This window comes from Taudactylus pleione, unplaced genomic scaffold (assembly GCF_031769625.1).
Source record: "Taudactylus pleione unplaced genomic scaffold, aTauple2 ptg000523l, whole genome shotgun sequence".
Lineage (NCBI taxonomy): Eukaryota > Metazoa > Chordata > Amphibia > Anura > Myobatrachidae > Taudactylus > Taudactylus pleione.
In genome coordinates this window covers 837163-909251 of record NW_028284925.1, presented here as the reverse complement: position 1 = coordinate 909251, position 72089 = coordinate 837163, and the positions used below count along the sequence as shown (strand labels likewise).

Here is a 72089-nt window from a genome sequence, read left to right as displayed (position 1 = left end):
ATATAAGGGGTCATGTGGCAGCATATAAGGGGCATTATGGAAGTATATAAGGGGTCATATGGCAGCATATAAGGGGCATTATGGCAGCATATAAGGGGCATTATGGCAGCATATAAGGGGCATTATGGCAGCATATAAGGGGTCATGTGGCAGCATATAAGGGGCATTATGGCAGCATATAAGGGGCATTATGGCAGCATATAAGGGGTCATGTGACAGCATATAAGGGGCATTATGGCAGCATATAAGGGCGGCATTATGGCAGCATATAAGGGGCATTATGGCAGCAAATAAGGGGCATTATGGCAGCATATAAGGGGTCATGTGGCAGCATATAAGGGGCATTATGGCAGCATATAAGGGGCATTATGGCAGCATATAAGGGGCATTATGGCAGCATATAAGAGGTCATGTGGCAGCATATAAGGGGCATTATGGCAGCATATAAGGGGTCATGTGGCAGCATATAAGGGGCATTATGGCAGCATATAAGGGGTCATGTGGCAGCATATAAGGGGCATTATGGCAGCATATAAGGGGCATTATGGCAGCATATAAGGGGTCATGTGGCAGCATATAAGGGGCATTATGTCAGCATATAAGGGGCATTATGTCAGCATATAATGGGCATTATGGCAGCATATAAGGGGTCATGTGATAGCATATAAGTGGCATTATGGCAGCATATAAGGGGCATTATGGCAGCAAATAAGGGGCATTATGGCAGCATATAAGGGGCATTATGGCAGCATATAAGGGGTCATGTGGCAGCATATAAGGGGCATTATGGCAGCATTTAAGGGGCATTATGGCAGCATATAAGGGGTCATGTGGCAGCATATAAGGGGCATTATGGCAGCATATAAGGGGCATTATGGCAGCATATAAGGGGCATTATGGCAGCATATAAGGGCAGCATTATGGCAGCATATAAGGGGCATTATGGCAGCATATAAGGGGCATTATGGCAGCATATAAGGGGTCATGTGGCAGCATATAAGGGGCATTATGGCAGCAGTATAAGGGGCATTATGGCAGCATATAAGGGGTATTATGGCAGCATATAAGGGGCATTATGGCAGCATATAAGGGGCATTATGGCAGCATATAAGGGGCATTATGGCAGCATATAAGGGCCATTATGGCAGCATATAAGGGCGGCATTATGGCAGCATATAAGGGGCATTATGGCAGCATATAAGGGGTATTATAGCAGCATATAAGGGGTCATGTGGCAGCATATAAGGGGCATTATGGCAGCATATAAGGGGTCATGTGGCAGCATATAAGGGGCATTATGGCAGCATATAAGGGGCATTATGGCAGCATATAAGGGGTCATGTGGCAGCATATAAGGGGCATTATGGCAGCATATAAGGGGTCATGTGGCAGCATATAAGGGGGCACTATGGCAGCATATAAGGGGTCATGTGGCAGCATATACGGGCAGCATTATGACAGCCTATTAAGGGCATTATGACAGCCTATAAGGGGCATTATGGCAGCATATAAGGGGCATTATGGCAGCATATAAGGGGGCACTATGGCAGCATATAAGGGGGCACTATGGCAGGCTTCTGGGCCCTGGGGGTTGTTTTGCAAATTACAAATTGTGTACATAGCATCTTTGGTTGAACAACTCTCAAATGTTATGTGTGTTTTCCAGGCCAAGTTGGTCAGTGGAAGTTGGCGATCTCAGGGGAGTCGGGGAGCCCCCAAAGAAGTGTCCCCCCCTCCCCCACCCAAGCAGCACAGGCTTCCACTGAAGGCCGGGGCTCTTCCCCGCACCCCTGGAGCGGTGGTTAATGGGGTAATGGGGGGCCAAATAATGTCAAACTATTGTATGTTACAGTGGAACTACAAGTGCCAGCCTGCCTGCCATTTTGCACTTGTGCAAATACAAGTGCCAGCAGACATGCAGTACCTGTAATTTCAGTGTAAAATTATTATTTTTATGCAAAAAAACACACACACCGTGACAGTCTAACTTTGTTACACACACCTACTCATTCACACATACTTACCTATACCAGAATAATCTGTCCCCTTTACCACTAGAATATCCATGATTGTCATTGTAAAAAAAAAACACATACTCACCTATACCCTCGCGCTGGTCTCTGCAGAACCCATACCGCTCAGACGCCACACGCAACAGCTCTGAATATGTGTGAAGACACACATATTCAAAGCTGGCGACTGGGATCTGACGGGACATGCAGGGATATCCATGTCCCCTCAGCCAATCATCGTCTCGGCTTTGTGAATAACGTCCCGCTGATTGCCTCCGGCTACTGACAGTTCCCACGTGACAGCTGTCAGTAGCCGTACCCAAACACCGGTTGTTTCTCACAAAGCGGCGCTGCTGATTGGCTGAGGGGACATGGATATCCCTGCATGTCCCGTCAGATCCCAGTCGCCAGCTATGAATATGTGTGTCAACACACATATTCAGAGCTGTTGCGTGTGGCATCTGAGCGGTATGGGTTGTGCGGAGACCAGCGCAGGATATTGGTGAGTATGTAAATTTTCTGACAGGCCCAGTCATCATGGTTTTATACTGTAGAAGGGGAGCTAAACATCTAGTATAGGTAAGTATGTGTCAATGGGTAGGTGTGTGTACTAAATTTGTAATGGACACGGTGTGTATGTTTTGTCTATATTTTTTGATCATTTTTGGAGTTTGAAGTGACAGGTGTGGCATGTCTGCTGGCACTTCTACTTCTACTGTAAAGTTCAATTTTTTAACATTATTTGGCCCCCCTATTTGGCCTAAAGGTCAACATTTTGAAGACCAACATATGTAAAGGAATGCATTTTTCCTGTAATTAGCCCTCCATAAGCATCTTCACAGCAACTTGACAATTTTTGTACCCCTCTATTTTACCAACAGAAATGGCTGCTAACCGAGAGTTCTGGACAGGATTCATTGAAATATACAGAGATCATTAGTGCCTGTGGAACCCAAAAATGAAGTCCTTCTTAGATCGGCAAAGGAAGGCAGTAACATATGAGAAATTGGTCACATATGCACAAACCCGGGATTCCAAGGCAAACCTAGCTTCTGTGAAGCAAAAAATCAACAATTTCCGAACGGCTTTTACAAGGGAACACAACAAGTACCTGAGCTCCATGCATTCCAGAGCTGGGACAGACGAGGTCAATAAACCAACCCTATGGTATTATGATCTATTCACCTTTGTCTTGGATAAAGAGCCGGAGATGCCGTCGGTGGGTACGCTGGACGAGGACGTTCCTTGCCAGGATTTGGAGAGTCAAGAAAGCGTATGTTTTTTTTTTTGGTTAATATGTGTTCTTCAAATGGACTATTTGTTTAAAATTTTCCCTAAAAATGTTTCCACCATATGTATTACAATAATGTCTGTTAACATTTTCAAACCACATCTTCGTTTTTGGAGGCAGCAAGTATTGGGTGTACCTTTGTTTTTATGATGCTTTCAATATGGATGAGGACAATAGGTTAGGTTTCATTTTGATATTTATTTGAAACTTTACATTTAGGGTGAAAATGATCGTGTGCCCCCCATAAAGGTGTTTAGACATGTGGGGCAAATGTATTTACGGGCAATTTTTAGGGTATTTGGGGTTGTAATTTTTAAATGTTGCCCTCCAGGTGTATATTTGTGTGCAGAATCTTAAAATTCAAAATGTGTTTTTGGAAATGCCAAACTCACAACTTATTCTAACAATGTCATTATTGTGCTTGTTTCTCCTAGTTCCCTGCTCCGGAAGTTGTTGTTGGCTCTCCAACCAGCGTACACATTGACCGTGGGGAGAGCAGCGTGGTGCAGGCAACAGCTGAAGAGCCTGCCGAAGAAGCCTCTGAGCCACCGGCAAAGAGGAGGAGGCCGGGTGGCAAGGCTGCTGCAAAAACCTCACGGTCGGGATGGTCGGAGGAAGAGGATGAGTTTATGAGGCTTGCAAAGGAAGTGTTGAATAGAAACACTGACGGATTTACAGTGTTCGGGCTTAATATGGCGAACGACATGCGGAAAATGAAGCCCCAGGCACAGCTGTATTTTCAAAGGGCCGTATATGAGGCGGCGCGTCGTGGGTTAGTCAATACTCTCGAAGAAAACACGATGCTAAGCCCATATAGTGGCCACCAGCTACCACCACCATCATATCCAACCTTTGCTCCCCTTCGTTCGTTTCCCCCAAACCCTCCATATGAATATCACTCCCACTATGCATCGGGGTCCACTGCTCCCCCTTCCCAACAACCTGGGCCATCCACGAGTACTGTGCAATCACTTCATCCTGATGATGAGTATTGATTTTTTGATAACCTAATTTTTTTTTAAATTTGCGTGGTTTTTTTGGTGTAAGTTTCATAATTTTATCCCTCCTCTATCTCCAGCTCTTTATTTAAGATAATGACTGAATAGATCATATTATCATAGAGTTGGTTTATTACCCTCATTTATCCCTGCTCTGGAATTTTGGAGCTCAAATATTTTGTTGTGATTCCCTTGTATAGTGGTCGGAAATTGTTTTTTTTGCCTTCACAAAGCTAGGTCTGTTCTTTGCATTGTGGTTTGTGCCATATGTGACCAATTTCTCATGTGTCTGCTTCCACCGATCTGAGAAGGACGGATGTTAAGGGCACCCATGATCTCTGTATATTTCTTTGAATCCTGTCCAGAATTTGATTTATTATAATGGCCAGGAATGGCATTATAAAATTCCTAAAAAGTAAAAAACTTGTCTGTTTTTTTTAAAAATAACAATGTTATTGGTACAAAAACCTCACTTCAAAAGTTTAACAATATTTAGTGGACATTTTATTCTGTTATAAAAATGTACAAAAACAATTTAAAGAAAATCCTGCCCAAACTAATGCAAAATTTGCACAATGTAGATAGCTGAACACGGCACCCAAGGTACGAGGGGAACACTTGAAAAAGTACCAAGGTAACACAGTAAACGGTGCTAACACATGGTACCAAGGTAACACATTGAACGGTGCTAACACATGGTTCCAAGGTAACACATGAAAAGGTGCGAACACATGGTACCAAGGTAACACAGTAAACAGTGCTAACACATGGTACCAAGGTAACACAGTAAACGGTGCTAACACATGGTACCAAGGTAACACATGAAAAGGTGCTAACACATGGTACCAAGGTAACACAGTAAACGGTGCTAACACATGGTACCAAGGTAACACAGTAAACGGTGCTAACACATGGTACCAAGGTAACACAGTAAACGTGCTAACACTTGGTACCAAGGTAACACATGAAAAGGTGCTAACACATGGTACCAAGGTAACACATGAAACGGTGCTAACACATGGTACCAAGGTAACACATGAAACGGTGCTAACACATGGTACCAAGGTAACACATGAAAAGGTGCGAACACATGGTACCAAGGTAACACAGCAAACGGTGCTAACACATGGTACCAAGGTAACACAGTAAACGTGCTAACACTTGGTACCAAGGTAACACATGAAAAGGTGCTAACACATGGTACCAAGGTAACACATGAAACGGTGCTAACACATGGTACCAAGGTAACACATGAAACGGTGCTAACACATGGTACCAAGGTAACACATGAAAAGGTGCGAACACATGGTACCAAGGTAACACAGTAAACGGTGCTAACACATGGTACCAAGGTAACACATGAAACGGTGCTAACACATGGTACCAAGGTAACACATGAAACGGTGCTAACACATGGTACCAAGGTAACACATGAAACGGTGCTAACACATGGTACCAAGGTAACACATGAAAAGGTGCTAACACATGGTACCAAGGTAACACATGAAACGGTGCTAACACATGGTACCAAGGTAAAATAGTAAACGGTGCTAACACATGGTACCAAGGTACACAGTAAACCTATTTAAATTTTTATTTTTGTTTGGGGTGTGTGTGTGATTTTTAAAATGTTTGCTAGTAGTTCTCTCCAAAATGTAGAATCTAACTATATATATATATAACACAATATACCTTCAAATAATGACATGACACGATCTTATATTGTGAAGGGTTCAATATATTTATTTTCATGTGAAATAAACGTGTAAAAATTAGGGATGTGCAGGCTCGGTTCTGTTCGTTTTTTTTTACCGAATCTTATTGGGATTCAGCTGTCACGAGTTTTGGATAGCCAATAAGATTCGGTAAAAAAAAACGAACGGAACCGAGTAGAACCGAGCCTGCACATCCCTAGTAAAAATAAAGGCTTTCATTTGGGAAAGTAATGAATTGTGCTAAGAAATCTGGAATTCTTGCCACGGAACAGCACCTTCCCCATTAAAGAAAGACACATATTGTTCTCTTATCTGTCTACCAGCAGGAGAACTTGATTGTGGAACTGTGGGGCGAGACACAGATATGAGATGTTCGGAAATTTGGTCAGTACCTTCCACTGCAGTAGAAATATTTGCATTTAGGGTCTTGCGCCTTAATAGATTGTGCAATGCACAGGCTGCTAAAACAATGGAATTAATCTTGTCTATCTGGAGGTTTATAGCACTATGAAAAATGCGAAACCGGTTTGTGAGTAGGCCAAAAGCATTTTCCACACATCTGCGTGCCCTGGATAGCCGATAGTTAAAGATTCTCCTATCATGAGTCAGAGTTCTTTGGGGAAAGGGCTTCAACAAATGCTGGCCTAAGGCAAAGGCCTCATCGGCCACAAACACAAAGCCAAGTACATGTGCGCACTGATCCTACGGGGGCAGATGGAGGGTGTTATTAGTAAGCCGTTCTCCAAACTGTGTTTTTTTGAAGGATCCGCCATCGGAAGACCTTCCATTTTTGCCAACATCAACAAAGAGAAACTCCAAATGCGCATTGACTACCGCCATTAAAACAATACTAAAAAAACCCTTATAATTATAATATAAGGATCCAGATCTGCTTGGGGGGGTTATCCTTATATGTTTCCCATCTATGGCTCCACCGCAATTTGGGAAATTCCATTTGTGGGAAAAATCTAAAGCAACAGCCTGCCAATCCGCTTCAGAACTTGGAAACTGTAATGGTAAAGAAAGACAAATTTAAACATAAAAAACAATACACACTTGTTAAATGTGAAAAACACACTATTATATAAACAATTTAAAATACATGATGTCAATGTAAATTTTAACTACACAATACAGGACTGTTGCCATTATGGTGTGAAAACATAATTAAATGTCTACAACAAATATAACATATGAAGTAAGGCCCCCAGTTGCAAATAAGAGGGGAGGGGTGGGGCATTTATGCATAGAAGTATCGAGTAAGTATTTATGTGTTTTTAAAATTACAAAAACACAATCGACCAAGCAAAACATTCAATACAGTATTAGGGTGCAATAGCCACTGGGGACAGCAGGAATGCACGCACACAAAAGTAGCTTCCAATTATTATGCCATTTAATACTTTAAAATGTACACAAAAACATCTTTCAACAACAACAGCAAGATGCAATTTAATTATCAAAACAAAATATTAAAAGACATGTCATTGTTGGCCCCCAAAGTTGCCTAACAATGCTTCCCAATGTAAAGGCAGGGATCTTCACAGGCTGGTTTCTTTGTCCGACAAGGTCACCAGAAAGAGGCTTGCAAACGCCAGTTGCCCACCCACACCCCTGGTGTAAGACGCTGACCTCTGAAGTTAGCTGAGTCTAAAGAAGCCTCCAATTGCTTCAGTGGCTACTGTTCACCCTCATGCAGTTTGCGTGTGATATCACATACAACGTCAGGAGGCTGTCCCACACGCATGCTGTATGTACTTCCATTCAGGAACAGGAAGGCAGCGGAAGTAGCTCCCAAGTAAAGGTAACTTATTTGCAGGAACTGGGCCCACAACCAGTCTTGGGGGCGCTGCATACGTGGTGAGTCTGGGAGACTACTTAAGGCTGTAGCCAATACATAGGACCACTAATTGAGGTTGGGGGCACTGCATAAGGGCAAAGCCAAAGAACAGGGGGCAATACATAAAGGGCAAAACTGCAAGGGCCAAAGCATAAAGGGGAAAACTACAGGGGCCACTACATAATGTGCACTTTTGCAAGAGAGCCAGTGGGGGAGCAGCGTATGACCTGTTGGGATGGAATGGTAAGGGAGATAGGCCTTTTCCTGGTTGCAAAATAATTTAAAATGGACACATCCGGCTAGTTTTTCTTAACAGGCGTTTGTGTCTAAAATGAGGTGCATAATTAAGAATGTTACAAAAACCCAATTTAAAAATGTGTGTTCCTGAAGAAGGTGAAAAGCACATCATTGTTAATCAATTAAACACATTACTCCAAACAATACAAAAACTAAATCAATTTAATAATGGCCTTTTTACAAAAGCCAAAAAAAAAAAAAGCCTCTTCTATGTTTGGCCCTCAAGGTTTTGTGGAACTACATATACAAGGATGCCCTGGCATTTAGCATGTTGTAAGTTAAAAATGCTATAAGGTCATGTGGGCTGTTTAGTTCCACAGCACCTGGAGGCACAAAAGTTTGTAGAGCCCTGAATTATAACGTAATATGAAGGTTAACAATTTAAAAATTGTTATTCTAAATATACAAGTACTTTGCAATTTCAAAAATTAAAATATTACCTTAAAATAATCAGGCTTTAAGGCCCTGTATATAGCCATACAGGTCTCCGGAATAATCAGTCCTAAAACCTGGGGCGAAATGAGCGTACCAAACTTCAGATTGGCCAAGGATCTTCCAGTCGCTAGGTAGCGTAGGGTAGCGACAAGCCTCTCCTCAGCAGATATAGACTGCCGCATGGCTGTATCATGCCTCTGGATGACAGGGGTAACAAGCTGCAGCAAGTCCTGGAAAGTCTGGTCGTCCATACGCAAGAAATTCCTGAAATCATCAGGGTTATTCTCACGTATCTCCATCAAGAGGGGCATATGCGACATGGTCTCCCGGCGCAACAGCCACTCCTTGGTCCAACAGGAACGAGGCCTTCTCCTCCTCTCAGACCTCCTCCTGCCAGACAACATGACAACTCCAGCATAAGCCACCAGAACACTCTGATTTATGGGATCCATCACAGAAGCACAAAGAACGCACTTTGTTAACAGGCAAGCCAGAATAAAGCCAAGCACAATAGCTATGCAACAACGTTTAGGAGGTATAAACCACACCAAACTAGCCGCAGAGCATAAATGCAGACTTTGGAAATGGCCGACAGCCTTTTTATTCTGTGTGAAAACGCCCTCCCACCAAACAACATCCACTTAAAAAATTCCCAATCCTTTTTAACAAAATGGACCAATAAAATGAGTTTGTAGGCATGCCTCATTTACATACAAATGATTTCGTTTTTCGTTCATCGTTTGCAAAATCGTTTGTGAAAATCGTTCATTCTTTCCTTCAAAAACGATTTTCAAAAACGATTTTCATTCAGCTTTCATAAACGAAAATCTGAACGAAAATCGTTCATACTGGAAATCGTTGTGTGTGTATGTACCTTTAGTACTACCTGTGGATCTTTTAACATGTGTCAGCCAGTTATAAATATACTTGTGCACCAGCTAGAACAGGGGTTCCCAACCATGGTCCTCAAGGCACACTAACAGTCCAGGTTTTAAGGATAACCATACTTAAGCACAGGTGACTTAATTAGTACCTCAGTTATTTTGATTTAACCATCTGTGCTTCACCATGGATATCACTAAAACCAGGACTGTTAGTGTGCCTTGAGGACCAAGGTTGGGAATCACTGAACTAGAAGATCTGGAAAATATGCACTGTTAGAGGTGCACTGCTATAAACTAGGGGTGTGCACCGGCCACTTTTCGTGTTTTGTGTTTTGGTTTTGGATCTGGATCTTTCTTCGTGTTTTGGATCTGGATTGGTTTTGCCAAAACCACCCTTGCGTGTTTTGGGTTCTGGGTTTTGTGTTTTGGATCTGTATTTTTTTGAAAAAAAGCATAAAAACAGCTAAAATCACAGAATTTGTAGGTTTTTCTGCTCCTATGCTATTATTAACCTCAATAACCTTAATTTCCACTCATTTCCAGTCTATTCTGAATACCTCACACCTCACAATAGTGTTTTTATGTCCAAAAGGTTGCACCGAGGTAGCTGGATGACTATGCTAAGCGACACAAGTGGGCGGCACAAACACGTGACCCATCTAGGCGTGAAACTGCAGTGGCAGACAGGATGGCATTGAAAAACTAGGCCCCAAACTGTACATAATGCAAAGAAAAAAAAGAGGTGCAAGATGGAATTGTCCTTGGGCCCTCCCACCCACCCTTATGTTGTATAAACAGGACATGCACACTTTAACAAACCAATCATTTCAGCGCCAGGGTCTGCCACACAACTGTGGCTGAAATGATTGGTTCGTTTGGGCCCCCACAAAACAAGCTGGCAATTTATCTGTCCCTGCACAAACTGGCTCTACGGAGGCAAGATGTCATCCTCATCCTCCTCATCCACCGATTCCTCACCCTCTTCAGTGTGTACATCCTCATCCTCACAGAGTATTAATTCGTCCCTGCTGGAACCACAGGTCCCTCTGTACGTTCTGGAGGCTGGTATCCCTGGAAGAGTTGATAATTCATTTTATGAACATCATCTTCTCCACATTTTGTGGAAGCAACCTCCTACGCCTTTCGCTGACAAGGTTCCCGGCTGCACTAAACACTCTTTCGGAGTACACACTGGAGGGGGGGCAACTCAGGTAAAATAGAGCCAGTTTGTACAGGGACCTCCAAATTGCTTCTTTTTCCTGCCAGTACAGGTACGGACTGTCTGACATGCCTACTTGGATGCTGTCACCGATGTAATCCTTTAACAGACAGACGCACGCTTGTCGCTGCTGCTTTGAGGATTCAAGTGCGGCTACAGCCCACACAATTCACAAAGACAGAAAAAAAAAAGAATATTTTTATTGTTTGTGGAGCACACTTTGAGGGTTACACCACCCTTTAACAGACAGACACACGCTTGTCGCTGCTGCTTTGAGGATGCAAGTGCGGCTACAGCCCACACAATTCACAAAGACAGAAAAAAGAAGAAGAATATTTTAATTGTTTGTGTAGAACACTTTGAGGTGTCACCACCCTTTAACAGACAGACGCACGCTTGTCGCTGCTGCTTTAAGGATGCAGGTGCGGCTACAGCCCACACATTTCACAAAGACCGAAAAAAAAAGAACAATATTTTAATTGTTTGTGTAGAACACTTTGAGGGTGTCACCACCCTTTAACAGACAGACGCACGCTTGTCGCTGCTGCTTTAAGGATGCAGGTGCGGCTACAGCCCACACATTTCACAAAGACCGAAAAAAAAAGAACAATATTTTAATTGTTTGTGTAGAACACTTTGAGGGTGTCACCACCCTTTAACAGACAGACGCACGCTTGTCGCTGCTGCTTTGAGGATGCAGGTGCGGCTACAGCCCACACATTTCACAAAGACCAAAAAAAAAAGAACAATATTTTAATTGTTTGTGTAGCACACTTTGAGGGTGTCACCACCCTTTAACAGACAGACGCACGCTTGTCGCTGCTGCTTTAAGGATGCAGGTGCGGCTACAGCTCACACAATTCACAAAGACAGAAAAAAAAAGAACAATATTTTAATTGTTTGTGTAGCACACTTTGAGGGTGTCACCACCCTTTAACAGACAGACGCACGCTTGTCGCTGCTGCTTTAAGGATGCAGGTGCGGCTACAGCCCACACATTTCACAAAGACCAAAAAAAAAAGAACAATATTTTAATTGTTTGTGTAGCACACTTTGAGGGTGTCACCACCCTTTAACAGACAGACGCACGCTTGTCGCTGCTGCTTTAAGGATGCAGGTGCGGCTACAGCCCACACAATTCACAAAGACAGAAAAAAAAAGAACAATATTTTAATTGTTTGTGTAGCACACTTTGAGGGTGTCACCACCCTTTAACAGACAGACGCACGCTTGTCGCTGCTGCTTTGAGGATGCAGGTGGAATCTAGACGGGATTTGGAACCGAGGACACACTACCTCCATCAATTGTCTAAATCCCACTGCACTAATGTCGGATACCGGACGCACGTCTAACACCAACATAGCAGTCAAGGCCTCAGTTATACGTTTTGCTTCAGGATGACTGCTGTCGTACTTCATCCTCATCGCTAGGGACTGTTGGAGGGTCAATTGTTTAGTAAAAGTAGTGATGTTCCTACTTCCTCTCTGGGATGATGAACAACTCCCAGCAGCAGCAACAGCACTAGGAGGAAGTGGTTCTTGATCTTTCCCTATTTTATTTTTATCGGAGAAAGTTTGGTCCTCCATTTATGTTATATTGATATATATATGTGCGGCTAAAGCGCACACAAACACAGAAAATATTATTTTATTTTTGCTGGAGAGTAGTGCACTTTGTGGGTTACACCACCCTTTAAGAAATGAGCCAGCCGGCTCTTTACTTATGGGACACAGGCACACGCTTGGCGCTGCTCCTTTGTTGATGCACGTGCAGCCACAGTGCACACAATTCACAAACACAGAAAATAATTTTTTTTTTGGTTTGGACTGGAGTGTACTTTCGGGGGTTACAGCACCCTTAACGGTCAAGCCAGCCGGCCCTTTACTTATGACACAGGCGCACGCTTGGCACTACTTTGTTGATGCACGTGCGGCTACTGCGCACACAATTCACAAACACAGAAAATAATTTTTTTTTTGGTTTGGACTGGAGTGTACTTTCGGGGGTTACAGCACCCTTAACGGTCAAGCCAGCCGGCCCTTTACTTATGACACAGGCGCACGCTTGGCACTACTTTGTTGATGCACGTGCGGCTACTGCGCACACAATTCACAAACACAGAAAATAATTTTTTTTTTGGTTTGGACTGGAGTGTACTTTCGGGGGTTACAGCACCCTTAATGGTCAAGCCAGCCGGCCCTTTACTTATGACACAGGCGCACGCTTGGCACTACTTTGTTGATGCACGTGCGGCTACTGCGCACACAATTCACAAACACAGAAAATAATTTTTTTTTTGGTTTGGACTGGAGTGTACTTTCGGGGGTTACAGCACCCTTAACGGTCAAGCCAGTCGGCCCTTTACTTATGACACAGGCGCACGCTTGGCACTACTTTGTTGATGCACGTGCGGCTACAGCGCACACAATTCACAAACACAGAAAATAATTTTTTTTTTGGTTTGGACTGGAGTGTACTTTCGGGGGTTACAGCACCCTTAACGGTCAAGCCAGCCGGCCCTTTACTTATGACACAGGCGCACGCTTGGCACTACTTTGTTGATGCACGTGCGGCTACTGCGCACACAATTCACAAACACAGAAAATAATTTTTTTTTTGGTTTGGACTGGAGTGTACTTTCGGGGGTTACAGCACCCTTAACGGTCAAGCCAGCCGGCCATTTACTTATGACACAGGCGCACGCTTGGCACTACTTTGTTGATGCACGTGCGGCTACCGCGCACACAATTCACAAACACAGAAAATAATTTTTTTTTGGTTTGGACTGGAGTGTACTTTCGGGGGTTACAGCACCCTTTAACGGTCAAGCCAGCCGGCCCTTTACTTATGACACAGGCGCACGCTTGGCACTACTTTGTTGATGCACGTGCGGCTACTGCGCACACAATTCACAAACACAGAAAATATATTATTTTTTTAGCACTTGGGGGGAGCACCCCTGATGGACAGAGCACCCCCTGGACAACACTGCAGCACTCCTTTAGGACTGGGACACTGCACAGGACTTTGGAGTGGACACAGCCCCTATGGAGAACTGACTGCACAACACAGTCCAGCCAGCCCCTATGGACTTTGAAGTAGTGGACACAGCCCCTATTAACAACAGCAGCACAGCACAACACAGCCAGCCCCTATGGACTTTGAAGTAGTGGACAACAGCAGCACTACACTACACTACACTACACAGCCCTAACTCCCACCCTCCCTCTTCACTGTCCACAGCCGAGTGAGAAAATGGCGCCGACGTGGGTACCTTATATAGGATCCAAAACCCGCGAGACTCGGAAGGCGGGATGATGACGTTTTGCCTCGATTTCAGATCCGAGTCAGGCGGGAAAAGTCGAGCCTGATTCGGATCGGACTCGGATCGGGGGGGCTCGGGGGGGTTCGGATTTCAGAAATCCGAACCCGCTCACCCCTACTATAAACCATCTGTAGGCTTAATTATTAATACCATCAAATAATACATTATCCAGTGCATGATGAGACCAAAATGTCCAGGGCAGGGCTAGGTTCTTCTGCTGCTCCCCCAGACTTTCTCCAGTGCTCTGGAATATAGCCAACATCTGAAATTATAACATTCAGCTCAGGCAGGATGGTCCTACTGGAATTATGACACACAATACACTATGTATGACACATATAATGGGTTACTGTGATCACTGGTCCTGTATATGCTGGAATTATGACACACAATACTATGTATGACACATATAATGGGTTACTGTGATCACTGGTCCTGTATATGCTGGAATTATGACACACAATACACTATGTATGACACATATAATGGGTTACTGTGATCACTGGTCCTGTATATGCTGGAATTATGACACACAATACACTATATATGACACATATAATGGGTTACTGTGATCGCTGGTCCTGTATATGCTGGAATTATGACACACAATACACTATGTATGACACATATAATGGGTTACTGTGATCACTGGTCCTGTATATGCTGGAATTATGACACACAATACACTATGTATGACACATATAATGGGTTACTGTGATCGCTGTTCCTGTATATGCTGGAATTATGACACACAATACACTATGTATGACACATATAATGGGTTACTGTGATCGCTGGTCCTGTATATGCTGGGATTATGACACACAGTACACTATGTATGACACATATAATGGGTTACTATGACCACTGCTCCTGTATATGCTGGGATTATGACACACAATACATTATGTATGACACATATAATGGGTTACTGTGATCGCTGGTCCTGTATATGCTGGGATTATGACACACAATACACTATGTATGACACATATAATGGGTTACTGTGATCGCTGGTCCTGTATATGCTGGAATTATGACACACAATACACTATGTATGACACATATAATGGGTTACTGTGATCGCTGGTCCTGTATATGCTGGAATTATGACACACAATACACTATGTATGACACATATAATGGGTTACTATGATCGCTGGTCCTGTATATGCTGGAATTATGACACACAATACACTATGTATGACACATATAATGGGTTACTGTGATCGCTGGTCCTGTATATGCTGGAATTATGACACACAATACACTATGTATGACACATATAATGGGTTACTGTGATCGCTGGTCCTGTATATGCTGGACTTATGACACACAATACACTATGTATGACACATATAATGGGTTACTGTGATCGCTGGTCCTGTATATGCTGGAATTATGACACACAATACACTATGTATGACACATATAATGGGTTACTGTGATCACTGGTCCTGTATATGCTGGAATTATAACACACAGCATCTGACTGATGACAGATGTATGATGCATCTGTCTGAGGAAGCGACAGTGAAACGCGCATCTCAGACCCGCGAATCCGGCGGTGTACAGGCGGGATTCATCATGGCAGCATACTGACAGGCTCTTTTAGCGGCAGATCTCCTACACCATACACCGGCTCCCTGTAGGTGAGCGCCCAGGTACTTTTCATACTACTGTTTCTTTAGCGCGCTTAGCGGCTATATTTAACAGAGACAAGTTTGTGACCCTGCAATACCTTTAGGGCAACAGAGCTCCACTTGTCCTGTACTAGCCATAGTGCAGCTACCCTCATACTCTTTCTTCTTATCACTGCATATGCGATCTGGGTTTCCCACCACTCACCACTACCTTTTGGTACATGACTGGCAGCAGCACAGATTGCAAACCTATGCTGTGTTATTTCATTACGATAACTATTGTCTCTATGAGTACTCTCATTGTGGTCTGTCTATTAGAGGTTCCTGCAATGTTTACACCAGGACCTTCTTTTTAACGTAGTCCAACAGCAGATACTCATTGTACTTATTCCCTACCCTGGGAGTACCTTTATAGTACGCTCACATGCCATTCAATGGTTATACAATGGCATGCAGCAGCTGCTATTTTGTAAACTCCACATAAAGGAGTAGCTTTACTTTTACCTATAACCTTACTGTCTACAAGTACCTGGGTGGCATCACAGGTGACTTACGTGTGATCTGCCTCTCATTACAACCTGTGATTTATTTATATTTATTTCGATATTTGTAGGGTCAGTTATTATTCCATCTGACCCCCTTATCATTGTATTGCTTTAAATTACTGTTCAGTGGAACTGTGTTGTGATATCTTACTTAATTTATACTGAATATTGTATTGTCATTATCATACTCTTTTCTAGAAGATTTCCTTGGATGTTTCTGCTGCAATTGTGATTAGCCATTGTGCTATGATGATACTATGAGGTCATTGAACTAGAAAATGTCTTCCTTTGGTCTCAATACTGTATGAGATAGAGAATTAGAGACCAATTTGTAATATTTCACTTCGCTTCACGCATTTGTGATAAGTATTGTATTATATGTCGTCTTATGTTCTATGTATGTTCGTGTTCTGCTGGTGACAATTTACAGCTATTATTCCAACAGTAAGGCCATTAAGTAATGGGCTTAGACTTGTTGTTGGTATTTTAATATATATCCAATAAAAGTTATTTTTTATATATTATTTTGACTATAACCTTTACAATTGAGTGCCCCCAAACAAGAGAGTTTTCTCCTTCTTCCCCACACAATACACTATGTATGACACATATAATGGGTTACTGTGATCACTGGTCCTGTATATGCTGGAATTATGACACACAATACACTATATATGACACATATAATGGGTTACTGTGATCGCTGGTCCTGTATATGCTGGAATTATGACACACAATACACTATGTATGACACATATAATGGGTTACTGTGATCACTGGTCCTGTATATGCTGGAATTATGACACACAATACATTATGTATGACACATATAATGGGTTACTGTGATTGCTGGTCCTGTATATGCTGGAATTATGACACACAATACGCTATGTATGACACATATAATGGGTTACTGTGATCACTGGTCCTGTATATGTTGGAATTATGACACACAATACACTATGTATGACACATATAATGGGTTACTGTGATCACTGGTCCTGTATATGCTGGAATTATGACACACAATACACTATGTATGACACATATAATGGGTTACTGTGATCACTGGTCCTGTATATGTTGGAATTATGACACACAATACACTATGTATGACACATATAATGGGTTACTGTGATCGCTGGTCCTGTATATGCTGGAATTATGACACACAATACACTATGTATGACACATATAATGGGTTACTGTGATCGCTGGTCCTGTATATGATGGAATTATGACACACAATACATTATGTATGACACATATAATGGGTTACTGTGATCACTGGTCCTGTATATGATGGAATTATGACACACAATACACTATGTATGACACATATAATGGGTTACTGTGATCTCTGGTCCTGTATATGCTGGAATTATGACACACAATACACTATGTATGACACATATAATGGGTTACTGTGATCGCTGGTCCTGTATATGCTGGAATTATGACACACAATACACTATGTATAACACATATAATGGGTTACTGTGATCTCTGGTCCTGTATATGCTGGAATTATGACACACAATACACTATGTATGACACATATAATGGGTTACTGTGATCACTTTTCCTGTATATGCTGGAATTATGACACACAATACACTATGTATAACACATATAATGGGTTACTGTGATCACTGGTCCTGTATATGCTGGAATTATGACACAATACACTATGTATGACACATATAATGGGTTACTGTGATCGCTGGTCCTGTATATGCTGGAATTATGACACACAATACACTTTGTATGACACATATAATGGGTTACAGTGATCGCTGGTCCTGTATATGCTGGAATTATGACACACAATACACTATGTATGACACATATAATGGGTTACAGTGATCGCTGGTCCTGTATATGCTGGAATTATGACACACAATACACTATGTATGACACATACTGTATAATGGGTTACTGTGATCGCTGGTCCTGTATATGCTGGAATTATGACACACAATACACTTTGTATGACACATATAATCACATATAATGGGTTACAGTGATCGCTGGTCCTGTATATGCTGGAATTATGACACACAATACACTTTGTATGACACATATAATCACATATAATGGGTTACAGTGATCGCTGGTCCTGTATATGCTGGAATTATGGCACACAATACACAATGTATGACACATATAATGGGTTACTGTGATCACTGGTCCTGTATATGCTGGAATTATGGCATACACTACACTATGTATGACACATACTGTATAATGGGTTACTGTGATCACTGGTTCTGTATATGCTGGAATTATGACACACAATACACTATGTATGACACATATAATGGGTTACTGTGATCGCTGGTCCTGTATATGCTGGAATTGTGACACACAATACACTTTGTAGGACACATATAATGAATTTATATATAATTTGAATACACTATGTATGACGTAGAGTATTGAATATATTAAAGCTGGTTAAATGCTAGTTATGCCCTCTTCATGGACTGACCACATAAAAAATAGTTTTTATTTCTTCACTGGTGGTGAGGCTAACACTCACACACAAAAAAATGTTTTAATTTTTTTTACACTGAGGGTGAAGAAGAGAATCCCTGATGGACAGAGCATCACCTGGACAACACAGCAGAACAGCCAGCCAACCCCTATGGACAACACCTAGCCAGTCCCTATGGACTACAGCCAGCCAGCCCCTATTGACAGGACAACAGCCAGCCAGCCCCTATGGACAACAGTCAGCCAGTCCCTATGGACAGGACAACAGCCAGGCAGCCCCTATATGGATTAATATGGAAAACAGCCAGCCAGCCCCTATGGACAACAGTCAGCCAGTCCCTATGGATAGGACAACAGCCAGCCAGCCTCTATGGACAACAATCAGCCAGTCCCTATGGACAGGACAACAGCCAGCCAGCCACTATGGACAGGACAACAGTCAGCCAGTCCCTATGGACAGGATAACAGCCAGCCAGCCCCTATATGGATTAATATGGACAACAGCCAGCCAGCCCCTATGGACAACAGTCAGCCAGTCCCTATGGACAGGAGAACAGCCAGCCCGCCCCTATGGACAACAGCCAGCCCCTATGGATAACAGCCAGCTAGCCACTATGGATAACAGCCAGCCAGCCCCTATGGATAACAGCCAATCAGCCCCTATGGACAGGAGAACCTCAAATATGCACAACAGCAGCGCAGCACAGCTCCCTCCCTCTTCACTATCCACAGCCAAAATGAAAAATGGCGGAGATTGCAGGACCTTTATAGAATCCAAAACTTTTGAGATCCGACAGTGGGATGATGATGTTTTGCCTCGTTTTGAGATCTGAGTCAGGTAGGAAAACCCGAGCCGACTCGGATCCCCTAAGTTCAGGGGTTCGGATCCCTGAGATCCGAACCCACTAATCTCTAGCAGAATGGGTCCTGCTAAGATGCACACAAGCCCTTGAATACCTCTGCCTGATTGACAGGCAGAGGCATTTAAGGGGCATTGTGGGGGCAGCCAGCATTCCCGAAAACAGGGCCTATCCACCCATTTTCCAGGAGTGGCCAGCCCAGGGACTGCGTGGATGTGCGCAGTCTGCTGAGCTCACAACCCGGCCAGCCTGAGTAAGCTCCCTGAAATAGCTGTAGAACAATAGCTGCTATATAAGTATCCAGGCTGAGGCAGAGTCTGGGATAGAGGAGATGCTTTTACATTAGCTATGAAGTGAAGTGCAAGCTATTGTTCTCTCTTATCAGCAATCTATTGCACACAATAGCTAAGATAGGCATGCTGCAGTTCTCCTCAATGGACATGGCTATTGCGATCGCAGCTGCTAATACACACGCAGTTCCACTGCAATGATATGCTAATCCTTGCTAATACATTGTGATCGCAATGCCGTTGCAGCACTGCACAGGGACGCCCAGATTACATTACACACATCCGTAATACTTAGCAGAATAGCAAAACCATCGGTACAATGGAGGACCATCGCAGCCTCACACACAGATGCACAGGCCCTGACCTCACTCAGAGATTGCTAACAGCCACGCACGCTATGAGACCTCAGAGTGCATAGGCAGTGGGCATTTGTGAACGCACTGGCACTCCTGGATTTCCCCGACCACCCCCCCTTCACCACCAACAAATAGCACTTCCTGTCAATCACTCTCCGTAGCCTCTGTGATCACAGTCCTGATTGCTGTGGCTGGTTCATTCACTCTTATGCGTACGCATGTGCAGAATGCAACAAATGGCCAATTGCGTGCTTATTAGCAACTGCGATCCAAGCTGAATCAGCCCCATAGACTGGAAGTCCGTTGTGCACAGGAACATACTTACCAACTCTCCCTCATTGTCAGGGTGATCCCCTGATATAGCAGTAATCTCCCTGATTGCACCTTACCCCCATTATGTAGCTGTTATATATATATACATTCAAATGGGATCATTAATGTCATTTCCATGCATTGGTTATAAGGCACATCAACAAGTAGATCTTACTAACTGCTTTGGGGCTCATTTTCATTTAGATGTAAGTCAGGTTTATGACACGCCCCTCAGATGTAGCAGTACATGCCCATCACATGTATGACATGCCCCTCAGATGTAGCAGTACACGCCCACTTTACTGCCACATGCATAGGTGCCCTAAATTTACCTCAGATGAAGTAGTTCTCGCAGGCAAACTCCAAAAACTTTCAGTTTTCGAAGGTTGCTGAATATCAGTTGATCCTATTCAGACTCCCGATGATGAATGGGCCGGTAACCTAAATATGCAGAAACTAGCATTTCCATGGTTACCGGGACATTTCACCTATGATGAATTCTATTACACTCCTGAAGCCTGCATACGAGGCTACACCACGTGTCGTTCTTCTGTGGCATCCTGCATGTACGGACATGTGGTACCCCCATAGTTATGGCATTACCCATTAGTAAATTAGGGAGACATTTAGGTGTTTTGTAGCCCCTGTAAGTTTTTTTTATATAAGTTTATACAGCACCATTGGCCCCATAGATAGGTATAGTGAACTTTTTCTGACTCTGCTCTCCCTGAACCCTACCGAGCATGTGCAAATAGGGAGGGAGAAAATGCCCCTTGGTCGGTAACCCATTTTTGCAGGAAAATCCTGCCCCACTCATTGGTAGCCTGTGTATCCAGGCAGAGATCCTTGTAGGTAGCCTGTTGCTGGGGTTCCCTGTCCACTCATAGAAGCCGGACTGACAGGGAGGAGAGTATGGGAGAGTTTATAAAATACTCATCCCAAGGGAAGGAGGTGTGCTGTCTGTAAGGAGTTTCTGTGGAGTGCACTTGGATCTGTAATAACAGGGGTGCTATAACCCTTTTGTTTGCCCTGGATTACAATTACTGCACTCTGTGCAGCACAGGAACACCTTGTTGGTTTGTAAGTAAAAGCACCTGGAGAGAGAGTCTTTCAGCTGTTGCTGCAATGGAGTATGTTGCGGCATTGAGCGGGGTGATGCTGGTTTTGCCACCACATAGGAGAGTGCCACTCACCCTTTGAAGGGGACCCAAGATGGAGCTGGTAATCTCCTGACTCCATGACACAGAACTGGCCCTATGAAGTGCATCCCGCCGGCTCCCAGGCCATACCCTACAGACAGCTGACACTCACCGGAGATCAGAAGAGGAGCCCTGTCAACCGGACCCTGCTGAATCTGCCTGATACCACTGAGGACTCCTGGGAGACGTGAAGGACCCAGGCAGAAGACCTCTCCAACATGGGCTGTCTGAAGAGGTGCCTATGAACCGGAGGGTCCCAGAAGAGGAGGCTGTCACCAGAGACAGGAAGAGGAGACCCTCTGCCATGCTGAGCTGGATGCAGCCACCGCTCTGAGGGACCCCTGGTGCCAGGATGTCCCCGCAGGAGACCAGAGGGCAATGCTGGCCAGATATGAGCAATACTGGGAACAGCCCCTGGAGAACACCCCTGATGAGGACCCCGTGACCGGACGAAGACTGCCACTGAAAAGGACCGTGGAGAAGATGCCTCAGAGGACCAGAGTGAGGGGAGGAGGATACATGATACCACTGATTACCCGCACTGCCTGGAGTAGAGTGGTGTCAGCCCCTGTGGATTATTTGTTACCAGCCTGGTGCGGTGCTCTGCATCCCGGGCTGTGCCTGTTCCAGAATCCAGGAATCGATTTGGGCAGAAGAGTGCCTGCAGGTGGTGAGGACTGATGCTGACCCATTGCCCCTTCCTATATCCCCTACTAATTACCTAGTGCCCACAGTCTGTACCCCTGTAGCCTTCCCATGGGTGTTATTTACTATGCTGGGGTCTCGAGTAGGGAGTAAGAGCGTCCTCCGTGTAGCTGAGGGGAGAAGGGGTTTTGCTGTCAGCTGTTTTAGTGAGTCAGTGTAAAAGAATATCCCTAGCCTCTTGTGTGTAAGGTGTTGAAACAGGGGGTGGGAAGAAGGGATAGGATACTCCCTTTCTCATATTCATTGCTTGTTTGTGGTGGTAGTATTACTTCTCTTGTGAACCTCCGGCTCATGCTGGGAGGGGACGTGATTTGGCTATGGTGTCAGTTCATGTCTAACGCCTGTGATATTAATGTAAATTCTGTTTTACTTTCCCTTGCCATGAAACTGTATGTGTATTTGCTGATATTAATGTAAATACAAATGTCATTAATGCACTGCTGGTTGCCGGTATCAATTGCAGAGTCAGTTCATTTTAAGGTAATGTATATTCATCCTTATCGGTGCCTAATTTGTTTCTAACATTCCGCAAAACACTGTGTATGCTTACTGTGAACCATTTACCTTGTTGATTGCTGTGGTGCAATGTATATTTAATGTTTATTTAACCCTGTGTAACCCCAGCTAGCAATTTAGGTGGTAATTCATGGCATAGGCGTTTAGGATGTATTGTTGTTATTTTTTCTCAGCAAAGACCCTCATGCTAGGAAAAGACTGTGGGCCTGATTGAGAACCGGTCACAAGTGCTGAGCGCTCGCAACCGGGTCGATGGTGGCCCACAGCGCATGCGCACAACGGAGCTGGCTCTGTCGTGTGCATGCTTGAGACCCAGGTAGCGACGGGCAATCCATCGCTCCGGGTCTCACACCAAAGGGGGTGAGCTGTCGATGTTGAGTGACAGCTCGCCCCCATTGGTGGGCAGGCTGGGGTGGTGGCTGCCCAAACAGAGGCGTTCCCATGAGAACGCATGCCATTTGGTGGCGGCCCCACTGACATCATGAGTGATGTCAGTGGAGAGATTTCGGCTCCGTTAGAGCTGAAATCTCTCTGGGGCTTGCAGCCACGAGACCCTACCACAAGGGTCTCATCACAAGCGCGATGGTCTTGACCATCGCGACCATCATTATGGCCGCTCGCTATAGCTGTGGGAGGCCGCTCCATAAAAAAAAAAAAAGATGCCCTGATTCAGAGTTGATTTTTCAAGGCCCTCATGCTAGCAGAAGACTGTGATTATTAGCTCCAATTTGCTAGTCAAGTGTACTACTGTTACAAACATTCTACTTGGTCAAGCTTAGTGTTTTCCCATAGTTGACCTTGACTTGCCAGTTGGGGTCACCGGTAGAGGACAGGGAGGTATTAAGTAGATATCTTGATATTGAAATGTGCAAGATGTTATCCTGTTTATGGTAAACATATTTTTATGTTAATTATTGTTTACTTATTGGTAATAATAAAATTGCGTTGTAGCTTCCTTCCTGACTGGTCACTGTGTCTGCAAAAAGGGGTATATCAAGCTTGCCTCTCTGTCATGGTGTGTCCTATCTTAGCTTCAGTGAAATCGGCCACCGAAGCATCCTGAACACACCTGAACCTGGTGCTAGTGGTGCAGCACTGTACTAATTTCCAGAGCATCACAGACGTGCCATAGAGTACGCCACACTGAATGGAGCCACAAGGCTCCCAAACTCCACTGTGTCACTACTGCTTACCACAGCATACCCCCCATTGGCACTTCCGTATGATACAAGCTCTCCCACTGCATACTGCACCTTGTGCACTACAAGACCCAGCATGCCCCATATGTTCCAGACTGCTACTGACAATGTACTGTGTCTCCAGCCTTTACCTACTAATCAATCCTGTGTCATACGTGGGCTTTCCAGATCATCCCTTTAATTCGGGACACATATGAATTACACAGACTCTGTGGCTGCATGATTTCAAGTCTCCATTTCACCTGGTTTATTTAAATAGCCACAGAATGGAATCAGTAGGATATGTCAGCGGCTGCATAGCCACCAGCTGAAATCCCGACAGTGGAGGGCCACATGGTACAGAATGCCGACAGCAGTAGGTAAGTACTCTAACCTACCCCTCCCTTAGGAGTGCCTAACCCTAACCTCCCCCTGGGGTTCCTAATCCTAACCCCCCCTCCCTGCACACTAAACCTAACCGTCCCCACGGGGTGCCTAACCCTAATCTCCTCCCGGAGGTTGCTAATCCCCCCTTCCCCGGGGACACAGCCATTACCCATCTGGATTATCAGGATTGCAGTGCTTCGAGATGCTGACATCGGTATCTTGTTCACATTTGGTATATTGGCATCGGCATATTGCCGGGCGGCTGTATATTGATGCCCAGCATTCTGTCCACCAGCAATATGACTACAACCCCCACAGAACCCCAAATTAAAGGGATGATATGGAAAGCCTATGTACTGTGTGTGTGTATTGTGGAAGTATAGAATTCATATTGTATACTAAAAGTATTTTCAAGTATGCCACGTATTCATTGAAGATAAATGCATAGGGCAGGAAAGAGTTAATTCTGTGTGCAGACTCTGTCATATAGTCACAGAAAAGCATATGTACATACAGTATATGGTAAGGTATGTGATTCCAAATCTTTACCCAGCCCTGTGGTTTTTTCTAAATGTAATCAAAACAGATGTATTCCAGAAGCTATAAATATATGTACTTTGCTGCCATTAAACCAGAGATTGATTTCATACTAAACAAAGCAGTTGTGTTTTTGTCTCTCTCTCTTGTGTAACACATGGCATCTGTTGCAACAGAGAAAGCCAAGAGAGTGTCTGAGCTAACTGTGGGTCTCATTCAGACCCGGTCACAAGTGCCGATGCACTCGCAACCAGGTCGATGGTCCCCACAGAGCATGCGCATGATGGAGCCGGCTCCGTCGTGTGCATGTGCGAGACCCAGCTAGCGACGGGTGCTCAGTCACTAGGGGTCTCGTAGTAGACAGGGTGAGCTGTCGATGTTTAGTGACAGCTCACCCCATTTGCTGGGCAGGCCGGTGGCGTGCCTGGCCAAACAGAGGCATTCTAGTCAGAACGCTTGCCATTTGGGGGTGGCCCCACTGACATCATTGATGATGACAGTGGGGAACTTCCTGCTCAAACAGAGCAGGAATATCCCTGGGGCTTACGAGTGCCCAGACCCAACCTTAGGGTCTGGTCGTAAGCCCCGATGGTCACGATGGTGATAACCATCACGACCATCACCCTGATCACAAGGTAAGCTGTGGGTGGTAACCTACAGCTTAGCTTGCAACCTGGAGGCAGCACTTCAAAACAAGAAGTGCCCTCCCTCATTCAGAGTGAGCAATTGCTTTTTGCGATCGACACTGAATGAGGGCCTGTATTTCTAGCCATAGCTGAAATACAGAACTGACAACTGGAGGTCCCACTGAGATATCCAGCAAGCTGATCACTGGACGGACAACAAGCATGTTCTGAGAGGAGAGACATCAGAATAACAATCCTGGGTTGTGAGTATTTTTGTATTCATTTCTGATTCCTCTGCCTTTCATCTCACATAGTTCTGTCCTAGGATCACACTCAGTATTTATAGACACCATCACAGCTTATTTATAATTTTTCTGAAATGTACTAACCAATCTGTCATTTTTTGTTATATGTTAGGCCTGACTGACGTATGAGAGATATTTTGTCTGTGTAAATTTAGATGTCTGAACACTGTCGGTGGTTCATCCTCAGAGTGTGCAGAAGGGGGCTTAACCTTGGCATTATTGTGCGGTGTATACTGGATCATGCTGGGGCAATTCTCAGGTCTGCATGCTTTGGGAGAAAGGATGTGCTGTAATGTCAGGTGATTGAAGTCCTGCTGTATAAAGGCAGGTGCCTGAATGCTTAGCTTTCTTGTAGTTCCTATCTATGACCCATTTGAGGCATACTAGGTCAAGGAAGAGTCTTGCTTGTCTTGTATGTCTAGGAAATGTATTTAACCCATTTAGAAATGTGTAGTTAGAGTACCATTAGTATAATCCTATAGATTTAACATTGAGTGGGTTAGTTTATGATATAGAAAAATCCAAAGAAAGTCCATTAAATCTGCAGCCAACACCCACTGGGTTTTGACAAGAGGGACCAGAAATTTTTAGAACAGTCTGCTGTAATTTCTAGTTATCAAAAGAACAGAGAGATAGACCCTAGTAAACAGTAACCAGATAAATTAGAGGGAAAAGTATTCAGTTAACAGCACCAATCAGCCAATAAACCCTTCACAATAAGGAATTCCATAAATTAGACATAGTCAGGATACTTAGGGACCAGTAGGTTCCACAGATATAGGTCAATAGGTCATAAGGGACTTTGACCATAAACTTTGTTAGATCAAGGGACAGTTTTAACAAATGGGAAATACTGACAGTAAGTCAGTACCTCAGGGTACTGCCCTGCAGGTGATAAAGAAACTATTTGGTGATACAAAGGGCAACAGTTTTGTGAAGGTGTTTAAAAAGGCAGGATTAGGTGAGGAGTATTGGTTTGATTCTAAAAAACTCTCTGATTTAAGAAGAGAGCATAGATCGCAGATAAGGAAACAGGGTATAGAAGATGAGGTAGATAACTGGATTGAAAGATGTAGTAAATTAGGAACAGACAGTTCAGATGACACACTTGAAATTCAGATGGAACATTTGTCACTAATTGACCCATTAGGGGTCAACAGAACCATTCCAATTAGACCCATACCACCTAGAAGAGAAAAAATATTAACAAAAATATCCAAATTGGTCGTGTCTTGCTTGTGGATTTTGTAATGTCCCAGGGGATACAATATGTAAAATTTGTCAGGCACTATGGTCTGAACATTGTCCAACCTATGGGTTAGTACTGATTGATCATTTAAGACCAAAAAACCCATTGACTCCTGAACAAATATTGTATCACATCAGAAATCCAGCTAAATATACTTGGAGATGTGACTGTGGAGTCTGCCTTTATTGGCAAGATAAACAATGTACTACTTGTAAGGTTCTAAGAAGTAATAGAAGAGACCCTATCTCTGAAGAACCTAAAGGGACTACAGCCCCACCTCCTTATGATACTAGACCATTATTTCCAGTCTCAGTCTCACAGTCAAGAGACAATGATGGTAATGTAGTATGTACCAACTCCTCCTATAAGCCTTGGACCCCTGTGGAAGCAATGGGGTTCATAAAAGATTTACCAGACCCCAGAAACAATCCTATGGGTTTCCAAAGGTATATGGAAAGGATTAGAAGTGTTCACAATGCTACATGGTTAGATATGCATGATCTCACTGAAACAGCATCAGGAGTACATGTAGCTAATGAAATAGCTCAGGCTAGAGCAGGAAATGGTGATAACGATTTTAATCCACCAAACATAGCAGGCCAGACAACAGCAGAAAGTGGGACCCAATAGGTAGCTAGTTGCAGAATTTGGGCACAGAGAGAGGCTACTAATATGCCCTCTATAGAAGAGAACCAAACTAAGGGTCAATCTGTGGTGGAATATTATGAGAAACTCCTTAAAAGGCATACAGACCAGGGGTTTAACACACAATACCCTGGTCATATAAGGATTCTGAAATTAACTTTATTTGCAGTAATTGATCCTGAATTAATGCGACAGTTAAAGGTCCGTAGGCCAGAATATGCCTCCATGCCTCTGAATGACCTAATCAAAATACTTAGGTCTATAGAAGATAATGCTAAGGAAAGGCAAGAAAAGTATTATAGGAAAAAAGATGCCATGCCCAAGCCCATGTATGTTCTTACTTACCCTAATTTAAATCAGAAGGGTAACTAGGAACAGGGCTATAGACCACCCAAGCCACCAGGCAGTCGTAGTGGTCAGCAATCTAAAAGATCAGAAGAATGCATGAGAAAAAGGCTTTGTTTCAATTACATGGAGCAGGGACACATTAAGAGGAATTGTCCCAAGTTAAAGAAACCCCAGACCCAAGATATTTTGGTGAATCTTAGCCAGCAATAGGAAACAGGCCCCCAGAGTCTAATTTGTCCCTTAACATGTAATGCGCCAACAGGACCACAAATTATGATACCTGTTACATTGGGAAATAAAAAGATAAACTGTCTTATAGACTCTGGGGCTGGGATCGCTCAAGGTTACGGTCCAATCTGGAAGAGTAGGAACTTTGTAGGGTCTACAGGTAAACCAATAAAACATGCAAACCTAAAGTTAGGAACTATTAATTTTAAAGGAAATGTTACCTTTATGCTAGACAAGTAATTAGCTATATTGGTGAGGTACCTACACAACAACTACTAATAGAATATAACACTAGCGATACTAGATGGGAACAATATCTCAATCATTCCAGTGTTTGGGATAACACCACAAATGATATACGATGCACTTCGGAAGATCAAGGTATATCATGTGCTAGAGAGTTGCCCTGTAAAAAATACTTCAAGGTTGTTATGACATGCTCAACAAGTAATTAAAACTGGGCAGCATTTACTGCCAGAAGGGTATTATTTTATGTGTGGTAATAAGGCATATAAATTTCTACCTTGGGGAGGGTCAGGCAGTTGCACCATAGCAAGACTGAGCCCAGCCTCATGGATAGCAGAAACTAGAGCTATAACCAATAGCCCAGCAAATCATTGAGTAAAGAAGGATCTTATAAAAAGTAAACCTCATGCTCATGATTTAGTATATATCCCATGGTATAAGAAAATGGGCCTAGCTTTATCGATATCCGGACTTAGTATACAGAATGCTCATAATATAGAAGCATTAGCTAAATTATTTGACAAAGTTACATATTGGATGTCTTAGAAATAGTTGATGAGACTTTAAGGTATCATACTAAGATTCTCAGACAGCATCAGCTGGTTCTGGACTATCTAACGGCCTCATAAGGGGTCATGTGTCAGATAGTGGGACCTGCTTGCTGTAATTATATAGCTGATAATTTTACTGACCCAATATATGCACACTTGGAGAAAGTCAAGGAATTGAAGGAGCAGTTTAGGAAGATGCATAATGATCCAGAGTATGATATTTATAGTAATGGATGGTTTTCATGGTTGAATCCAGCAAATTGGTTCAAGGGGATAGGAGGTTGGCTATCAGGTATCCTCATGTTAATAGCTAAAGGATTGGCATTAGTAGTAATCATTTATTTTGTTGTTAGATTTGTTATTTATTTATTACCAGTTATTTATAGCGCACACACATATTCCGCAGCGCTTTACACAGAGAATATTTGCCCATTCACATCAGTCCCTGCCCCAGTGGAGCTTACAGTCTATATTCCCTACCACATGCTCACACACATACACACTATGGTCAATTTTGTAGGGAGCCAATTAACCTACCCGTATATTTTTGGAGTGTGGGAGGAAACCGGAGTACCCGGAGGAAACCCACGCAAGCACAGGGAGAGTATACAAACTCCACACAGTTAGGGCCATGGTGGGAATTGAACCCATGACCTCATTGTTGTGATGCAGTAACACTAACCATTACACCGTTTGTGTTTGTTGTATGGTTAATAAGGAAAATACTTACACTTGATTACTTTTCTAGGTTTAAAGAATCTAAAGAAATGTTAAAGACAACTATGATCCTGCTACATGAATACACCCAGAACTTCTGTGTAATCTGCAAGACAAGAGAACCATTGCTTTGCAGAGACTTGTACGAATAATGTATGGCAAAAATAGAAGGCTTCTACAAGGATACGGATGAAAAGGAAGACTCAGGACTATAGGGACTAAGGGACTCATCACTTATATGGTCTTGAATGGGCACTGCCCCATGCAGCTACCTCGTTAGGGGGATAACTTGTGTGAAGTAGGGACCAAATATGTAGGTGGTGGGTCATGGCTAGGTAAGCTAGAAAAAACAATAGTATGTAAGATTTGAATTGAAGGAGGAGGAAAATGTGGAAGTACAGAATTCGTTTTGTATCCTAAAAGTATTTTCAAGTATGCCACGTATTCATTGAAGGTAAACGCATAGGGCAGGAGAGAGTTAATTCTGTGTGCAGACTCTGTCATATAGTCACAGAAAAGCATATGTACATATACGGTAAGGTATGCAATTCCAATACTGGTTGGTTGGTGATTAGGCATTAATACACCATGAATATTATCCCCAAGATAATTTCAGCATGAGTGCCACTGAATTTACTTGTGTGTGTATATATATATATATATATATATATATATATATATGCACCAAAAGTTTTCCAAAGAAGAACTTGAGGAAACCAGCACACCACCATTTCATTAATGTCCAAAAAAACATGTATTTTAATGAAGTAGCAAAAGAAAGCCATCATATAGACAAAATTATTATACTCATCCATGTGCTGTGGAGGAGTATTAGCAACATAAAAGGGCAGTATATAAAAAAAAAAAAAAGGGATTGGCAAGCCTAGTTATACGATTCCTCCCCCTGCAGTGCTGCATGGTCTCACTAATGTGCAGCATTACTCTATGTTTTGCTCCCAACTCTAACATTGGACAGCAGAGTACACAGATCATACTCTCTAGCCAGATCAGACACTTACTGCATCTCTGATAATCATAACGCATCTTTAAAGAGGTATTAAAACCAGAGCATGTTGCCCCCCTCCTAGACTAAAATCTTAAATAATCCTATTCCTGCATTACTAAATAGGATCTTGCCCACACAATTACCATTATCATCTAGACCCCGAGTGCTTGTGTAGTGCTCTGATTGTGAGTCCAGTGCAGGAACTGATGCACAGGCTGCAGACATTTGGGGTAGGGACATTGCGTGTGCATCCCGATGGTGTCAGTGTAAAATCGCAGTTCTAATTTCAGGCTCATGCAGGGAGAAGTGCATTGAAAGAGCAGCGGGTGTTCCTGGGTGGTGACAGGGAGGTGACTTAGTGCACGCACAAGAGGGTTCTTATGGGTGTGTTGGTGAAAGTGCTTACATAGGAAGCAATACTTGGACAGAAAAACTGGTTCTGCCATAGGGTGATGCAATGGTGCAAACAATGGTGGTTGTCTAAGAAAGGCAGCAGTGCTGTCCATAGGAAGGAAGACCAGGGAGTAAGACGAGAACAGCACTGTATATAGTAAGACGGGAGAAGCACTATATATAGAAATACAAGGGAGTAAGACAAGAACATAGGAAGGAAGGGAGCAGAGCTGGCCATAGGAAGACACTAGATGAATAGGAAGAAGGGAGCACTGTATATAGGATGACAGTGGATGAGCAGTGCTATATATAGGAAGACATTGGATGAGGAGTAAGAAGGGAGCAGTGCCGTATATAGGAAGACCAGGGAGTAAGAAGGGAGCAGCGCCGTATATAGGAAGAAAAGGGAGTAAGAAGGGAGCAGCACCGTATATAGGAAGACCAGGGAGTAAGACGGGAGCAGCGCCGTATATAGGAAGACCAGGGAGTAAGAAGGGAGCAGCACTGTATATAGGAAGACCAGGGAGTAAGAAGGGAGCAGCGCTGTATATAGGAAGACATTGGATGAGGAGGAAGAGGCAGTGCTGTATATAGGAAGACATTGGATGAGCAGGAAGAGGCAGCACTGTATACAGGAAGATATTGGATGAGGAGGAAGAGGCAGTGCTGTATATAGGAAGACATTGGATGAGTAGGAAGATAGTGCTGTAAACAAGCTGACAATTCAAGAAATGCTGCTGAAATCTGTTTTGGTCCTGAATATAATTAAAAATGGCTTCACATTGATCTATAACTGTCTTTTGGAAGGGAGAAGACAGGCATGTAGCAGCAGAACAGGGGAGGAACTGATATGTATGTGCCTAGACTAACCAGGGGACCTTCTGCCCACGGATGTTCCCAGACTATTATACATACTCCATATTGGCTCCTTTAGGGAGGCTTCAATCAAGCTGGCCATCATCTGTACTTCTGTTACTGTGTTAGAGTGATCATACTATTACTTAGTGTTCAGGCCTACTACACCCACTGATAACACTGCACAACAATGAAAATGTTTCCAATGTGAAAATAGTTACTTCTAATTGATGTCAGCATGCACAGAATGAATATGACATTTAATACTCAGTTAGCTCCGAGTTCCGAGCTATAGCCCATCTATGACGATGTAGGGGTATTCCTAGTGACGTGGGCAGAATGGAGAGAATCTTACCAGCAATCTGCGTTCCATGCAGAGGGGGCGGGGCCTAATGACCCAATTAAGAGAATCAGTTATTTGTCCCCTCCCCTATTCTAATATATGCGATTCACAGGATTACACACACAAGATAACTGTAGTGCACTGAGTGACAGCATAGGGAGCGATTCCACCAAGACATCTCAGCAATGGATCAAAGATATCAGGGTAGGTGACAGTGACAAGAGATGCCCCAGAGGAGGAGTACAAGCGACAAGCAAAGAGAAAGCACCCCCATGTATAGGCCCCTATATTACATAGTATTTTCCTATGCTGTATATTTGTTTCGTTTTGTGTTCTTATTTGTGATAGAAAATAAATAAACAGTAGTTTTAATTCAATCAAGATTATTAGATTTTTTAAAAATAGCTTTTCACTATGACTATTACTAATGTACATACTGTATAGTGCAAGTAGTGTAGCTCAAAAAAAAAAAATAGAGCTAGTAAAAACATTCTGAAATCATTTTAGTTTTTCATGACCTCAAATTAGTAATGTATGACTATTTTTAGAAAGGAAACAAATGAAAAGTATTACTGTGTTGTACAGTGTAATGCTTACATCCTGCACTCCTACCCACGTACACAATCACCTGCCAACGACTTGTATATGCCGCTCCATGCTGGGAGTCTATATACATAACTGAGTATGGTTGTACCAGTCACATCACTGCAGAATAAGCCACCCCACTGGTTATGTACTGGGCTGTTCACAGATGCAGAGCATTCAGCATGGATATCCTGAAACCTGGAATGTTAGGGGGCCTTGAGAACCACATTTGGGAAAGCCTGACTTGACAAATAATGTATCCTCTCATTTCTAAAATGTTTCTAAATGCCCCAGCAGAGGTTCCTTAACTTTGTTCTGGGTTTCTGGATTTCTACAACCACCAATAACCAGAGTGAGGAATCTTTATTAGAAGCTTTTACACCAAACCACCAGCAAAGCATCCAACAGGTGTCCTACTGTATGTTACAGAGTTACAGGCACTATGACTACATGGCCTTTGGTTATATAGCCAGCCACCTTTTCTCATTATCTGTAATGCTTTTTAGGGTTCTCCAAACAAGACCCCAGTTATCCCCCCCAAAAAAATAAAAATAAAATAGTCCACTAAATATGTAATTCTCCCGAGGGACATCTACACATCCATAGTTCTCTAGAACAGATCTGTCTTGGGGTCTTGAGAGCAGCTCATTAAACAAAAACACCACTTAGTTGGCTCAGCTTATTGTCCATGCTATATATTGCTGGCTGAAGGCCCTGCATAGTTATTTAGTGTTACACAAAGCACACATTTGTTGGGTTCAAGAGACACTTTAATACAGAAACCAATATGAAGGTACATTACTCTGGTTTCAGGTCAAGGCCCCCAGAACGCAATGCAGGAACTGGACGCATTTCACAATGATTGTCTACACAGGGTCTTTGGGTTACTAAAGAGCCCATATAGGCCTCATGAGGTTACAGCTGGATAAAGGCAGCGGGTCTCTGTTCTTCTTTCTGTGCAGGCTTCAGATAAATTCGATCTCATCATGCTTGGACTTCCCAAGTAGGTATCCAGTAAGCTGCGGCTTCTTGTGCTCATGAGGGAGTGCTTCATACACAGCTATGTGACAATAGTCATGATGACACACATGGATCTAAAAGACAGACAGGTACTTTATAGCAAGAGGTTTGTAATATAACCTTGTTCTAGGTAACTGCAGGACAAAGCCTCCACCAGCTCTTAGCCAGGAACATGACTGGAACATGTTACAGAACTTTCAACACTATAGAAATTGCATTGTACAACTTTGGTTATTTAGTCAGTCAATTTGATTCACTGACAAAAAAAAAAAAAAAAAAAAAGTCACTCCTGTCCACATTCTATACTTAGCTCTATAATGCTCATACATTGCATAGTATGAGAACAACATTACACCAGAAACAGTAAACTCAGTTACTGTATGTAAAATCTAAAATATACAGAATTATTGGTGAGTATAATTTGCTCTTAGGGATATCCCATGGCAGCCGTTACTCTGGGATAGTTTCCCATTTGCCTATGTTTAGACAGAAGTTTTTTCTTCCTAGGATGGCCCACCTGGTGCATACACATGTGCCCACAGAGCCATGGCATGGCTCTGAGACTTAGCTGTGCCTTGGGATTTTTCTTAAAGTGTGCTACTTTAGGTGTTTATTCATTAAGCCTTGGAGATAGAGACAAGTACCAGCCAATCAGCTCCTGCCATGTTACAGGCTGTGTTTGTAAAATGACAGTTAGGAGCCGATTGGCTGGGATTTCTTTCCCCAAGGCTTAGTGAATAGACCTCTTAATCTGCTATTTTATACAAATACATTGGCAGCAAAAAAAATTGGGAGTTTATCCAGTCACTACCCGTGCCAAGCTAAGTCTGCCAAATGAAGCTAAGAAAGACAGGTATAAGGACGCACCTGTATATATCCCAGCTCCTCTGCTTCCCTTTATCTTTTGAGCATCTCCCCTTACTAGGTTCACAGACAAAATTATTAGGGGGAGGGGGTAATCTATGGGCTGCCATAGAGAATCTCTAAAGAAACTGAATTGAATGTTAAGTAAAATCCGTTGTTTCCTGCTTTGCCCCCCAATGGCAGCCATTACTCTGGGATGTATGCAGGCAGAATATAGGGAGGAATAATTGGTGAAGACTGAAGGTCTAGGCTTGTACTTGTGTAATCTATTCAATTCATTTACCTGCCTTTTCATAAACAGATCTTCCAAGGTGGTCATCCGTAATAATTACAGCATAATGACTTGAGAATGTATGTACAGAGGGGTGTAGTAGGTATCGCATAGCCGACTGAAACAGCCTCACTGTTATATGTATAAGGTAAAGGAGCGAAGCTTGAGCCGCTGGCTGCATTATAGATCCCCTCTAGCTGAGCACTGTCCTTAGCTCACTGCTGCCAGATATGGAATGGGGACCTCTTACTGCTCCAGATCTGTTACCTCTGATGCTAGCATTCTTCCTACCTGCCCCATGTGATTTTAATTCGTATGGGTCCTGGGCATTGCAGTACACACATGTAATGGGCACTATTACAGGTATGTCCTATATAAATTTATACAATGTGTCAGTATTAGGGATGTTAGGGACCCACCGGATGTTGATGCGGTAGGTGGGCAAACATCTTTGGCAAATTATGTACCAAGATCCTCAATTTAAAACCATTTTTGACAATTATATATTTTGAGATATTAAGTGTTCTTAGTGCTTAGAGTGTGTATCTGTATTTCCCTCCCTCTGATGGGACTGCCCAACCTCACAAGGAGCCATCATGCTCCTGGCAACAACTCTATACCAGGCCGCGATCCTCTAGGGCCTCAGACCTCACCAGACCCAAGATCTTTACAAACTGAAGACCCCCGATGGGCCATTCCAGCACACTAGGCTGCACACCAAGCCTACAGGAGTTCTATCTTTGGGGTGCCACCCCTGCCATAGACTGTGGCTCTATGAGGCGCATGGCTGGACATCATTTAGTTATTACTAAGGACTTGCCTCAGATTGGATTGTTGTATCCTATGAGACAAGAAAAAGATGAGGGGGAGGAGGAGCTGATCTATATACACCAGGTGGGTGGTCACTTGGGAAAAAAATAAAAACTAGTCTGAACATAGGAGACTAACATTAATGGCTGCCATGGAGGAGCTGAGGGGGATTATACTATATTGTCTATGGTTTAAAGATATAGTATGTAGATATCATTAATAGGTCGACACCATGTGTATTTCTCTGGGTTATTACAAGGAGTATGTAGTGTGGTATTATGTACAGTATGACTGGCAGCAGAGACCATGGGCCAAATGTAATAGGGAAAGAGTTTAGCAGTAACCTCACATTGGTGATAAAACATCTGGATGAGATTTTAAATTGGGAGAGTTTGAAAAAAAAAAAAAAGATTGGAGTTTGCACGTTCTCCGACCCCCATTACATTGGCAGATATTAAAAAGTGTGAGAGCTTATTGCTATTCTCACCCCATTACATTGGGCCCCATGAGTATTATCTTATACACATTACACTAACACCTGTATGTACTCAGGAGGTGCAGTCACCCAGCCACATCTCCAGACTAAATTACCTTAATGTAATAGTTTGTCCCAGCCACGACCTGAGTTCTGTAGGAAACAGCCTTGTACATGCTGAATGTCCTATCTGCTTGCTCTTCCAACTCCGCCTTCACCTAAACACACAACACACCATAGTCAGACAGGTAACATGTGTTCTATAACAGAATAAGGAAGACATCTATATCTATATATATCTCCAGCATATCCCATTGTGCTTTATATTTGGGAACAAAACAGTAACACAAGACCAGGTAACAGCCAGGCAGTAGGGCCCTGTTCTCAGGCTTTACATCTATGGGAAAATTGGGATTAGATAGATGAGGAGAGTTACTACATATAGATCCATATACAGCAATGTGGGCAGGAATTTAGGCCTGGACCATTTGGCATAGGTGTGACCTAGCTGGCACAAGGCCATACACCCTTTTTACACAGGATATCCTGCCTGTCTCTGCAAGAATTGGGAAGTAAAGAGTAATCTATGGAGGTTATGTGAGTGGCTCTAAAATATAAGCAGTCAAGCTCCAAAAAAATATATATTTTTGGACCTTGATGAATATTGTCCACATACTAGTGGATGTGGACAGTGTGCCAGTCTGCTAAAGGAAGGTAAGTAGGAGATATCTGTGATACTAGTTGTAACCAGTGTGTTAAATAATTAAATTTCTACATAGGCACATAAGTTGTAACATACACCCTTGCTGGGCTCATTGAGGTTTGATTGTATTCATGTAGCACTAGTCTATGAATAGACTAGTCAGATTCACCTTTTAGGGTCAAACAAGACATATTGAGGCCCAACTTGTACCTGTCACTATCAGAGATGTATAATGAGCCATCCAGACCTTATATGGTGTTATTGGTAGACAGCCACATTCCAGTGGGATGACCATTGTAAGATGTGTAGAGATGCTAAGCATTATGGGTTATTCTACACAAGGGGGCTTTGGAGAGTATCTCCAGACATTAGGACACATAACTACAGTAAGGTGCATAAATATTGGGACATTGACAGAATTTTCATATTTTGGCCTCTATTCACCACCACAATGGCTTTGAAATTAAACAAGATGTGCTTTAACTGCAGATTTTCAGATTTAATTTGAGGGTAATTACATCCAAGTCAGGTGAACGGTGTAGGAATTACAATGGTTTCTATATGTGCCTCCCACTTTTTAAGGGGCCAAGAGTAATGGGACTATCAACTCAAAAGCTATTTCATGGACAGGTGTGGGCTATTCCCTCATTATTTTATTATCAATTAAGCAGGTAAAAGGTCTGGAGTTGATTCTAGGTGTGACATTTGCATTTGGAATCAGTTGCTGTCGACTCTCAATATGAGATCCAAAGAGCTGTCACTATCAGTGAAGCAAGCCATCATTAGGCTGAAAAATCTAAAACCCATCACAGAGATAGCAAAAACATTAGGTGTGGCCAAATCAACTGTTTGGAACATTCTTAAAAAGAAAGAACACACCAGAGAGCTCAGCAACACCTAAAGACCCGGAAGACCACGGAAAACTGTGGTGGATGAGAGAAGAATTATTTCCCTGGTGAAGAAAAACCCCTTCACAACAGTTGGCCAAATAAAGAACACTCTCCAGGAGGTAGGTGTATATGTGTCAAAGTCAACAATCAAGAGAAAAGACTTCACAAGAGTCAATATAGAGGGTTCACCACAAGATATAAACAATTGGTGAGCCACAAAAACAGGAAGACCAGATTAGAGTTTGCCAAATATCTAAAAAAAGCCAATACAGTTCGGGAACAACATCCTATGGACAGATGAGACAAAGATCAACTTGTACCAGAGTGATGGGAAGAGAAGAGTATGGAGAAGGAAAGGAACTGCTCATGATCCAAAACATACCACCTCATCATTGAAGCATGGTGGTGGTAGTGTCATGGCATGGGCATGTATGGCTGCCAATGGAACTGGTATTTATGGATGATGTGACTGCTGACAAAAGCAGCAGAATGAATTCTGAAGTGTTTTGGGCAATATTATATGCTCATATTCAGTCAAATGCTTCAGAACTCATTGGACGGCGCTTCACAGTGCAGATGGACAATGACTGCAGAAGCAACCAAAGTTTAAGGCTAAAAAGTGGAATGTTATGCAATGGCCAAGTTAATCCCTGACCTGAATCCGATTGAGCATGCATTTCACTTGATGAAGACTAAACTGAAGGGAAAATGCCCCAAGAACAAGCAGGAACTGAAGACATTTGCAGTAGAGGCCTGGCAGAGCATCACCAGGGATGAAACCCAGCGTCTGGTGATGTCTATGCATTCCAGATATCAGGCTGTAATTGCCTGCAAAGGATTTGCAACAAAGTATTAAAAAGTGAAAGTTAGATTTAGGATTGTTTAGGTTTGTCCCATTGCCTTTGGCCCCTTAAAAAGTGGGAGGCACATATAGAAACCATTGTAATTCCTACACTGTTCACCTGATTTGGATGTAATTATCCTCAAATTGTTTCATTTCAAAGCCATTGTGGTGGTGAATAGGGGCCAAAATATGAAAATTCTTTCAATGTCCCAATATTTGTGCACCTGACTATTTCTTTGTCAGAGTATATGTTAGTGATTTTAGAGCATGTGCAAGAGGTAAGAATGGCCCATGCTATGTTGTACCAATCAGTACTTGGTACCCAGTTTGTAACTAATGTGGGCTTAATATCCGGAAAGCCAACACCTCTATTAGGGTATATAAATCAAGACCTAGACAAATGCTCTTTGGCTCGTGTATGGACCTGAGACTGCAGTATTGTGCCTGCAATGTATATTGAACTACCAGGGCATTATTGAAATGAGGGCTGCCCAGATGAAGATGAAGTAAATCTTAATGTTGAAGATGAGCTACTGGTGTCATTTGAATATATAGACAAAGGGTTGAGTATACTTCATATGTTCATTTTTACTTGTAAATAAAGTGTGATAATTTGTACTCATTCAAATAGTCATGTGTGTACTATTCATTTCGATCAGAACGAAACCCACCACTATGCATTAGTGTATTGGGACAGTGGGCCATTCTGGGAGAGGAAGGCAAGTAGGAGATACACCGATACTTGAATCGGTATGGAATCCCGGCTGCCGCATGGCCGACAGTAAGATTCCCGGCAGCGGCAGCCCGACAGCGCTGGAAATCCCGATCATCCCTAAGGTAAGTATAAACTAACCTAACCCCCCTTAGGGGTGCCTAACCCTAAGTCCCCCTCAGGTGCCCTAAAGCTAACCCTCCCCCCACAGCTGTCCGCTCGCTGCACCAGGCATCCCTTCGATCGGGATGCCGGGCTCCTGGCGTTGGGTAAATGACAGGCATCTAGATAGACACTGGTCATTTAACCCATGCTGGGAAAAAGCAGCCGGGAAGCCAGCTGTCGGTATTAAGGCAGCCAGTTTCCCAACTGCATACAGTGATACTAGTGTATGGGGTGTATATCTGATATCTCCTGCTTTACCTTTGTGATGAATGGCCCAATAATTTAATTGCAGGTGAAAATGTGCATTAAGTGGTGATGCATAGGCCCCTGAGTCATGCACAGCCAACACCTAGTTAAGAGACAGCTTGTAGCAGTTAGCCACTTGTTAACACTCCTTACTCACACAACCAGTGGCAGTCCTCCCCTTGTTATCACCCAATGCACTGCTGAAAAAGGTGTGGCCACATGGGAAGGGGGAATGGCCTCATGGCCCGAGCCCCCCCAGTACTTGGGAAGGGGGGTGCAGGAGGTCCCTGTGTGGATTGCTGGCCAGCTCCCTCAGTGTCAGGAGCAGAGTGCTGCACTCCACAAAACCTGGCTCCTGTCAGTGAGGAGGGAGTTTACACCTTGGTGTTACCCCAGGGCAGGTGACACCTGGGTGTGGACTGCGCCCCTCTTGTGGAGTCACTGTACATTGCTACTATAGATATGCAACATTACAGGGGAGACTCCTTTTATTAGTGGCTCATAACAGTTATCTAGATGATTATTTGTCTAATGCAATGTCTGGATTTGATGCCACAATATGCAATAGTGAGGAATATTTAGTTATTATATTTTGGTGCATTTGTTGGATAAGGAGTTTTTGGCATGCCTCCATCCATGCTGTAGCCGAGTCACTGAGGCGGCCGTGTCTACAGTCATGGCCAAAAGTTTGAGAATGGCAAGTATTGGTTTTCACAAAGTTTTCCACTTCAGTATACCATAGTAACATCTGACAAGTCTAAACACTGAAGTAACATTACAGCATTCCATAAGTGGCAAAGGCTTTTATAGACAATTACATTAAGTTTATACAGAGTGTCAATATTTGCAGTGTTGACCCTTCTTTTTCAAGACCTCTGCAATTCGCCCTGGCATGGCACTCACCTTCTGGGCCACATACTGACTGATGGCCGCCCATTCTTGCCTAATCAATGCTTGGAGTATCAGAATTTGTGGGGTTTGTTTGTACACCCGCTTCTTGAGGATTGACCACAAGATCTCAATGGGATTAAGGTCTGGGGAGTTTCCTAGCCATGAACCCAAAAGTTTGATGTTTTGTTCCCTGTACCACTTAGTTATCACTTTTGCCTTATGTCAAGGTGCTCCATCATGCTGGAAAATGCATTCTTCATCAAACTGTTCTTGGGTGGTTGGGAGAAGTTGCTCTTGGAGGATGTTTTGGTACCATTCTTTATTCAGGGCTGAGGGCCTGATTCAGACCCGCTGGCGAGTGCCGATCGCTCGCAAGTGGGTCGATGGTGCCCTAGTGCACATGATGGAGGGAGCTCCGTTGTGCGCATGCGCAAGACCCGGATAGCGACAGCCAAACTGTCGCTCCGGGTCTCGCACCAAAGGGGGCGTGCTGTTGATGTTGAGTGATAGCACACCCCCTTTGGTGGGCATGCCAGGGGCGTGGCTGCCAGATGGAGGCATTCCCATGGGAACACCTACCGTCTGGGTCCGGCCCCACTGACATCACTAGTGATGTCAGTGGGAGTGATTTTGGCTCTGAGAGCCAAAATAACTCCAGGGCTTGCAGTCACCGAGACCCTACCACAGGGTCTTGTCGCAAGCGTGATGGTCTTGACCATCGCAACCATCATGGACGCTCGCATAAGCTGTGGGTGGTAACCCACAGCAATGCGAGCGTCCAGGAGGACGCACCAAAAAAACAAACAAAAAAACCCCCTGATTCAGAGCATCCGGCTCTGAATCAGGCCCAGAGTTCAGAGGCACAATTGTTAGTGAGCTCACTCACTTGGCTGTGAAGCAACCCCACACATGAATGGTCTCAGGATGCTTTACTGTTGGCATGACACAGGACTGATTGTAGCGCTCACCTTCACTTCTCTAGACAAGAGTTTCTGCCCCAAACAAACAATCTGAAAGGGGATTCATCAAATAAAATAAGAAAACCCAAGTCCTCAGCAGTCCAATCCCTGTATCTTTTGCAGAATATCAGTCTATCCCCGATGTTTTTCCAGGAGAGAAGTGGCTCCTTTGCTGCCCTTTGACACCAGACCATCTCCAAAAGTCTTCATTCTGTGTTATGCCAACAGTAGAGCAACCTGAGACCATTCATGTGTGGGGTTGCTTCTCAGCAATGATGAATTGCTCTGGTAGCAACGGCAAGTTAGAATGTTAATTTGTGTCTGTTCAGACCGCAGTAGCCAATATGATGAGTAGGCCCCTCAGACATGTCTATTGTGCGGGACTCACCATATGTCTAACTCACCAGATTTAAAGGTAAGGCCAAGTAATACTTTTTACTTGGCTCTATAAAAAAAGGTCTGCATGTGACCAAGGGAAGCGGAATGAAATACTGCTGGCTGCATTGCTGGCAGTTCGATTCCCGGCAGCATGAGGCTGACAGCTGGAGAGATCCTGGCAGACCGACAGCGCTGGAAATCCCGATCGTCCCTAGGCAAGTACTTACTAACCTAAACCCCCTAACCCTCCTTAGCTAGGCCTAACCCTAACCTCCCCCTGTGCCTAAACCTAACCCCCCCCTTGCCCACTGCCTAACCCCAAGCCCCCCAGGGGGATGCCTAACCCCAACCTCCCCCTGGGAGTGCCTAACCCTAACCCACCCTCCCCCCAGCCCAACCTTCCTGGGGGGTGCCTAACCCTAAATCCCCCCGGGGCCCTAACCCTACCCCCCCTCCACACAGCTGTCCGCTCGTGGCGCCCGGCATCAGAAAAATGACAGGAGTCTAGATTTAGATGCCCGTCATTTAACCCTTGCCAGGATAAAGCAGTCGGGAAGCCAACTGTCAGGCTTAAGTCAGCCGGTTTCCAGATTGCATCCCTGAAAAAGTCTGTCACTGCATTACTGGAGTGTCACAGGGCTGTACAGTACTTAGCCCAAGAGGGTCTGATACCTTATTGTAGTGACAGCTGTTTATCATCTATCACCTGTATCCTGTTCTCTTCAATAAATCCTACTCTGGTTTGGAATCAACATGTAAACCAACCTTAATCATCTGCTATGCACTTATCAACTTAAGGGCATCTGCCACTAAGAGTCTCCTGTAATGTAACAGATATATAGTAGCAATGTGACTGTATATAATTATAGCAGTGTGTGAACGGATGGCCTCTTGCTGACTCCTGATCAGAGATTGGGGTTTAGATCCCCACTGGATCTTAGGTATCAGGGTTCCCTGCTTACCATCAGTGACCGCTTGTCACAGACTCTGCCCACTACACTGGGCGTGTAACAAAGCTGCCTCAACCAAACTCCTTCCGTCGGCGTTTGGAACCTCTTACTGCTGTGTAGGTGTCGACTAACTGTGTCGACTAACTGTGGCCACCCCCCCCCCCCGATTTGTGTTGGCTGATTCCTCGCAATGGACCAGGCTCCACATGATAGCTGGCAGAGGGCTTGAACTTGGACACAGAGCTCCACCCAGAATAGCCGGAGAACGAAATAGTGTTTGGCGCAATTCTATTGGTCACAGGATTCAAATTCAATTGTAGTAAGGAAAGTTGTGTATTGCTCAGTCAGCATACAAAGATCTTCTTAACAGCAGTTCTTCTCCACAAAGGATGTACAATTTTACCAGGTATGAAGCCTTTTTATGCTACTCCATTACACATTACCACCTTGTGGTTTCCAGCCAATCGCATTAAGTGCATAACCTGTGCATGTGCTGGCCACATGCACATTTAACATTGTCCTCTATGGACAGTGGTCACAGTGTCAGAGCCTGCCCACAGGGCTCAGCACACCCTCGACTCCAACTCACCTGAAAGGCACAAAGTCTTCCCTCCAAAACCAACTTCCAGGAATTTGCTAAGGGACCAAACCTGCCACCTCTTCCAGGAATTTGAGCTCCAGGGGTGGCCAAGCAGGGTCCCCAGGCTGGGGTTGAAAGGAAAGCTATTTGGAGCTCCCTAAAACCACTTCGATGGCTGCATTAGCCAGTTTCCGATGCACCTCCTCATACCCATTCCAGGCATCAAGCTGCATAGGACATTTTATTCTTTCTGGAAGGGGCTGGGTTATCCAGCAGCCCACTAAGGACTTTGGATCCCCTGGCCGTCCAGAGCATCAGAGGTAAGTGCATTTTACTCATCAATTATACACTTCAAATACATCCATATTTCATGCCTGTGCACATCAGGCTTTTCACCCTGCAGCACTGTAGACCATCACCTGCTGTCCTGGCTCAGTGCTGCATGTACCATTTTAAATACTTTTGGTTTTATTTATGTTACTTTGCTCAGCACTTGACTCCACTATCCCTGCAGTCTGGGACTGCTGGGGCTCTCCCCTGTTGTCTGCTCACAGTGCTGGGGGTCCTGGCTCTCCCTGTCCCCCAGCATGCAATCACTTGGCCATGCTGCTAGGGTACCATGTGCTAGGCTCCTGGTCCCCAGTGCACCATCTACTGCTGAACAGGGAGCCGGCTTGCCTGGTCCCCCTGGACACCATATCCTGGCCAGTCATGATGCACTGAGAGCCGGCTTCTCCGGTCTCCCAGTGTGTGGCCGTTCCTCCTGTACTGGGGTATCAGGAGCTAGTGCTCCTGACCCCCAGCGTTTAGCTATGGCAGTTCTCCACTCTGTGCCATGCACCAAGGATTAACTGCCAGCCACACTGCATTGTGGAGCTGGGGCACTGGGAGTGATGCTCCTGATCCCTAGTGGTCAGCACCACCTGGGGAGCCAGCTAGCCTGGTCCCCCTATGTGCCACATAGCCCTGCAGTCCAGGACAATCTTGTCCCAGCTGCAGCAGCTTCCTGCTGTCCTGGTGCACCAGGAGCACTGCTACCAGTGACCAGCAGCCAGAACTTAGCCCTTTTTTTCCAGAGGAGACCTGGGGGCTATAGCTCAACACAGCCACTGTCCCTCAGAAGCAGAGCACCTTGCCGGGTAGACAGGAGCTGACCTCCCAGTGGTCGGCATCCCACCCTGCCCTCTGCTGCCTGGCCGCAATAAGCAGCCAGCATAGAGGGACCAGCCTGTGGATCTGGGAGCCAGGCTCCTGGTCCCCAGCATGGAGCCCTCACTGCCACCCCACCACAGCCACCTACCCCCAGCAAACTGGGGGTTAACTCATGCCTGCCGCGGCCGTCAGAGGCGGCCTGGGCCACAGCAGATAAGGTAAATACATTTAATACAGCTGGCGCCTAGCACCAGTAACAAATTTACCTTGGGCACCTAGTGCCTATTGTAACATTTAAAAAAGGAACCGCAGCACGGGAGATAACCCCTTCAGTGAAGCGGCAACCATTATCTACGTGTGGACAGCCTCCAGCCACACCATGTTACCTGATCGGTCTCCTTTAATGTTAGATATATAGTAGAAGTGTGACTATATAATTGTAGCCATGTTACCTGATCACAGTGCGGCCGGAGGCTGGCCACACAAGGCTAATGGTGGCCACGGCAATGAAGCATTTAACCCCACATGCTGCGGCACCATATTTAAAAAGGGACAAAGGGCACTAGGCTCCATCTTTTAAATATGTTACCAGCACTAGGCAACGAGTGTTTAAATGTTTTATGCTGCAGTGTCCGGAGGCCGCGGCAATGTGTTAACCCCTCGGTGCGCTGCATAGAGGGGGACTGGGTGTAAGGAGCCATTGAGTGCTCCATGCTGGGTATGGGAGCCTAGCTCCCAGAGCTCCAGGGCAGGCAGAAGCCACTGCAGCCTAGACAAGTGTCCCTGACTGCAGCACTGAGCACTCCACACAGCGGCACTGGGCAAGCCAGCCCCCTGTGCAACACTGCAGGCCAGAGAAGCCACACGCTGGGGGTGGGAGTGCCGACCCACATGCAGAGAAGGAGGGCACCACACTGGGGACTTGGAGCCTGGCACCCAGCTTCACAGGGTGACCGCTGGTGGGCTGGGGGGTCAGGAGTGTACCAACACCTACATAAAAAAATAATGTTAAATAAAAATGTCTTAGACTATATAACCCTGTATATGCAGCACTGAGCTGGGTACAGATCCCGAGCAGCACTGTGTGTAAAGCCTGATGCTGTGCATCGGCATGAAATGGGGATGTATCAATTTATAAAGAAAATGCACTTACCTGTGATTCTCTGGCCGGCCAAGGGATCCAGAGTCCTCGGTGGGCTGCTGAATCCCCCAGCCCCTTCCAGAAGAAACAAAATGTTCCCCTAAACAGCCTCATGCCTGGAAGTGGTATGAGGAGGTGCATAGGAAGCTGGCTAATGCAGCCAACTAACTGGCAGGGAACTCCAAAAGAGCTTCCCCTCCATGGCCAGGGAACCCTGCTTGCTCTCCTCTGGAGCACAGGTTCAGGCAGAGGTGGCAGGCTTGGTCCCTTAGCAGATTCCTAGAAGTCAGTTTTGGAGGGAAACCTGCCTCAGCCCTAGACGAGTCCACTCCTGGGAGGCGACTAAAACACCAGGTGGTCTTAAGGCACAGGGGAGTGACCACTGTCGAAGCTGGATTATTGGCTGAGACAAGATCAGTTTAAAATTGAATTTCAGCAATGCCATCTTGCGACTGGCCGCAAGACGCCATCTTGGAAATGAGATTGCAAGACGCCATTTTGTAAATGGCCGCCCAAGCGCCATTTTAGATAAACTCACTTTAGTACATGTGGCGATATTACTATTTGCATCATGCGATTGCATCTGTCACCATTTCTCATACACACATTAATATGCACAATTGCGCTGTTAACTAGTCACATATAAGTGAATGCCTAGGTCATGCACACGCATTTACCCCAAGTTGACTAGCATCTTTACATCAAACCCCCACATACTCACACATTACATATTCACATACAAGGTTCCATAAGCTTTAAAGGTATAAGATTCAAGTATTTATTTCATAGCACATTTACTATAATTGCTATGAAATAAAGATTATTTTGTAACTAAGGTTTTATACGTGATAAGTAAGCCATGTTTGGTATTGTACTGATGCGTACTCTCAACAGTATTCCGGTAACATTGATGTAGAGATCGCAACAAGAATTCTCAACTTATGGACCGCAGAGACTTCAAGCAACAAAATGTACATTATATGAACAGCTGATAGGATTTGCATGAGGCAGGAAACCAGAGACCACCAGTTGTTAGAGGCTGGACTGTGTCTATTTGAACCAACTTGTTAGATGCCTTGTAACATATGCCCTCTCCTTTAGGAGCAATGGTATTAGCAACAAACTTCTCTATTGTGTTTATTTCTGGGAGGTATAAATATGTGTGCTCTGACCCTGGGTTTCTAGTCTTCGTGCTGAATGTTGATTGATGAGGGGTTTCTTGCTGATGTCTACATCTGGTCCAGAGCGCTGCGTATGTATACTGTACTTGGGTCTGTATAATTTCTTTGCTTTAAATTGTACTTAGATCATAGCGTGTAACTGACTTTTACCTGAATAATACTTTATGCTTTGGAACCACAGGTTCTAGGTCTGGAGTCTTTATTTACTGTATGACTGCGTACGCAAAATTAGTGTCATCCTTAGAGGTTAATAGGCAGGATATTAGAAGGTATAGGCAGGAGTGTATAGAGGTTCAAATATAGTTACCTTACCACTCCCCACTATTCATAGGGGACAATGTTTAATATGCATGTGGCCAGCACATACACAGGTCATGCCCTTAAAGTGATTGGTTGGAAACCATAGGACGGACTTACCTCCTGTGGTAATGTGTATTGGAGTGGCATAAAAGGCGGCTGCGTGCCTGGTAAATTTGTACATCCCTGTATATCCTATGTGGAGAAGTACTGCTGTATCTTGTATGCTGATGTACACCTTCAATAGGAAGGACAAGTCTTTTTCAAGACTGAGCAATAAACAACTTGCCTGACTACAATTGCATCTCAATCCTGTGACCAACAGAATTGCGCCAAATGCTATTCTGTTCTCCAGCTGTTCTGGGTGGAGCTCCGCGTCTCCAAGTTAAGCCCTCTGCCAGCTACTCTGCAGAGTCTGATCCATTGCGAGGGATCAGCCAACACCAATTAGGGGATGTGACCACAGCTAGTCAATACATACGCATCAGAAGCTGTTCCAGGTGCAGAAAGAGGAGCCTGGGTGCTCGTAAGTTGTTCTGAGTGCTGATAGGAGGAGCTTGGTTGGTGGCAGCAACAAACAACCATTGTGCAGTGGGCAGAGAGTCAGTGACAGGCAGTCACTAACAGTAAGCAGGAATCACTGATACCCCAAGGTCCAGTGGGGGGATCAAAACCCCAATCTGCGACCAGGAGTCAGACTGACGCCATCTGGTCACACATAGTAAAGAGTCGCCCCTGTAATGTTATGGAGATAGTAGCAGTGCAACTGTATAATTATAGCCATGTTACCTGAAGCTCTATTTATCAACATTATTTTTACTAAAATAATGTGAAAAAGGGTGTTTTCACACCCTTTTGACATTGTTTTAGTATCACCTATAGTTATTACAGGGCAATTGGAGTAGAATTCGTAAAATTCTACTCCAACCCCCAAGTATCACTTATTTTTAGTAAAGCAGATCGCATTTCCCATAATTGTAATGGGAAATGTGATCAGACCAGAGTTACTAAAAATAAAATGTGAAAAAATACCGGGGGAAGCCCTGTGATAATAATGCCACCTGGAGGTGGCGTTATCCAGGGTCTCTCCCGGTTACCGGCCTCCTGCCCTGCTCTAACGGGGAGAACAGAGCCGGGAGTCGGTCCCAGTAATCAGCTGTGTGATCTAAACAGACCGCAAGCAGATAACTGATCGGGCCTCCGGTGGTGACTCACCTCCCATCAGCTGGTCTCCCATAGTGCACTGTGGCCCGGTCATCAGGTGATTGGGCCCCAGTGCAGTATGGGAGATCACCTGACCGGAGGAATGGAGAACATCACCGGAGGCCCGGAGCATGCAGGCAAGTGCTATTAAGGGAGGGGGGTCGTGGGGGTCAGTGATAGCGGGGGTGGGGCTTAGCGCCGGGGGGTAGCAGTGGCGATCGGTCAGCGCATGCGCGGGCACTTAATCACAGTATTTTTAGCGAAAATACTGTGATAAGGCTCCGAAGGGGATTTGCAGGGACAGAGCTTTATCGCAAGCTCTGTCCTTGTAAGGGTTTTGTAGTAAATCCCTGTGATATTGCCTGAATTCGCAATGTGAATTCACTCAGTAATATCACACTACAATCTGCATTCAATATGCGGATTGCAGTAAATAGAGCCCAAAGTGTCACATAGTAAGGAGTCTCCTGTAATGTTACAGATATATAGTAGCAGTGTGACTGTATATAATTATAGCCATGTTACCTGGTCACATAGTAAGGAGTCTCCTGTAATGTTACAGATATATAGTAGCAGTGTGACTGTATATAATTATAGCCATGTTACCTGGTCACATAGTAAGGATTCTCCTGTAATGTTATAGATATATAGTAGCAGTGTGACTGTATATAATTATAGCCATGTTACCTGGTCACATAGTAAGGAGTCTCCCCTGTAATGTTACAGATATATAGTAGCAGTGTGACTGTATATAATTATAGCCATGTTACCTGGTCACATAGTAATATATAGAGAGATATATATATATAATTTTAGCCACATTACCTGGTCACAGATATGCTGTATATGGTCATCAGCTGGCTTTGCCTTCCCAAGTCCACCTTGTGCCCCAACCACAGCCATGATTACAGCTATAATGATGAGTATAATGCTGCCATCAGCCTCACCTGTATTTATACCAGTGGGAGATACCATGTGCTCTGGGCAGTGGGGGGAGACAGGTGATTACCTGCTTACATACCGCCCTGTTTTATACCTCAGGACAAAGGTTCCCAAATGCGGTTCTCAAGCCTCCCCAACAGTTCTGGTTTTAGAGATATCCATGGTTGAGCAGAGGTGGTTAAATCAAATTGATTATGGTACTAATTAAGCCACCTGTGCTCAGCCATTGGTATCTATAAAACCTGAACTGTCGGGAGCCTTGAGGACTATGTTTGGGATCCTCTGCCTCAGGGACATAAGAAAGGGAACATTTGGTAGAATAGAGGGACCGGCTTTTTGGTACAGAGGAAGGACAACAACATATTAAAGTGAAACATTATAATAATCCTGATCTGCTGCATGTAAACCAGACATTATTCATTCTCCAATTAACAAATAGTTACTGGAATAACAACAATAAGTCCCAGTATACAGTATATATAACCGGAAGGACGCCCATTTCATATAAACACCCTAATCTCTAACCCCAGGATTTCTCCTCACACTTATTGTATTCATTTTACTAATCAGGAGTAATAAGCCCCCCGCTCTGACGTCTGACTGACCCACCGCCAGGAAATCCAATGCGCCAAATGTGATCCTAATCCGTTTCCCTCTGGAGCAGTGAAGGAGAATCAGCAGCACGGTGGTCAGGTGATGTGTATAACGGGGATGTGAGGTCATAGGTCATGTTTTCCTACCCTCCCAATTTGGCCAGGCGCCTCCCAGGCGGTAAATATTGTCATCTTGGCCCCGCCCCCTGCTTCACAATGCCATTCATTTTGGAACATCATCGCAGTGACCCGGAAGGAGGGAGCTATAAGTAGGCAACTATGTCTTAGGTCCTGATTTGGAGGTGGACGCAGATGGACGATGTTGTCTGTGCATGTGTCTGAGTAACACGGTGTATGCGTCACAATTGTTACCGCTCTGAGACGCAGCACAGAATCGGGCGCAGGGTCTGTGGAATTTAGTGGGTGCACTTGGGAGATAACAGGTGGGTGGCTAAGCTGACGCAGATGGGTCACCGGCGTGTTGCTGAAAGCAGTTGCGCCAATGACTCTGATCCACTCACACAGAAGGCCAGAGAAACTGCGTCGGTCTCAGAGCTGGTTCAGGCTACAATGGTGCTTCCTTCGGTGCGCTCAAGACGCTACAAGCGGCCATCTCAGATTTCAGAAAATTCACCGCAGGATTAGTGTTAGACTAACGGCTCTGGGCCCAATTCAGGCCCGGATGCAGCACTGCACTCGCACGCTATGACCGATTATCACCCGAATGCGCATGCATATGCGGCAAAAATACACATGTGCGAGCCAGTCTGTATGATTGGGAAGTGATCGCTAGAAGCACACAGACGGGCCGCTTCTTTGAGTGACAGACAGTGCCGTTTGTGGGTTGTGACAGGGGAAGGTCCAGGAAAATGGGGGAGTGGATGTGCAAATGGAGGCGTGTCTGAGCATCAAAACGGCGTTCTTTGGGTGCGCATAATTAAAGTGGAGCATCATTGTACACGTCACCTGGCTGTATTTTTGTCTGAAGCCGTCGCAGTGCTTGTGGTATGGTAGGATCTGCCACAAGCACTGCGTCTGCCTCCGATGGTTCCCGATGTTACTAATTGTCTTATACGCTTTCTGGAGATGACGTGTGCTGCGAAGGAAAAGTGGGCGGCATTAGACTGGCCTGCGATCGCGCAGCTGGCGCACTCTATCATATAGTGGGCGTCCTTAAGCCATCTCGTGCTATTGCAGAATTTGCATACACAGCCCCTGACGGCTGCGTGCGAACGCAGCGTTGCATCCGGGTCTGAATAGGGCCCTCTATTTATTAACATTAATTTTACTAAAATAAAGTGAAAAAGGGCTGTTTTGTGTTTTCACACCCATTTCACATTACTTTAGTATCACCTAAATTTACTAAAGGGTAATTGGAGTATAATTTGTAAAATTCTACTCCAAGCCCTAATTATCATTTATTTTTAGTATGCAAACCGCATGTCCCATAATTGTAATGGGAAATGTGATCTGCCTGAGATTTACTATAAATAAATTGTGAAAAAATACCGGGGGAAACCCTGTGATAATAACGCCACCTGAAGATGGCGTTATCCAGAGTCTCCCCCGGTTACCGGACTCCTGCTCCACTATAACAGGTAGAGCAGAGCCCGTTGCCGGCCCCAGTGATCAGCTGTGTGGTCTAAACACACCACACACTAATCACTGCTACACACACCGCACGCTGATCTCTGCTACACACATCACACACTGATCACTGCTACACACATCACACGCTGATCACTGCTACACACACCACACGCTGATCACTGCTACACACGCCACACACTGATCACTGCTACACACACCACACGCTGATCACTGCTACACACACCACACGCTGATCACTGCTACACACGCCACACACTGATCACTGCTACACACACCACACGCTGATCACTGCTACACACACCACATGCTGATCACTGCTACACACATCACACGCTGATCTCTGCTACACACATCACACGCTGATCACTGCTACACACACCACACGCTGATCACTGCTACACACATCACACGCTGATCACTGCTACACACACCACACGCTGATCACTGCTACACACACCACATGCTGATCACTGCTACACACATCACACACTGATCTCTGCTACACACATCACACGCTGATCACTGCTACACACACCACACACTGATCACTGCTACACACACCACACACTGATCACTGCTACACACACCACACGCTGATCACTGCTACACACACCACACGCTGATCACTGCTACACACACCGCACGCTGATCACTGCTACACACATCACACGCTGATCACTGCTACACACACCACACGCTGATCACTGCTACACACACCACATGCTGATCACTGCTACACACATCACACGCTGATCTCTGCTACACACATCACACGCTGATCACTGCTACACACACCACACGCTGATCACTGCTACACACACCACACGCTGATCACTGCTACACACACCACACGCTGATCACTGCTACACACACCACACGCTGATCACTGCTACACACACCACACGCTGATCACTGCTACACAGACCACACGCTGATCACTGCTACACACACCACACGCTGATCACTGCTACACACATCACACGCTGATCACTGCTACACACACCACACGCTGATCACTGCTACACACACCACACGCTGATCACTGCTACACACACCACACGCTGATCACTGCTACACACACCACACGCTGATCACTGCTACACAGACCACACGCTGATCACTGCTACACACACCACACGCTGATCACTGCTACACACACCACACGCTGATCACTGCTACACACACCACACACTGATCACTGCTACACACACCACACGCTGATCACTGCTACACACACCACATGCTGATCACTGCTAAAAAAAATAAAACTTACTGGAGTCCAGGGCCGGTGATGTCCTTTGTGGCTCCGGCGGTCAGCTGACCAGGTCCCAGTGCAGGATGGGAGACCAGCTGACCTGAGCCACGTAGGACGTCACCGGAACACCGATCACCAGAGGTAAGTGAAATTGGGGGGGGGGTGCATTCGCGAGGGGTAGCAGGAGCCGGTCTGCGCATGCGCAGCCGCCTTGTCACTCTATTTTTTCCCAAAAATACAGTGATAAGGCTGCAGAGGGGATTCGCAGGGAGGGAGCTTTATCGCAAGCTCTGTCCCTGCAAGGGATTTGTAGTAAATCCCTGTGATATTGCCAGAATTCACAATGCAAATTCTGTTGTTAATATCACACTACAATCTGCATGTTAATGCAGATTTTAGTAAATAGGGCCCTAAGGAAGAGAAAGTTCCATAGTGAAAATGATGATGTGGGATTAAATTAGAGATGAGCGGGTTCGGACCTCAGAGATGCAAACCCACATGAATATCGGGGATCCGGGTCGATTTGAGCCAAGCTCGGATCTCCCTGCCTGCCCCGGATCCCTCACCCAAGGCAAAACCTTGTGAACCCGCTGTCGGGTCGTGAGGTTTTGTATTGAGCAAGCTTAACGCTGATTCGCTGAGAGAGCCGTCTGTCATGGCCCGCCATCCCCCACTGCCAACACTGCTGGCACCCCCACTGGCAGCATCCCCCAATGCCAACACCGACGCTGCCAACACTGCCGACATCCCTGCACTGCTGCCCTACGTGCTGAGGAAACCATCAGCGACCACCACACTGCCGGTACTCCCACACTGAGGACACCACCAGCACCCCTGTACTGCCGACACTGTCAGCACACATGCACTGAGGACACCGCTGGCACCACCACTCTGCCGACACCGCCAGCACCCTGCATTGAGAACACCCCTGCACTGCCGAAACAGTCAGCAAACCTGCACTAAAGACACCACTGGCACTTCCGACATCACCAGTACACTTCACTGAGGACACTACCAGCACCGCAGCACTGCCATTCCATGTACTGAGGACACCATCAGCAACCCCTGCACTGCAGACACAGCCAGTAAACCTGCACTGAAGACACCGCTGGCACCCCTGCTCTGCTGAAACTGCCGAGACCCTGCATTGAGGACACTGTCAGCACCGCAGCACTGACATTCCATGTACTGAGGACACCATCAGCAATCCCGCTCTGCCGACACTGCTGTCACAGTAGGCGCACTATTGGTGTATCCAACCCACACTGTATAACACACTGTATCTATGTTGGAAATTGGATGCTGAACTGCCACATGTTAGTGCCACCCAGTCTGTCACTTAGCTTAGTCAGCCAGCTAGCTGGATGAAACCTTTTGGCCTTCACTAGATGAAAAAACTAATATTGTGAGGTTGTCAAAATTTATTGGAAATGACTGGAAATAAATGTTATTGAAGTTATTAATACTGTAGGAACAAAAAAAGGCCAATTGTATGTGATTTTAGCAGTTTTTTTTATTTTTAAAGAAAAATTCCAGATAAAAAACCTGAAAACAAAACACGGAGGTGAGGTTTTAGCAAAACCAATCCAGATTCAAAACCAGGGGAGATCCAGATCCAAAACCAAAACACGAGGGTCAGTGCACATCCCTAGATTAAATGGATACTGAATGGAGGTTAATCACTTACCTGGCACGGTGGCATCTGATGTGACCAGTCAGAAATGCTGCTGGAAGATTCTAGAAGCTGCCAGTCTCTGGGGGACCCCCTGGCCCCTCTGCACCTTTGGAGCCTCCCCCTGTGTTCCTGTCTGATCACTGCAATCTGGCAACACCGTGGCACATACCACCCGATTGTGGCAAGAAAGAGCAGCCGCTGGGTATATGTAATGAAAGCAGCGAACTGCCCCCAGTGTATGCCCAGCAGCTGCAGAGAGGACCCCCCAAGTGTGTCCAGATCATTGGATAATAGCGATTTGGCGATTTATCAGTGAAAAGTAATTTTCTGTGTTTTCTTTATTTTTCTTTATTTTTTGTACTTTTTTTTTAATATCATTGTTATTGTAAGAGCTAATTTCATATATAATGCTGATTATGATGATCCCGTATCAAGCAATATTATTGACGCGGGGCCTCCAATTAGGGATTGTATACTATATACTATACAGCAGTGCTCGAAGTGTGCCGGTATACAACGGTATGGTATACCGGCACTTCAAGCACTGAGCCACCTGCCAAAAGACCTGGTGATGGGGCTCAGCCGGGCTGGAGAGGCGCTGCCACTGCATTCTCCGCTGTCATGATGTCTCTTCCACAGTGCAGAGCGCGAGGAGCTGTCAGACGGCGGCGGGCACAGGAGCGGAGCTTCAGGTAAGCACTACTAGAAGGGGCACTACTACTGTTGGCAATGAATAGGGGGCACTACTACAAGGGGTACTTCTACTGTGGGCTACATACAGTATAGCGGGCACTACTACTGTGGGCAATGTCTAGGGGGCACTACTACTCTGGGCAATATATAGGGGACACTGCTACTGTGGGCAATATATTGGGGCACTACTATTGTGGGCAATATATAGGGGACACTGCTACTGTGGGCAATATATAGGGGCACTACTACTCTGGGCAATATATAGGGGACACTGCTACTGTGGGCAATATATTGGGGCACTACTATTGTGGGCAATATATAGGGGACACTGCTACTGTGGGCAATATATAGGGGCACTACTACTGTGGGCAATATATAGGGGGCACTACTACTGTGGGCAATATATAGGGGACACTGCTACTGTGAGCAGTGCATAGGGGGCACTACTACTCTGGGCAATATATAGGGGACACTGCTACTGTGGGAAATATATAGGGGCACTACTACTGTGGGCAATATATAGGGGCACTACTACTGTGAGCAGTGCATAGGGGGCACTACTACTGTGGGATTTGCATAAAGGACAGTACTTCTGTAGGCATTATATAGGGGGCACCACTACTGTGGGCACTGTATAAAGGGCATTACTATTGTGTGGCATAATGTGTATAAGTGTGTAGATGTGGTACACTACACTGATAAAAAATGGGCGTGTCAAGTGCATGTCCCCTTTTGATTTCCCAAGCCCCTGCATAAGTACAACCTTAGGTTTTCCAAACCACCACTTCCCACTTTGACCTCTGCTTTACAGTATACTGGTGTTAATAACCAACTTCAATGGTTTTCAAACATTGATGGTCTGAGGAATGCCAATTGGTTTTGCCATCGCTGACAGGCACTGCTGCTGTACCATCGATAGCAGCCCCCATGCTAAGGAAACATCGGAGGCTGCACTCTGTACAGAACTTAACCATCGATAGCTAAACAATCAATGGTTTTCTAATGAAGGTCTAAAACCGATGGTACTGTACACCCGTCCATGTCCATCACTACAGTTACAGTTTACCATAAATATTACTATTTTTATAGTAAACTGTGTTTAAAATATATATATAGTATCCAAACAGACCCGGCACTCGCACTGAAAACAATATAGCTCCGGTGCCTTCCCCTGATGCAATAAGCAAATGATATCCAAGGGGGAACGGGAAGCACTCAATGAGACTTCACAACTTGAAAAGAATTACAGCAAAACTGTTGCTAGTTGTCAACGTTTCAGTGACATTCACTTTTATCAAGACATGAAAAAACAGCATAGTGACATACCTTAAATAGAATTCACCCCGTGTACCTGCACCACGCTATGTCGTCCCGTCTGGAGTCCGATGACGTCACTGATAGCGCCACAGCGCCGGCGTCATCGTCATACCAAGGGGGCGTGTGCACCCATGTGTAAACCATCACCTAGGTAACCTGTAAATAAATGACATCGCAAGCATATAGAGAGCAATCGGACTGATGTACACTCAAAAGATCACTGATAACAGGAGAATGATGTAAACGGGGAGGGAGAGGAAACACAAAGGGAGAAGATAATTAGAGAAAACAAGTAAATGAGTTCATTTCATTCAATCCGCCAGGATGAAGCGTTTGGAGATTATGGCCCTCATTCAGAGCTACTCGCAAACAGCAGTACGCTCGTTGCGTTCCGATGTTGAATAACCACGCATGCGTCGGTGTAACAGTTCGCATGTGCGTACGGCAGATTGCGAGCTTTTTTGGTCTCGTTCGTCAAATAGCGTACAGGAAGTGACCTGTCAAATGTGATTGACAGAACAGGGCGTTTTTGGGTGTTGACGGGGGTGGAGATGGAAAAACGCAGGCGTGGCGAGGCGTTTTTGGGGCGTACATACATTAGCAAATGCGAGCGTAAAATGTGTTCGGACCGACTCATACGTCACTGGATGATCCTCTTTCCCTTCAAAATGCTCGCACAGCTTAGGGTCTGGATTACTCGACCACATTGGCGATGGCCTTCTCCTCCGTCCCGGGACTCCACGATGTTGTTGCGATTAATCGCGGGAGGGCTGAAAAGCAATTAGTGTTGGATTGAAAACCGGCTTGGTATGTGTTTTGAAATCAGTTTTTTGGGATAGCACAAAACCGTACGCAGGTGGAAATCAGAGCTGCTAATGTCAGGATGACACAATCAAATTGCGTACATTTGTGAGGGTTTATTTTGCCCTCAATTTGGTGGTTAGGGCCTATAGTAACAATAATGTCATCATGTTTTAATTTTCGCACCATTTTATTTTTGCCTCTTGAATTTGCCTCGTTATATGATTTTTTAAACGTTCCTTAAAGAGCCCATTTTTATTTTATTTTTTTTCAGTTTTTGCCTTTTGGTCCTGGATTAAATATAACCCATTTGTACAATAATTTCACAATCCAATGTCATATTTTTTGTTTCAATTTATTGCTCAAACAAAATTAAAAAAAAATTAAAATTTTGGATCATCTTTTTTTGCCAAAGATATGTCCCAAAATCAAACAAATTGGCCCAACATAACTGTTGACATAAACATACAAAAAAAATTTAAAAACATTTCACAAGAAAGGAGAGGGAAGTTTTGACCAGAAAGGAATATGAGCCAAGCACAGAAGGATTGTGGGAAAAGTCACCATTGCTGTCATCGTTTTTTCACCCGTTTGGATGGGGGAGGGAGGGCGCCAGACCGGATCCGGGATGTCATCGGGCTGGCCTGTCCAGAGGCAGATGTTGTGGCCTCTGGACTAGGCACAGGGCTAGGCACATTTGGAGGATTGGCTGATGTTGTGCCAGAGGTGGAGGATCCTGATGTTCCGGCAGGAAGGGAGGTCGGCTCCACCATGTGCTGGCGAACGAGCTGCTCCAGGGCATTGGCGATGCGGATGTTGGCCCTGGTATTTTCCGCCAGGGCCTGACCAATGGTCACGTTGGCCACAGCATTTTGCTCCAGGGCCTCAGCCACCCGTAGCAGACTGGCGTCCATCCTCTGCAGAATCTCCGTATGGAAATCCGATTTGAAATTGAGTTCTGTGAGGAGGGACACTGCCTGCGAGGGGGATTGCCCTGGACTGGCTTCTGCAGGGTCCTCAGCCGGATGTACTGGTTCCTCCCCTGCCGAGCCAGCAGAAATTCGGCGGCCAAGGCTCCCTTCTGGAACAGACTCATCCGCCTGTGTCTCTGTTAGGAAAAAAGAGAAAAGCCTCACATTAGAATCTACATATTGGCACAATAACATTTCATAGTTGATAACATCCAAAGATTTACCTGGGACAACATGAGGAGCCGCAAAGTCTGGCATGTCCGTATCCATGTTGGACACGCCAAACACCACCACAGGCTGCACACACCCCTGTGCCAGCTCTTCTAAATCCGTCAACTCCAATGACACAGGGGTGGGACCCCCACCTGTCCCCCTTGCATGCCTAGCCCTGTCCGCGAGTTTTTGCTTTAGGCGATATTTGAAGTCGCCCCATCTGTGGGAAAAAATGGAAGCCATTATCCTTTTGTTTAAAATGGTGTTTGTTTTTAGGGGGGGCAAGTGTTTACTTACCGCCGTTTGACATCCCGGGCTAGACGGACATAATCACCCAACCTATTGACAGCAACGGCTACCTCTTCCCACATTCTCCCCTTCTGGCTTAGACTCATATTCCTGTCTGCCTGTGGCAGGATGTCCACACACTTCTGTATCAAAACCTCCATCTCCTTTCTTGTGAAATGTGGCTGCCTTTTTTTTTTGGCAGCTTTGGCCGGAATACTGGGCCCAGCAGCCTCTTCCATGTCATCCTCCTCACCTATTTGTGTAAATATTCAGATTTCTCAAAATCACAACTTGCCCAATCTTATGTTTCAAATAAATCATTGATACAAAATGCATGAAAGACTTACCGCCTGACTCTTGGGCATTGTTTCCCTGGTCTGTCGCCATGTCTGAGGTCCAATCCAGAAATACCCCAGAATTTTAATGTGTTTTCGTGACGTATTTATACATGCGTCCTTATTTTGCGGCCACATCATTGATTGTGCGTTCCTATGATCCCTCCTTAATTTGTGCGGGAAACGAAACACTATTTATGGCTTGGTGTGTCTCGAGTCGAGGTGGCGTTTTTGGATTGTTGGAGGATACCTTGGCTGGAGTTTATTGTTTGCGTATAAAGGAGTTGGCGGTTGGAGATTATTTTGTTTGGTAGATTTGCGTTTTTATTTTCCGTTCTCTTTTTTGTTTTTTATTTTTTTTACCTCGTTTCTTGATTTGGTAAGTTTTGTGAAGTCTAACTTTTGATCAATTGTTGTTTCATTGTGTTTCTTCATTTTTGTAAATTTTGGATCAATAATTTCATATATTTTAGCTTTTGATTAATTTCGGACCCAAAGACCTTTTGATTTGGACTCTTATATATTTGCTCTTGGTAAGTCCATTTTTTATCTTGTATTTGTGAACTAATTAGCGCATTTTTCACAGTTTGTATAGTGACTTGTATTTGCGAACTAATTAGCGCATTTTTACTACTTACTATTGTGACTTGTATTTGCGAACTAATTAACGCATTTTTACTACATACTATTGTGACTTGTATTTGCGAACTAATTAGCGCATTTTTACTACTTACTATTGTGACTTGTATTTGCGAACTAATTAGCGCATTTTTACTACTTACTATTGTGACTTGTATTTGCGAACTAATTTGCGCATTTTTACTACTTACTATTGTGACTTGTATTTGCGAACTAATTTGCGCATTTTTAAATGCTTATTAATAATTTTTATTTTTATGAGGTTGCCCTTTCGCTTTTTGGGCAAACATTTCAACCCGTTTTGATGTACTGTGTTAAATGTCGTTTTGCTCTTTTGCCAAATGTGTGTTTCGCATATTTTAAGTTTGGTCTATCACAAAATTTAGAAACAAAAATGCACAGAGTGAAATTTTTCAATAAATTTTTGTGATTAATTTCAGTTTGGACGTATCATGACAATACCCCGGCATGTAAGCAGCAATGGATGGTATCATCAAGCTAAGTTGTTTTGAATTTTTTTTGGGGGTGGGTCCAAAGCCTTATATTACAATCTTGCCATTTCAGGTTGATCTAGGGCGGATTGTTCTGGCCATGCTCCCGGAAGCCGACCAACCTCAATCTCGTCCCAGGCGTAGGCATCGTAGGCGTGCAAGGCCCCAGATATTTCGAACACGTGTCACCCTTTTTGGAATGCCCGATGATGAGGTTTTAAGACGCTACTGTCTTCCTCCCAAAATCATCATAGACACTCTCTCATTAATAGAGAGTGATCTGGAGCGGCAAATTGACAGTCCTACAGCAATACCACCACTTACGCAATTTATGGCGGTGTTACATTTCTGTGCCTCAGGATCGTTTCAAACAACGGTGGGAATAGTGGCAGGCATCTCACAATCCTCCTTTTCCCGGATCCTGAGGGCAGTGATGGAGGCACTTTTCAAGCACCTCCATCATTTTATTCAAATGCCTTTGGATATGGGTGCCCTTAGTGTGGCCAAGGCCAATTTTTACCAAATAGCTGGCTTCCCACACATCATAGGGGTTGTGGATGGTACTCACATATCACTTCAGCCTCCAGCATGGCTGGAGGCCATATTTCGAAACAGGAAACACTATCACTCCCTGAATGTAATGGTGGTATGTGATGCCTCCCTCCAGATCCTGTCCCTGAATGCAAAATTACCCGGAAGTGCACATGACTCCTTCGTCATCCGGCAATCAGGGATATGGCACAAATTAAACAACCTACAAGCTGGTGATGCGTGGCTTCTGGGTAAGTGTAGACCTTTAGTACATAACAATGTTAAGCTTGATACACAGTGATCCTGATGTTGTCTATTCTTTTTCACAGGAGACAGTGGATACCCTTGCATGCCCTGGCTGCTCACTCCTTACTTGGCTCCCACACCAGGTCCACAAAGTGAGTTTAATACCGCACTTACAGCCACCAGGCAAGTGGTGGAGCACTGTATCGGCCTCTTAAAAGGCCAATTCAGATGCCTCCACCGCTCTGGTGGCGAGCTCATGTATTTGCCGGATATGGTTTCGAAAATTGTGGTCCTGTGTGGGATCTTTCACAACATCGCCATAAGGAGTGGTGTTCCAATGCAGCCAGAGGATGCCTTACCTGAGGATGGCCCCCCCGAGGTTGGTCGGAGGTCAGTATGTGGGGGGGCCATACGCGATGATGTGGTGGCCCGATATTTTAGGTAATTATTGATCAAACAACAGTGTGTATACCCAATGTGTTACGGTTTTTTAACGTTCATCTTTTTTTATATTAATTCTTGCACCATCTTCTGTTTGTTTGCATAATCTTTGGCACTCCCACGATGACTACTTCCTGCTACCCTTCAAAAACCTTTCTGTGGAAACTTCGGGAATATATTCTGACACCAATATTGCAACGCCATATTTGTGAAATCATGTGGGCATGGACCTTCGTCAACCAGTTCTTGATTTGTTGTGTGTTTGTTTAGTGTTTTTGGTATGTGGTGTATGTCTGATCATCACTGTGTGTTTTGTTTGTGAGTGACCACTTTGTATTTTGATTTCTGTTGTGAATAAATATTTGGAGAGTGTAATTTTTTTCCTTTTTGGGCACGTTAGAAGCAAGTGTAAACAAAATCCCAAATGTTAATTTTACCTAAGGGGTAACCCAGTAATGAAGCAAGTGGAGCTAAAATGTAATATGTTTTCGGGGTACTAACCAACACAACAAGGAATCGTGTACAATCAGTTGCCTTCGTAAGATTGTCCTAAGCAGTTTGGCCACCAAATAGGAACCTGAAAAATGGTGTAAACTATCATGTTGACCACCACAAAAAAGGAAAATGACATTGGTACTGGGAGGTGTTTCTTGTGCCTGTTTGCATTCAAAATACAACACACAATCTGTAGTGAGTTTCTGGGGCAAACCTTGCTTGAAGAGTCTACTTATGTCAGTGTAAAGAATCTTGGATTTACTCCAAACGCATGAGACAGAGCTTGATTTTAAACAGATTTATTAAGAAACAATTTGTAAAAAAAAAAAAAAAAAAACTCATTCCTAAGGAGGACCAACAGATGGTCAAGGCCCTGCATAAGCCCGGTGACCTGCTCCCGCATACGGCCCACACAATTCACAATCTGTTCCCGACGCCTCTGTTCCTCTGTGGGTGACAAAAGTTTGGGGATTAATAAATCGATAATGAAGCAACATTGTAAAAAAACAAAAAACAAGCAAACACAAACTTACAAGCTTGTGGGCCAAAAATAAATTACACGGATAAAACCCAGAACCCCAAAATGTCGTATACCAAAAATACAAGGGCCCTAAAAAAAGGCACACAGGTGTGATATGTGTATGGTGACATCAGCAGGAACAGGTAAAGACAACCCCCAAAAATACCCTAAGGCGAAAAAAAGACAAAAAAAATGGGGACGACACATGATTACATACAAACAGTTTGTGGTGTCCAAAATAAACTTTAAAAACATACCGTTCTCCAAAACGAGAGAGCCAGAAGCCACTCCCAGGACCACCTCGGAGGTGGCTACATTCCCCAACCCGAGGGGCAAGGTGTTTTCGCGATCCTGGGAGGGGGTATTTGGAGGAGGGACGGATGGAGGAGAGGGGGAACTGGGCTGGAGGGGAAGTAGGCCAGAAATTTCGGCCACAGGGTCTGGGGAGGAGGGGGGAATAGAGGAATTGGGGGTTGGAGAGAGGGGCCGGGCCCGGCGTCTTGTGTGGCGATGCCGCCGTAGTGTTTGCTGTGCCCCTAAAAAATGACCAAACAATTGTTGTTAGTTTCAACAGGAAACAAACAAAAAAAAAATCACAATAGGACAGACATGAAAACATGCACATGCAGATATGACTACAATGACTCAATAGGACAGACATGAAAACATGCACATGCAGATATGACTGAATAGAACAGACATGAAAACATGCACATGCAGATATGACTACAATGACTCAATAGGACAGACATGAAAACATGCACATGCAGATATGACTACAATGACTCAATAGGACAGACATGAAAACATGCACACGCAGTTAGGGCCGACAAGATAAACTTGAAAACCACAGTCCAGAACACTTACTTTCCGCAATCTGCATGCGAAAGCATGCCAGCAAGCGGGGTGTCCGCCGGTGCAGGTCCGACCACCTGCGCTCCAGCTGGCCAATATGTCGGCGTGAGCCGATGGAGCACAGGCGTCGACGTACCTCCGCATATGCAGAACACTTTCGCCTATTTGAGATGGGTGGAGGCTGACTGGTGATCCTCCTGTCCATCACCTCCGTCAGCACCAGCAGTTCGCGCCTGGTGAATGCGGCGGATCTCATGATGGCAATGGTGTTTTTTTGACAAAATAATTTTAATAAAGCACCACAAAAAAATTTGATTGGCTAATGTATTTGGGAAATTAACAGGACAAATTCTATTGGTTAGTGTATGAGTCATGTGTTCGACAGGGCCACAAATCTCTTGAGAGTTATGATAGGCTTGATGCAGTGACATGCGTAAGCAAATTTAAATAAAGAAATGAACCACAGAAAAATTGTGGGGAGACAAACAAATAGAACAATTGTTTAATTGGGGCTAACATGTCTTTGGAACAATAAAAGCGAAGGTTTCAGCCGTACGTATTCTGCGAGCAAATACAAACATGGACAAGATTAAAGTTTATTGCATTGTGTTGAAAAAAAAAAAACAATTAAGCTAATTGATACATTGATTGGCATGATACGATTGAGGGAGGTAGGCCGAAAAAACGAGCAGGTAATCGGAATCTGACAGTCCCACTTCCGGTTTGTACTTGTGCGTGCGTTCCCTTCAAGCCATTTCGGGGATGTATGCTCGCTATTTGGCACACTCGTTAGTCAGAGGAGGGGTCGCCTGAGTTTTGGGCGGATTTTTAGCTGCGTAGGAAAAAACGAGCGAGTGCTTGAATTTAAATATTTTTTTACGTACGGCGAACGTGCGTACGCCCACTTGCGAGTAGATCTGAATGAGGGCCTTTGTCTGGATCTAGTCACAAGCTTCACAACACCATTGGGTTAACAGTTACAATAATCTATCTAGTGACGTCATATCCAGATTTACATTTTTGGCTGATTATAAGCAAATGCCTAGGGGCGACTGGAATGCCAAGGGGGCATTCAGGGCTCTGCAGCTACCCTGCCTCCCCACCTGCCACTGCCCCCCTTTCCTGTGATGCTTATCCACCCATGTCCTGCGCCGATGGCAGCAGCCCCTCCCCCACCGCGATCGGAGCTTAGCTTAGCTCCGATCGGGCAGCGCAGCGTGAGCCAGGTCAGAATGAGTTTCTGCACAGAAGCTCATTCTGGCTAGGCTACAGAAGGAGAGAACAAGATGGTCACGGTAGGGGATGCTGCGCATGTCCAGCCACGACCACTCCTCCCATGGGCCTTTGCGGAGCAGAGACGCAAGTGACAACTCACGTCTCTGCCTCCATAACAGCTGCCAGCCCCAAGTCGCCCAGCATCGACCAGATGAGGCTACATTGTCAACAGCAGAATTATCTGCAATGTGCATCAAGGTACCAGCATGGGAGAGGGACAGACACTGACTGGGTGCATATGTATAGATATATATATGTATTTATATGTATATATATATATATATATAATATATATATATATATATATGTGTGTGTGTGTATAGATATATATATATATATATATATATATATATGTATATATATAGATACAGTATATGTATATATGTATATATATAGATATATGTATATATATAAATATAAAATGTATATATATATATATGTGTGTATATATATATATATGTGTATGTTTATATATATATATATATTAGGGGTGAGCGGGTTCGGATTTCTGAAATCCGAACCCCCCCGAGCCGCCCCGATCCGAGTCCGATCCGAATCAGGCTCGACTTTTCCCGCCTGACTCGGATCTGAAATCGAGGCAAAACGTCATCATCCCGCCTTCCGAGTCTCGCGGGTTTTGGATCCTATATAAGGTACCCACGTCGGCGCCATTTTCTCACTCGGCTGTGGACAGTGAAGAGGGAGGGTGGGAGTTAGGGCTGTGTAGTGTAGTGTAGTGTAGTGCTGCTGTTGTCCACTACTTCAAAGTCCATAGGGGCTGGCTGTGTTGTGCTGTGCTGCTGTTGTTAATAGGGGCTGTGTCCACTACTTCAAAGTCCATAGGGGCTGGCTGGACTGTGTTGTGCAGTCAGTTCTCCATAGGGGCTGTGTCCACTCCAAAGTCCTGTGCAGTGTCCCAGTCCTAAAGAGGTGCTGTAGTGTTGTCCAGGGGGTGCTCTGTCCATCAGGGGTGCTCCCCCCAAGTGCTAAAAAAATAATATATTTTGTGTGTTTGTGAATTGTGTGCGCAGTAGCCGCACGTGCATCAACAAAGTAGTGCCAAGCGTGCGCCTGTGTCATAAGTAAAGGGCCGGCTGGCTTGACCGTTAAAGGGTGCTGTAACCCCCGAAAGTACACTCCAGTCCAAACCAAAAAAAAATTATTTTCTGTGTTTGTGAATTGTGTGCGCAGTAGCAGCACGTGCATCAACAAAGTAGTGCCAAGCGTGCGCCTGTGTCATAAGTAAAGGGCCGGCTGGCTTGACCGTTAAGGGTGCTGTAACCCCCCGAAAGTACACTCCAGTCCAAACCGAAAAAAAATTATTTTCTGTGTTTGTGAATTGTGTGCGCAGTAGCCGCACGTGCATCAACAAAGTAGTGCCAAGTGTGCGCCTGTGTCATAAGTAAAGGGCCGGCTGGCTTGACCGTTAAAGGGTGCTGTAACCCCCGAAAGTACACTCCAGTCCAAACCAAAAAAAAAAAATTATTTTCTGTGTTTGTGAATTGTGTGCGCAGTAGCCGCACGTGCATCAACAAAGTAGTGCCAAGCGTGCGCCTGTGTCATAAGTAAAGGGCCGGCTGGCTTGACCGTTAAAGGGTGCTGTAACCCCCGAAAGTACACTCCAGTCCAAACCAAAAAAAAATTATTTTCTGTGTTTGTGAATTGTGTGCGCAGTAGCCGCACGTGCATCAACAAAGTAGTGCCAAGCGTGCACCTGTGTCATAAGTAAAGGGCCGGCTGGCTTGACCGTTAAAGGGTGCTGTAACCCCCGAAAGTACACTCCAGTCCAAACCAAAAAAAAATTATTTTCTGTGTTTGTGAATTGTGTGCGCAGTAGCCGCACGTGCATCAACAAAGTAGTGCCAAGCGTGCGCCTGTGTCATAAGTAAAGGGCCGGCTGGCTTGACCGTTAAAGGGTGCTGTAACCCCCAAAGTACACTCCAGTCCAAACCAAAAAAAAAATTATTTTCTGTGTTTGTGAATTGTGTGCGCAGTAGCCGCACGTGCATCAACAAAGTAGTGCCAAGCGTGCGCCTGTGTCATAAGTAAAGGGCCGGCTGGCTTGACCATTAAAGGGTGCTGTAACCCCCAAAGTACACTCCAGTCCAAACCAAAAAAAAAATTATTTTCTGTGTTTGTGAATTGTGTGCGCAGTAGCCGCACGTGCATCAACAAAGTAGTGCCAAGCGTGCGCCTGTGTCATAAGTAAAGGGCCGGCTGGCTTGACCGTTAAAGGGTGCTGTAACCCCCAAAGTACACTCCAGTCCAAACCAAAAAAAAAATTATTTTCTGTGTTTGTGAATTGTGTGCGCAGTAGCCGCACGTGCATCAACAAAGTAGTGCCAAGCGTGCGCCTGTGTCATAAGTAAAGGGCCGGCTGGCTTGACCGTTAAAGGGTGCTGTAACCCCCGAAAGTACACTCCAGTCCAAACCAAAAAAAAATTATTTTCTGTGTTTGTGAATTGTGTGCGCAGTAGCCGCACGTGCATCAACAAAGTAGTGCCAAGCGTGCGCCTGTGTCATAAGTAAAGGGCCGGCTGGCTTGACCGTTAAAGGGTGCTGTAACCCCCAAAGTACACTCCAGTCCAAACCAAAAAAAAAATTATTTTCTGTGTTTGTGAATTGTGTGCGCAGTAGCCGCACGTGCATCAACAAAGTAGTGCCAAGCGTGCGCCTGTGTCATAAGTAAAGGGCCGGCTGTCTTGACCGTTAAAGGGTGCTGTAACCCCCGAAAGTACACTCCAGTCCAAACCAAAAAAAAATTATTTTCTGTGTTTGTGAATTGTGTGCGCAGTAGCCGCACGTGCATCAACAAAGTAGTGCCAAGCGTGCGCCTGTGTCATAAGTAAAGGGCCGGCTGGCTTGACCATTAAAGGGTGCTGTAACCCCCAAAGTACACTCCAGTCCAAACCAAAAAAAAAATTATTTTCTGTGTTTGTGAATTGTGTGCGCAGTAGCCGCACGTGCATCAACAAAGTAGTGCCAAGCGTGCGCCTGTGTCATAAGTAAAGGGCCGGCTGGCTTGACCGTTAAAGGGTGCTGTAACCCCCGAAAGTACACTCCAGTCCAAACCAAAAAAAAATCGATATAACATAAATGGAGGACCAAACTTTCTCCGATAAAAATAAAATAGAGAAAGATCAAGAACCACTTCCTCCTAGTGCTGAAGCTGCTGCCACTAGTCATGACATAGACGATAACATGCCATCAACGTCGTCTGCCAAGGCCGATGCCCAATGTCATAGTAGAGGGCACATACAATCCCAAATGGCAAAGTTCAGGAAAATGACCTTGAAAAAGACATTTAAATCAGCTGAAGAGAAACGTAAACTTGCCAATATGCCATTTACGACACGGAGTGGCAAGGAACGGCTAAGGTCGATCCCTAGTATGTTCATGACTAGTGGTTCAGCTTCACATGACGATGGAAGCCCTCCTCCCACTAAAAAAATCAAAAGAGTTAAGCTGGCAAAAGCACAGCGAAGAACTGTGCTTTCTAAGAAGATATCACAAATCCCCAAGGAGAGTCCAAGTGTGGTGGTGGTTGCGATGCCTGACCTTCCCAGCACTGGACGGGAAGAGGTGGCTCTTTCCACCATTTGCACGCCCCCTGCAAGTGCTGAAAGGAGCACCCACAGTCCACTTGCTGATATGCAAATTGAAGATGTCACTGTTGAAGTACAACAGGATGAGGATACTGGTGTAGCTGGCGCTGAGGAGGAAGTTGGCGAGGAGGATTCTGATGGTGATGTGGTTTGTTTAAATCAGGCTCCGGGGGAGACAGTTGTTGTCCGTGGGATGAAAAAGCCCATCACGGTCATGCCTGGGCAGAAGACCAAACATTCCACCTCTTTGGTCTGGCAATATTTCTATCCAAATCCGGACAACAACTGTCTTGCCATATGTACCATATGTAAAGGTGAAATAAGTAGGGGTAGGGACGTCAACCACCTAGGAACATCCTCCCTTATACGGCACCTGCAGCGCGTTCATAAAAAGTTACTGTCAAGTTCAGAAACTTTGGCTAAGACCGTAAGCAGTCCAGGGACACCTAAATCCCGTTGTCCTGTTGTATCCAAGCGCCTGCAAACCACACCGTCAACTCCCTCCTCGTCAATTTCCTCCTTAGTCAGGATCGGAAGTAGTCCTGCAGGCCATGTCACTGGCATGACTGACTCTCCTATCCGGGATTCCTCTGGAGGATCCTGCATTGCTACGCCTACTGCTGCCGCTGCTGCTGTTGCTGCTGCTGGGAGTCGTTCATCATCCCAGAGAGGAAGTAGGAACACCACTACTTTTACTAAACAATTGACCCTCCAACAGTCCTTAGCGAGGAGGATGAAGTACGACAGCAGTCATCCTGAAGCAAAACGTATAACTGAGGCCTTAACTGCTATGTTGGTGTTAGACGTGCGTCCGGTATCCGCCATTAGTGCAGTGGGATTTAGACAATTGATGGAGGTAGTGTGTCCCCGGTTCCAAATCCCGTCTAGATTCCACTTCACTAGGCAGGCGATACCGAGACTGTACAGAAACGTCAGAAAAAGTGTCCTCAGTGTCCTGAAAAATGCCGTTGTACACAATGTCCACTTAACCACGGACATGTGGACAAGTGGAACAGGGCAGACTAAGGACTATATGACTGTGACAGCCCACTGGGTAGATGTATCACCTTACGCAGCAACAGCAGCAGCGTCACCAGTAGCAGCATCTCAGAAACGCCAGCTCGTTACAAGGCAGGCTACGCTGTGTATCACCGGTTTCAGTAAGAGGCACACCGCCGACAACCTCTTAGAGAAACTGAGGGAAATCATCGCCCAGTGGCTTACCCCACTTAGACTCTCCTGGGGATTTGTGATATCTGACAACGCCACCAATATTGTGCGGGCATTACATCTGGGCAAATTCCATCACGTCCCATGTTTTGCTCACACAATAAACTTGGTGGTGCAGAATTTTCTGAAAAGCGACAGGGGCGTGCAGGAGACGCTTTGGGTGGCCCGAAAAATTTCTGGCCACTTTCGCCATTCAGTGACTGCGTGCCGAAGACTGGAGCGCCAGCAAACACTCTTGAACCTGCCCCGCCATCACCTGAAGCAAGAGGTTGTGACGCGGTGGAACTCAACCCTCTATATGCTTCAGAGGATGGAGGAGCAGCACAAGGCCATACAAGCCTATACATCCACCTATGACATAGGCAAAGGAGGGGGTATGCACCTGACTCAAGCGCAGTGGAGAATGATTTCCGTGTTGTGCAAGGTTCTCCAGCCCTTCGAACTTGCCACACGTGAAGTCAGTTCAGACACAGCCAGCTTGAGTCAGGTCATTCCCCTCATCAGGCTTTTGCAGAAGCAGCTGGAGAAAGTGAAGGAGGAGCTAAGACGGAGCGATTCCGCTCGGCATGTGGGACTTGTGGATGAAGCCCTTCATTCGCTTTGCCAGGATTCCAGGGTGGTCAATCTGTTGAAATCAGACCACTACATTTTGGCCACCGTGCTTGATCCTAGGTTTAAAGCCTATGTGGTGTCTCTCTTTCCGGCCGACACAAGCCTGCAGAGGTGCAAAGACCTGCTGGTGAACACACTGTCAGCTGAAGCGGAACGTGACACGTCAACGGCTCCTTCTTCATTTTCTCCCGCAACTGGGGCTGCCAGGAAAAAACTTAGGTATCCTAAGCAACCCGCTGGCGGTGATGCAGGGCAAGCAGGACCAAGTTTGGACATCTGGTCCGGACTGAAGGACCTGGCAACAATTTCTGACATGTCTACTGTCACTGCATATGATACTGTCACCATTGACAGAATGGTGGAGGATTACATCGTGACAGCATCCAAGTAGGCATGTCAGACAGTCCATACCTGTACTGGCAGGAAAAAGAGGCAATTTGGAGGCCCCTGTACAAGCTGGCTCTATTTTACCTGAGTTGCCCCCCCTCCAGTGTGTACTCCGAAAGAGTGTTTAGTGCAGCCGGGAACCTTGTCAGCGAAAGGCGTAGGAGGTTGCTTCCACAGAATGTGGAGAAGATGATGTTCATCAAAATGAATTATCAGCTCTTCCAGGGAGACCAGCCTCCAGAAGGTACAGAGGGACCTGTGGTGGTGGATTCAAGTGGGGACGAGTTAATACTTTGTGAGGATGAGGATGTACACACTGAAGAGGGTGAGGAATCAGTGGATGAGGAGGATGAGGATGACATCTTGCCTCCGTAGAGCCAGTTTGTGCAGGGACACATTAATTGCCAGCTTGTTTTGTGGGGGCCCAAACGAACCAATCATTTCAGCCACAGTTGTGTGGCAGACCCTGGCGCTGAAATGATTGATTTGTTAAAGTGTGCATGTCCTGTTTATACAACATAAGGGTGGGTGGGAGGGCACAAGGACAATTCCATCTTACACTTCTTTTTTTTCTTTGCATTATGTACAGTTTGGGGCCTAGTTTTTCTAACTGCCATTCTGTCTGCCACTGCAGTGTCACTCCTAGATGGGTCACGTGTTTGTGCCGCCCACTCGTGTCGCTTAGCATAGTCATCCAGCTACCTCGGTGCAACCTTTTGGACATGAAAACACTATTGTGAGGTGTGAGGTGTTCAGAATAGACTGGAAATGAGTGGAAATTAAGGTTATTGAGGTTAATAATAGCATAGGAGCAGAGAAACCAACAAATTCTGTGATTTTAGCTGTTTTTATGCTTTTTAAAAAAAAAATACAGATCCAAAACACAAAACCCAGAACCCAAAACACGGAAGAAAGATCCAGATCCAAAACCAAAACACAAAACACGAAAAGTGGCCGGTGCACACCCCTAATATATATATATATACTGTATATATGTTTGTGTGTATGTATATGTGTATATATATATATATATACATACATACATACAAATTGTTGATCGGCACTCCATATACTTTAACATCATCCGGGGTGCAATTTCCCAAGGCAGCACTTTCACATGTATGCCTTGACGAAAGCTGAATTAAACAGCTGTAACGTTGCATATTTAAAGCGTGCTTCTATAATTTATTTGTGGAAGT

At 44.9% G+C, this 72089-nt stretch overlaps 1 protein-coding gene across 1 annotated transcript; it reads right to left on the bottom strand.

Annotated features, from left to right (window-relative positions):
- Positions 1 to 33885: 33885 nt before the first annotated feature.
- Positions 33886 to 49802, bottom strand: LOC148501242 (cystatin-B-like). The gene is made up of 3 exons (XM_088450747.1): positions 49695 to 49802; positions 36694 to 36795; positions 33886 to 34231 (listed from the first exon to the last, which is right to left on the bottom strand). Exons 1-3 carry the CDS (start codon positions 49770 to 49772, stop codon positions 34103 to 34105), a joined length of 309 nt encoding a protein of 102 aa, XP_088306873.1. The 5' UTR covers positions 49773 to 49802; the 3' UTR covers positions 33886 to 34102.
- Between the last annotated feature and the right edge of the window lie 22287 nt (positions 49803 to 72089).

What these genes read in the sequence shown, in the direction of transcription:
- LOC148501242 (XM_088450747.1), bottom strand. Translation starts at nt 49,772, where the DNA reads ATGGCTGTGGTTGGGGCACAAGGTGGACTTGGGAAGGCAAAGCCAGCT. An exon ending in TACAGCATATCTGTGACCAG is followed by an intron (nt 36,796 to 49,694) that starts GTAATGTGGCTA and finishes TTGTGTGTTTAG; the next exon opens with GTGAAGGCGGAGTTGGAAGA. An exon ending in GGACAAACTATTACATTAAG is followed by an intron (nt 34,232 to 36,693) that starts GTAATTTAGTCT and finishes TCTGTCTTTTAG; the next exon opens with ATCCATGTGTGTCATCATGA.